Genomic DNA, 72,089 nt, shown 5'->3' with positions numbered 1-72,089 from the left:
ACAATGGGTCCACGTTGAGCTTGTGAACTATAAACTTGGGGTCTACCCCGAGCACTTCGTATGGGCTCCAAGTGAATACATCTATATTCTACACAAGAAACAAAAGCATCTCCGTCCTTACCTCGTCCTTCATACTTGATCCTACAAAAAACTCTTGTCTTCATCCGGTAGTATCTTCACTCTTACTAAATCCTCGGCGCCACTAGCCCCCACTTATGCTTGGGGTTCCTGTGATTGCTATAAGGAAGCCATTGATCATTTCTGCTTGATTTCCCGGTTAACTGCGGCTACCAAGCATTGCCTGGCCACGTGCTGATTACCCCGCACTATAGCGATACCTTGCTCGGTGCAAAATTTGACCTTCACATGCAAGGTGGACGGTACCACTCCCATTGTGTGAATCCATGGCTTGCCGAGGATCGCAATGTATGGAGAAAATGACGCGACCACTATAAAGGTTACCATCACTTCCTTACCTTTCATATTTATAGGAAGGGAAATTTGCCCTTCTACGATTACCATCTGGCCGTCAAACCCTACTAGGGGTGTATCATACTTGGAGAGATCTTCCTTCTTTAGTCCAAGCTCCCTGAATAGTTCGGGATACATCACGTCGGCATCATTCTCCTGATCTATCATCACTCTTTTTACTGTGAAACTATTTATCCGAGCCGTAACCACCAAAGCATCATCATGTGGTTGAATCATGCCCTCCAAATCATCATTGTCGAAGGCTATAGTCTCTTGAGTGTATCTCAACCTCTTTTCGGTGGGTCGCTCATCCGTGCAACTTCCCACGGGCGCCACTGCTAACACATTCCTTGTCCTGGGAGCCAACATGACCTTAGGGGCTGCTTGAATGACTTCTATCACTCCTAGCGAAGGTGAAAGAGGATTCCCTCGCAGCCGAGCATCTTGCTCGGTCTCCGATTCCTAGGGCCCACAAACTTTTTCAAATATCCCGCCTTGACCAACTGCCCCAAATGATCTTTTAACACTCTGAATTTCTCGGTGGTGTGCCCTTTATCCTTATGGTAAGTACAATATAGGTTCTGATTTCTTCTCAACAGGTCACCCCCCGTTTTGTTTGGCTATCTGAAGTACGACTCATTCTTGATTCGATCCACAATCCTGTGCATTAGCTCCTTGAACACCACATTCACTTCCCCTACCCAAGCCCTCTGCTCTTGAATCTTTAAATCCTTTCGAGGCCTGGGTTGAAAACCACCCTGCTGGGGATTGCTTACAATCAGGGCCTTACCTTTATTCTGAAGTCGGTAATCTTCTAACCACTTATATTCTTCGATACACCTCATTAGTTGCCTCATATCCTCTAGAAGCCTCCTTGTTAATGACTCTCGGAGCTCGGAATCCTTGAGCAATCCCAACCGGAAGGTGCTTGCCGTGATTTTCTAGTTGCCCCTACCGATTTCATTGTAAAGCTCTAAGTACTGGTTAATGTAGTTACGAAGGGTTTCTCTGGCCCCCATTTTCATTAATAGCAGTGCGTCTACTAGTTGTGGTACTCGATTGCAGGTCATGAACCGGACACCAAACTCCTGGATCAGCTTGGTGAAACTGTGAATCGAGCGCTTCCTTAATCCATTGAACCGCCTCAATGTAGTCGGCTCGAGACTCGAAGGAAACACCTTACACATCAACGCATCATTATGGGTGTGCAATGAAATCACTTGTATATAATGGCTTACGTGCTCTATTGGGTTTATCTTTCCATCGTAAAAGTTAAACGGTGGCCACGTAAATCTGTTTGGCATAGGGGCTTACTCAATGTCTCCTGAGAATGGTGATCGAGCAGCTTGGCATAAGGCTCGGCTCATGGTGTCCATGGCAACATTCCAGGGCCATCGCTCTTCAGGGGAAGTTGAACCCATATATGCATATTCCCATAACTGTGAGCAATCCTAGTAACAATGGGGACTGGACTAACGAGACCCGGTTCCGTATCGACCTCCCACATTGGCCGACCCTACCTCGCGATCCCCATGACCTCTCCTTTGATGCCTCATTCTCGCTTCCAACTCCAAATCTCTCACCAACCCTTGTAATCACTCAAGTTCCTCGCCTCTCTCATCGACACGCCGGCGCTCCGAAGCGCCCAACATTGTCCGGTGAGTCTGATACGACCTATCTCCAAGGCCGGACTGCTTTTCTTCCCGCTCATGCTCTCTATCTTCGCGTCTCTTTTACCTTCTTTCTCACTAGGTAGATCCCCGAGAAGACCTTTCAGAGCCACTTTCAGCGTAACTCTTGACTGACCTCCAGACATTTTCTCGTTCTAGTCTCAGTAGAACCACAGCTTTGTAAGAGATTTCCACAGACGGCGCCAATTGTACGGGCCAAAAAATCAGTTGATAATGGGCTCACAATCTATTTGTATTGTGGGTTCTTGGGTTTCCTACTATGGGTGGCCCTATGATTTGTAACCCAAATACTCTCTTTCTTTCTACAAAACCTTCCCTCCCGTTGTCACTCTCATCTCTTAATTTGGTTGTTTTTTAGTTCTCACTCTCTCTCTCTCTCTCTCTCTCTCTCTCTCTCTCTCTCTCTCTCTCTCTCTCTCTCTCTCTCTCTCCAAAATTGCCAACACTCGTTCCTCATTCTTTTCTCCTATTTATAGCCTGAGACAAGTGGAAATGTTATGATTATTCTTGACTATTAGTGGAGATAGGGGTCCAATTCCATCACTTCAAAGTGGTCTTAGTGGAGGTTCCGTTGGGGATTGTGGCAATGGCATTGGAACTGGTTCCTGCTTCCAAAAGGTTGTTCGGCGGTGATACTCCTCAAGGCAATATTGAACCGCTGGGGCCTTGTACCCTCAAGAAGTAGCATCCTCGGGAGGGGGAATTTGCCGGGCACCGAGGTATGTTCAGACCAAGGATGTCATGTGTTGTAATTCAAGATGACGGCCCATGGCCCAACGGGCCTGAGGCCCTGTCTTGTACGTTATCACGAGGCTGGGGTTTAAGGCCCAATGGGCCCATGGCCTCTCCTTGTACAGTTGGTATATATAGTAGATAGATATAATTACACTAATTAGGAACTGCTGGTATACTATAACTCATTCACAATGAAGATTGGCTGGATGATAGTTGGTAGATAAAAACAAATAAGTTGTTATTTTTATCTAAAAAAATGTTATTTTTATGAAGGGAAAAAAATAGTTTAATATGATAAAAAAAAAAAGGTTACATGTTGATTTTTATTTTATAATTAGTTACAACAATGGGAACGAAAGATTTGAATCCTAGATTTTGTTGGAATATCATAAGGTACTAGTTGAGCCCTAAATGTATCCATTGGCAAATTAGCCCATTTAAACCCATATGTCTCTATTGGAAATACAAGAAAGTGTCAGTTGCTACAAGACCTTTGACATACCAGCCTGAAGTTTTATCTCATTCTAGAGATCTATGAAGTATGAACTCTTCTTCCGATGATGGTGGAATAGTTGTGCACTGGACCAGTGGTGTTGATGCGTAGGCATAGATCCGTCTTCAGAGAAGTAACCCCTCATTGCTAAGCGCCTTCATCAACCACATTAACATTAGAGATGCCATGAAAGGCCTGTGCAATCTACATTATCTTGTGATGGTTAGGTATTGTAGAACTGCAACTTTGCTTCAATAAACAAAAACATAGAGAATGTTATACATTAAGTTGATTAAAATGAGATTAGACTACTGGTGGGCAATATTTGTGCACGGTGGAGGATGTCACAAGCATATTTGCCATGACTAAGATGTTTGCATTTGGAAGATTAACTTACTTCAATGCCAAGAAAAACACTCAGCTTAATTTTTGTCAATACAGGATACCAACATATGCATGCTCCTTCGGTCCAATACATGCAAAAATTTAAAACCATTCTTCGATGTGTTCAAGGCACTCAAGACTTCAAGCTTCATCTACTCGAAGATACTCATCTTGACCTCTGTGCTTTCTTTAGTGCTGATTGGGCTAGTTGCACATTCACTCATAGATCCATCACTACTTATGAAGCCTTCTTTGGCTCCAATTTGATTTCTTAGGTTGCCAAGAAACAAACCTCTGTTGCTCCATGTAGTGTCAAGGCTGAGTATTGAGCCATGGCCATCCACAGTCTACTAATCCCGTATTTCATGCTTAATGCAAAACATAACTTGATTACCATTTTGCCTGTGAAAAGGTATACTCAGGGATGGAACTAGGATTTGAAGTCGAGGAGGGCAAATATAATTTTCTTGAGGAAGGTAAATGTAATTTTTCTTAGGCTTATTTTCTAAAATCTTAAATATATACATACTATTTAATATTTAAAAAAAATTGGGGGGGGGGGGGGGGGACCACAGCCCCCCTCTGCCTTTATGTGGTTCCATCCCTGGGTATACTAAGTTCGTCTGCAACACTAAACTGGCAGATTTTTTTACAAAGCAATTTCTCTAAGACTCCTTTTTCATCCTTTTGACACAAGTTGGGAGTGATACCCTCCTCCCTTTGTCAATTTGAGGGGGGAGTTATAGCGCAAAGCAATCAATGCATCAGTCACGTATTCAACAACACCAATCCAGCACTTTGCAGCAGTTCTGCCGCAGCTCATGCAAAGCATTATTGCCAATATGCACTTCGAAAATCTGCCTCATTCTACCCAAATTCAATGCACATAAGATCGTTACATCAGCTAAAACAATGCTAGATTCAAGAACAGTATTGTCCATTGACCAACATGACAGATCATAGTTGACTTTGTATTACCTTTGTTTTCTGGTAAGAACCACCGAGTTTGCATCTCTAAACCATCTTTTATGGTCCTGCTTGTACAACTATAAATGAATATCAAATCCATCACTTCCAGTGTAGATCATTTATTCCAAAACCTTGCACTCTTATTTTCTATAGTAGTTTCTTTTTGACATGTTTGTTAGATCGGTAAGTCATTAATGTAAAAAGTAATCGAAATGTACTTACCTCCTTTTTTTGGATAGATATGTTTTGAAATAACTATAGTTTGCAAAACTTGTTAAAACTCAGTTTTTTTGTTGTTTAAGGGGTTGTGTACATATAAATAATTTGAGAAAATGTTATTGTTTGATTTATGAGATGAATTTGGGTATCCTTGAGTTAGAATTCTCATGTTAAATGTTCAAGTTTTGATGGAAAAAATTGTACATGATACATGTTAAATTCTCATTATGCACTAGATGCCTATGATAATGTGGTATTTGATGGTTTTCTATCCAATGGAAAAAGGTAAAATTATGAATGCTCTGTTTTACTAAAGAATTGTTGGATTATTTGCTTTCGGTTGTATTTTGGTTCGTTTTAGTATTAATTTGAACTTTGATAGTAACATACCAGCCATGATCACAAATCTGGGTTTAGTTCATTACACATATTAGGATTGTTTGGTGTACATTCTATCTCAAAGTAATTGCATGCATAGCACAGATTACCATCTAGTGTTATTTACATCCAGAGGAGATATAAAAAAGAAGTTAAAACATACTTGGCCGAGCATCATAGCTAAACCACTGCTGGTAGAAATCCTGATCTATTTGCTGCTGTGGGTAATCCTGATCCATATGGGGTGGAGTGCTCGGAGGTGTAGACATAGGAGGTGGAGTCATAGGAGATGTAGGGAATTCATTCGCACGAACTAAACTTGAGGTACCTTGACTTTGAGAATTAAACAACAGGCCAGGACAATGTGAAATATCTGAAGTGGTGTCTAAATGGTGGTATGAACCGTCACCCTCATGCCATGATCCTCGAGGATTGGAAACTCCCAACTGAGAAGAACTTGATAGTGCTGATGATGGCGCAGGATACCCATAATTAGGTGGAACAAGAACGTTCCTAAGTCTATCTCTGTTGGCCTCAAAAAGTAGCTTCTGCCACTCAACCTCCAAATGCTTGATTCGCTGCTCTAGCTCAAACTTCTCCTGAGCATATTGCTCCCTATTTTGACGATTTTGAGCCTCCTTTGCTGCCAACTGGGCCTCATACTCTGCCCTCTCCATTTCTCTGGCAACCTTATCATGGTACTGAAACTCCATTGTTCTAATACAGCTCTTCACCGCCTCAGCATCATTGCCACTAGAACCCTGACCAGATGACTTGACGATGACACCTACAATAGAAACACGGGAAATTATTTTGAAGATTAGTCTATTTGAAATTTCAATGCTTAAATCATGTTTTCAAAACACAATTTTCAAAAAGAGACTGATTGCCAAAATAATTTCCTTAAAATGCTATTTTTAATAATTAATTTATCTATATTTATACATTATTGTTTACCTCTAAAGTTTATCATTTTTATTTTTTTAAAAAATAAAAAAAAACATATTTATAAATTATAATAGATACAAATTATTAACTTTTACCTAAAAAAGTAGAAGAGCCCCTGAGCATGCGCTCTACATGCGTGCTCAGAGGCTAATATTAATTTTTTTTTTTTTTTTCAAAAACACCACATCTATAATCTGTTGATGTCCAATTTGATTGAAGACCACATGGTGCTTACAAATGGCAAGATGACCCCACTCACTAGAGGATACATAATAAATTAATAATGCTACTGAGTTACAAAACTCATGACAATTATTTGTAAAATTATAATATGCTTGCATTTTGATGTTTCTTAGCTCCCATAAAATTTAAAATTAAAAAAAAAAGACTTGTATGGGAACAAATACCTCAATATGACCACAAAAAAAAAAAAGAAGGGATATAATTACTTTTTAAACCTTAGAGTTTTGTGTATGTTTCATTTAAATTTTAAACTTTCAAAATGTTTCGTCTAAATCTTAGTTTTTAAAAATATTTCATTTAATCTTCTAGCACAGATTCTATCAACCCCTATTAAGAATCATGTGACTATCTAGTTCAAATGACATTTATTTAAATCTTTGAGGTTTAAATGAAACATTTTGAAAGTATAAGATTTAAATGAAATATACCCAACATATTAGTTACAAAATTGGCATAGCTTAAGCTACAACTTTACTCAATATTTTTTTATTGAAGGTAAATTTAATAAATCCACAATTGGAATACATTTTCTTATTATATCCTCTATACTTGCAAAATTTTTATAAAATTAAAGATCAATAGCTATATCATCAATAAATTACTTAAATTGCAATTTTTTGTAGTTTAAAATTACGCATGAAATATAAGCTTGTAAATCATATAGTAAATAATTTTCGATTAATATAAAATTTGACATATATATTAAGAGCGTAAAAAAAATACAATCCAATGACTAAATTTATAAAATATATATTAATGTTAATTTTTTTAAAAGAAGTTGTAGCCTTAGGTTACAACCAATTTTGTAACTATACTTTATTCATAAAACTATATAAAACTATGAGGAATAATAAAAACTATTTGAACTTATAAGATATAAATGAAACTATTTGGAATTATAAGGTTTATATGAAATTATTCAAAACTATGAGGTTTAACAATTTAAATGGAAATAACTTGAAATTTGTCTCTCTCTCTCTTCTTCTTCTTCTTTTTTTTTTTGTGTGGGGAGAAACAGACACGTGCACACACACGAGAGAAAGAGAGAGAGAGAAAATACCTTATACTTTTATATTATTTTCTTGTTTTTTTAATTAAGATAAATTAGATTTTCCTCTCTTCTTTCTTCCTAATTAATTTCATTTTATAATTAAAAAGAAAATTGTTGGTATTAAAGAAATTGAGAAAGAAGAAAAATTCTCATAAATGATATTAGGTTTTTATTTTTATTTTATATATATATATAAGACAAAAATTCTACTCTAGTCCAATCTAAATGTATATATATATATATGTATATATATATATATATATATATATATATATATATATATATATATATATATATATAAAGTTTCACTCCTGGAGACTTAAACCCTAACTCTTGCATTCCATACCCCACAAACACTTATACTTGTAGAGTGACCACCGCACTAAGGGTGCACGGTGGTGATACTAGGTTTTAATATCACAATCCAATTATTTTTTATTGGGCAAGTTTTAGGTAATACTAGTTTAAACATCATATATATATATATATATATATATATATATATATATATATATATATATATTATTTTAAACTTTATAAAATTCATTTTAAACTTATATAATTTCAAATATTTTGATTAAAATTCTTTTTTTTTTATACCAGATTTAAATTTTTAAACCTTATAGTTTTATTTAAACTTTAAGAATGGTACGCACCTGTTGGAAATGGCTGAGGGCTCCAAGTTGAACTAAGATTTGCAAGCATGAGTTTTGTATTGGTAGGAGAGGAAGCATGTTTCTGCAGGTGAAAGCATTGTCAACACAAACATCATTTCATAAAAGAAATCAAAATAGTAAAAAAAAAAAAAAAAAAAAAATTTGATAGACTGAGATTGTGCCTCTTGAGATTCCAAGGGCCATTCCAAGCTTAAAGAAGTCCCCGCCAAACCAAATGAAGTATGAGCGGGTTCAAAAGAGTAGTCATTGTCCTTGTTCGCTGTGCTGAGGTTAAATGGAATGAAAAGGGAGTGAAGGAATGCATAGAGAGCATATATATATATATATATATATATATATATAAGGATCTTAAATTCTTAATGAATGAAAATCGTACTTACATCCTTGCACGATTGTCCAACCAGTCCTCCCCACATACTAAGGCCTCTATGATGTCAGGATCCAAACCATTAAAGGTTGGATTGATTGTCATAGTTTCAATACTGAAAGCAGAATTTGATATAGAAGTTGACATTGGAATTGCCAAGATATCTCGAGCTATCCTCCAAAGAGTTGGAAATTTTGTACTATTTGTATGCCACCAACCCAATATGTCAAACTCTCCCTCAAAATCAGGTATAGGCTCTTCTAAATATCGATGGAGCTCGGCCCTTTGTGAATAAGCCTAATTCATATCTCTTTTAGACTTGTGCCACCTATCTAGTATATCAGAATAATTATCACCATATGAAGTAGATGCTTGACTGCTACGGCCTTTTGCATATTCATCAAAAATATGACCAAGAGCATCATCAATCAATAAGTATTTCTTAGTATGCCCACCATATAACTCTGTGAACGAGTAATGCACAAAGTACAATTTTGTCCGTGGGTCAAAAACTGCTGCAATCGCTGAAACAGAAGTACAATAGTCAAAGTACTTGTCAAATGTCTCACTCATTTTCTTTGCAACCGAGCGAATAAATGTATGTTCAATTTTTCGCCATTGAATTAAATTGTGATGAATATCACAAATCTTACGAAAACGCACATTTGTAGTAAGACATTTGCTTCCTAAAAAACTGCATATGCCATCATAGAAAACAATCAAACATTTGTGCATGACTTTTGCCTTATCCCATTCCTCCATACATAAATTTACAGGGGAGTCACAATCACTACTCTGTAGGTGAGAAAATGCTTCCCTAAACTCCAATGCACTCTCAAGCGTGAAAAAGGTGGAATCCCACCTTATAGGAACACCTTGAGAAGTAATGTCCTTGCTTTGTAAATTCGGTTTCTTTACAACCTCTTGAAACTTTTCTTTCCCAATTGTTGTTTCACTGATGTATTTGATAGCTTTCCTTATCTTATGAAGAATATCATCTATCTCATCCAATCCATCCTGAGCAAGGAGATTTTATAATATGTGTAATGCAACGGATGTGAAATAATTTCCCTCTGAAAGGATGGTAACCTTGATTACCAAGCCAACTTTCTAAGGTCTTAACCATTTGATCATTTGAGGAAGAACTTTCTACAGTTATAGAGCACAATTTCTTGTCAATGTTCCACTCCAGAAGGAGACTTTTTACCATCCCAAAAAGAGTTTCTCCTGTATAGTTGTATCCTACACTTTTTACAGCAAGAATCTTCTTCTTCAGTTTCAGACCATCTTCAATAAATTGCAAAGTAAAACAATACTTATTCTTTTTCCCATCACATGTCCAAAAATTAAGTATCAAACTGAAGCAACAAGAGGGCAAACCAAGGTGTTTGCACAGTTTCTCCTTTTCTTCTCTATAGACATGAAGAATGCTAGCCTTTAAAGTGTCTTGTGAATGAAGTTTGAACATTGGTTGCAAATTCTTTACAAAATCTTTGAAGCACTCATGCTCAACCATATTCAATGGATAGCCATGCTTGATAATCATTCTTACCACATCCAAGCTGCTCCTTTCTTCATCAAACACAGAATTCCCATCGATAACAGTTGGATTTTTAAAATCACCTGTTTTGCTAGGAGATATCATTTCTTTACATGATTCTCCACTTTTTATAGCCGAACATCTTAACAAGTGATTTTTCAAGTGTGTTGTCCCACTTTTGCTTGACCCTGAAAAATCCTTGCAACAATGTTTACATATGGCCCGGACCTTCCCACCAACCTCAACCTTATTGAAGTCGTTCCAAACCTCAGATACTAACCTTCTTCTTTTTGAAGAAGTCGGGAGTGCTGAAGTTACCTCATAATGGATCTTAGAAGGTGAAGGTGCTGAGATCTCTGAACATTGCATTATGTTTATTTCCTATCAACACAAACAAAAGTAATAGAAAAAAATGGTGAGACATTTAAACTAACTAGTTAAGGGCCTGCGCAATGTGCGGATAATGTTGTAAACTTCTATATGAGAAAGTTATCTAGAATGTTGAACATATGTAAAGTAATAACATGAAGTATCATTTTTTTATATATATTGAATCAATTACATGTTGCATCAATATATTTTTACATCAACATACCATTTATCCTTAGCTTCACAAATTGCAGATGACTTCAATATAACAAAAAGAAAGCACCAACTCACTTGAAGTTAAATAGGGGTAGCAGTAATTGTCATTGAGCAAGACAAATTGTAGTTACCTGCATGCTGCACCAAAACAAATTTTCATCAACATAGCATTTATCATCCACTCCAAAAATTACAAATGAATTCAATAAAAAAAAAATAAAAAAAATAAAAAAAAGAAGAAGAAGAAGAAGAAGAAGAAGAAGGAAGCAATAACTGATTCAAAGTTAAATAGGGGCAGCACTAAATGTCACTTAGCAAAATAGTAACTTCATATGTTACTTCCGATTTCAATATTTTAGAGCATTAAGCTCCACCACAAGAGATTTATCTATACAGACACAAAAGAAGACAGATCATATAAGAATAAAAAATAAAAGTACCATTGGAGGCCTTTTGTTGAAATCCAGCAGATATAGTCATTTGTTCTTACTAACATGATCCTTAAGGCAAAATAAACTATATTTTGCACAAAAATGATAAAAATAAATAAATAAACATAACATAGAAACATTGAAAAAAACTAAACCCAATATATTAGTACTTCTCTTTTGCTTCGTATTTTTCACAAACAAAATTAAGGCTGATTGTTCTCCACTACCCACCTCAAATTTGTGAGTGATTCTAAATTGCTTCAATTGGTAGCTAAGGGAAGTAGGGAAAGAAAAATGATGAATATGTTCCGAAATTTATTTTTATAATTTTAATTCCTTAGCTTTCTCATAAACCAAACAGAGAATCATTGTTTTTAAAGGACTTCACAATAGAAATAATGGAGTAATATTTGTTTGACACCGCTACCACCATCATCTGGGTATCAACACCTTCACTCATTTTAACCTCTTTAGGAGGCAAGCGAGAGGCTGAGTTTGACATGGAGCTGAGGAGAAAGAGGATTCTAGGCTTCTAGCCTTCAGAGTTTAGAGTTTATATACTATGTAGGTCCTAGTGAAGAATGCAAGAGACCATGAGAAAATGAGTGTCATGAGAGAAAGAATAGAAAAGAAGTATTCGTGTACATGAACTGAAAATAAAGGTTAAAAAATTAATTAAAAAATAAAATTTTTTGAGAGTCTTATGTGGAACAATGTAGAGAGAATATTTCAAGGAATGTGCCACTTGGCAAAATTTTAGACCATTTATGTACAACACATGTACGACAACCAACTGATCATCAAGTATGGTTACTAAACCAAATACTTAATTTTGAAAACAATTTAGAGGGATGGAAATGTATTGAGATAGGTTTAGATAGTTCTTTACTTAATTTTTGATTTATGATAAAAGAAGTGGCAAAGTGCATATAGAAGACCAAAAGAGTTTGTAATTAAAATAATTGGCTGATTTCACCACATAGGTTTTCATTCATGCTTACGAACACTCTTGAAAAAAAAAATCACATTAATATAAACAAATTAAAAAATATTGGAAAGAATTATAAAGCTTAAAAAAAAATTAAATGGTGAAACCTACATGGAGGTTACATAAGAATTGGTGCACAAAATCGGCTTCCTAATTGTCACCACAATCATCAACACCTAGTCCATTAGGCAATGAATTCTTCATTTTTTGCATTTTCCTACAAAAGTAAAAAAAAAAGAAAAAAGAAAAAAAAAAGAGAGGTTCTTTAATCAATTTTGTGTATAATAAAAATAATTAGACAAAAATGATGAGTGAAAGGTAAAAACTTATTTTAATGTAAGGCCAAGGGTTGAACATTCTTATCCCAATTTAGCAATTAACATCAGGAGAATGTATAGTATACTTAGAATGCACTGCCAAGGGTTGAGCATTCTTATCCCAATTTAGCAACTAACATCAGGAGAATGTATTGTATACTTAGAATGCACTAAACAAATGACTTCAATCTCTAAAGCATAAATTTTGTCAATGGATACCTTATTAGAATTAGTCTATGATGTTATTGAGCTAATTGAGAAGAAACATACCGCCTAATTTTTAAAAAATAAAAATAAAAAATAAAAAACTTTTTTGGCTATAACTTAAAAGTCTTTTGCCAATAAAAAATGGCAATAGCCTTGACCCTTAACTCCACTAAGTTACGATCACTTTCTGCTAATGTTTAGTCACACATAAGGCCTGAATAAAGAATTATATACATGATTTGTGTTAGGTTCTAAAAGTTTAGAATAATTGGCAAACCGTGAGTATTAACTTGTCTAGATATAGATTCTTAAGTTTATAGGTTTGATTAGACAATGTTCAAGTTGTTGCAAGTTAGAATACAAGAAAAAAGAAGTTGTAGGTTTAGGAATTCAAAACATGTCAGGTTCAACCAATCGAGAGAACAAGTTTGACCGATCAAAAGTCGAGTTCTGTAGAATTTAATTTCGGCCCAACTGCTCATTAAGCCCATTAAGTGATTAGGGTTTTAGATCTATTTCACATAGTATTTAAAGAAAACCCCAAGGCATTTTTTGTTATGACTTTGGAGGTGCTCTTATGAAATCTAAAAGGTACTATGCCTTCTCCTTTCAAAGACACTACCAGAAATTATTTTCATACCATTAGAACTAGTAGATTTGAAGTTGCTGTAACAAGATCATACATAGCTGATGATTTACACCTTCAATGGTGGTTTTAGAGTTACAAACTGGAGAGTTTGTGTTGCTAAACCTTTGAGTGAGATCTCAAAGTCACAACAAATGAGGAGTTTGTGTTCAGCAAATTCAAGATAGAAGAATCTGTGAAGTTGGAGCTACACGTGGTCCTGTTAGTGAGATCTACATGAGGTAGCTTTAGATTTAGGGTTTAAATATATTGTAATATTCTATTCTATCATAGTGGATTTGTTTACCTTGAGGATAGCTAAGTTAAATCATCCCTAGGTTTTTACTTTGAAATAATTAGTTTCATTGATTTTCCTAGATCATCATATTACTGTCTTTTTTACTTTTCCACACTAAGTAATATGATTGCATGAGTTTAATCTAGACCTGAATAATTAACCTAAGTAACTACTTGGCTAAGTTACTAGGTTAAACAAATCTAGTTTTAAGGGATCTAAACAAACAAACAATTTGTTTGTTGGAGCAATTCAGCAAATTACATGTCAAAATAACTATTTCAAAGGTATAAGATAATTAAACATAATAGTTTAAGATATAAGAAATAATAAATTGTTAAAATGGTATAAGAATCATAAGCATGTTAAGGATACATTTGTTTTGAGATTCCAAACGCATGTGATGAATATTATCGTTGCTTCACTGCACATTGGTAGCTCTCTGAAAGTAAGATTAATTTTTTAAAAAATCATGAAACTAAAAGATTAAAATAAATGCTAAAGAGTAACATGACTTTGAGAATCAACTTTTTTGTGTTGTGTTTAAAAATTGTATACCATGAAGTGAAAGGGGCCAGCATGACAATAGTGGTGGCTCCTCTCTCTCTCTCTCTCTCTCTTTCACAGATGTGTTGTCAATCTCATGTTTTTTTTTTTTAATATATGAATAGTAAATTACATTTAACCATCCACATACTTTTTCGGTTTCTCAAAAAAAAAAAAAAAAAATCTCATTAGTTATTAGTCCTTAATTTTTTTTGATTGTTAATGAGAGAGTTGGAAGATTGTTGAGAACCTTGGAGAGAAATCTTGTCCCTAAAGAACATAAGTAATTTTTTTTTTAGAAGGAAGAACATAAGCATATAACTCTAATATTTTTTTTATTTTTATTTTAAGCCTTATTTTAAGATAGAACATGCTCTATTATATTTATATAAATATAACCTCAAAGTCTCAACCTTAAACATATCTCACCTTTTAGTTCATGACTAGTTCTGTTGAATGAAAACAAAACTGAAAAAAAAAAAAAACAAAAAGTATTTTTAATTTATTTTGACTGAATTTTTTATTTGTTTAATTAATATGATGTGGCAATTCATGTGCCATCCTAGATGTCTTAAGAACAATTTTTATTTTCGCCATTATCTATGTCAACATTTTTCATCTATCATTTAATAGCAGAGATTATTTTGACTTAATACCATAAGCTTGGGGACTAAATTGACACAACTGAAACGTTGAAGACCAAACATTTATCGAGTCTATTATAACGTACCAAATATACCATTAGTGTTCTTTCAATGCACCCAATTCAATGAACTTAAAACACGTGTCGTAAATTCAAAATTCTAAAGTTCCATCCATTACATTATCAATCTCATAAGGAGTGCCGCGGGGGGGGGGGGGGGGGAATAAAATTATTAGTTTAAATCATATTTCTTTCTTATCCATCATACATGTTTACAAAAAAACTTATTCTAATATTGAGTTGCCTAATTAGGTAACACTTATCAAAAAGGAGAAAAGTTTAGCTCTAAAGTTTGACCTATCTCCCTCTAACTCACTATGTAATAGTTGAATAAACCATCTATGTATAACTTTAGTTTTTGACTTTTTTAATGAATTATGTGATTTATTTAAATTATTCAGATAAATAATCTTATAAATCATTATGTAATAAATTGGAGAAGACCCTATCCAAAAAAAAGAGTTACTTAATTTCATATCTATATATATATATATATATATATATATATATATATATATATATATATATAGATAGATAGATAGATAGATAGATAGATATATATATATATATATATATATATATAATTTTTACACCCTTACAACTAAGTTTTAAACTCAAACTCCACCTTATACATTCCAAAATTAAAAAAATAATAAAAAATCTTGACATTTTTTAAAAAGAATTTATTTAATAAGTTTATGCTCTAAATCATTTGGCCCTCACGAACCAAGAAGTTAGTACTCAGTAGTGCGCAGTTTTAACATATTTTTAACTTCTTAAAAAAAAAAAACTCAACAACAACAATTGAAAAAAACTTATATTTTGAGAAACTATTTTCTATTGTTTTTTGAGAAAAATGTGTATAAAGACGCAACTAGGGGTGTTCGTGGTATGGTTTGGTGTGGTTTTGGGCCATGTTAAGCACCACATTCTATGGTGTGGTTTGGCCAAATCCATAACCACACCGCACCTCAATTTTGCAGACACATGCGGTGCAATTTGGTCGGTTTTGGGATAATATATTTTTCAAGATATCATGGCCAATTTCTAATTTGCTATTAATCATGAAAATAGTAAATTTTTGTTTCTCAAAATAATCATGATAATATGATAGTAAGTTTTTTTTTTTTTTTTTAAATATAACCTGTGTGACCAAAAAAGTAACACAAATATATACAAGACAAAAAAATAATCCGTGACAGATTGGCAGTAAACTTAAAGTACCACAATTATATAGTGTATACAAAACAAAAAACAAAAAATAATAATATTAAACTTTTGAACTTTTGAGTTTGTGAGAGTGAGAGTGTGAGGGGGAGAAGTAAATGATGTTTTGAACTTTTGATTTCGTATCTAACTAAAGCGAAATCATTTTAACATGAAATTGAAATGCACTAACACTAGGCTGATCACTTATTTTATATTTTTAAATTATTAATATATATTTCATACAAAATAAATAAATATATGTGTATGGTGTGGGGCAGTGCGATTTTGTGCGATCTTCTTATCATAAAACTACACTCCGCATCGCATAATGTAGTGTGTTTTATTACCAATTGTGGTGCAGTGCAGTGCATTTATTTCATTTTACAGATGGTTATGATCGGTTTAGGAGCGGTCGTGTGATTTGAACGGTTTGGTGAACACCCCTAGACACAATTGATACAAAGATTCAAATTTAAAAATTCTATAAACTAGCCGTTAACCTGTGTGATGCACTAGAAAACTATTAACAATGATATATATATATATATATATATATATATATATATATATACATATATATAGACACACACACACACACATACATACATACATATATATCATGAACATCATATAAGTAGGAAAACTTGGTATAAATGCATTATATGCTTAGAAATAAAAGGTGACCTTAGTAATTAAATAGCTATAATAAACGAAAACATAAATTTGAATACTATTTGGCAAATATTAGAATGGGTATAGATTTTTATTTTTATTTTTTTTTGAGAAACAAACACACACAAGCAAGATAGAGGATATAGTTCTTTAGATGTAATGCATTAGATTTTCCAATCGAATTTAATAATGATTTCAAACATATATATATATTATTGTATTGATTTTTTTTTTCTGGAGAATAAGTTGTATTAAATTTAATCCTCAAAAAATATAACATTGTTTATGTTTATTGGTTAATGAAACCATTTGTTTGAATTTAATTGAATAATCTAATATACAATACTTAAGTAATTATACCTAAGTTTTGTCCTATTATAATGATGCTGGAAAAGATTTCTTGTTATGATGATGATGATGCAAGAAAATAACCTTAAAACAACATAATATTTAGCTTCTTTTTTCTTCTTTTTTTCTCTCTCTAAAACATACGCGAATATTTGGAAAATTGCAAGTATAATTTTGCAATCATTTGTTTGTATTTAATTAAAAAATCTAATATACAATACCTAAGTAATTATACCTTATAATGATGCTAGAAGACTAAGGAGTTGCTTTGGAGGGCCGAGGAGGAGGCGGTCAAATCAGGGAGTGTTGATGAGGTGAAGAGGCTGAAAAAAGAGCTGACCGAATTGTATGCAAAAGAAGAGCAAATGTTGCATCAAAGGGCTTGGCTTAAGTGGTTGCAATGTGGAGATCAAAATACAAAATTTTTTCATGGTTCGGCAACTCAAAGAAAGCGAAGGAACTTTGTAAAGGGATTGAGGGATGCAGGGGGTACTTGGCATGAAGATGAGGACCAGATTTTGGGTATGCTTACTGCCTACTTTGCTGAATTGTTTACTTCCTTTAACCCCCATGATTTAGATCATGTGTTGGATGGAGTCCAAAGTGTGGTGACGGAAGACATGAGGGCTGATTTGGCTAAACCATATACAGTGGAAGAAGTTGAGTTTGCAATTAAAGAAATGGCTACTTTGAAAGCTCCAAGTCTAGATGGAATGCCCCCGTTGTTCTATCAAACATATTGGACTGAGATGGGTATGGATATTTCTCAGGCAATATTGTCTAGTTTAAATTCTAGTTCATTGTTGAAATCCATTAACCATACTTTTATCACTCTAATTCCTAAAGTTCAAAACCCTGAGCAAGTGATTGATTTCAGACCTATAAGTTTGTGTAATGTGATTTATAAAATTGTTAGTAAGGTTCTTGCTAATCGTCTGAAACCTTTTTTGAATTCTATTGTTTCGGAAACTTAAAGTGTTTTTGCTGTTGACAGACTGATTACTAATAATATTCCTATCGCCTTTGAGTCCCTCCATCATATGAAAAATACTTGTATGAGGAAAACAGGTTTCATGGCTCTTAAATTGGATACGAGTAAAGCCTATGACAGGGTGGAATGGATGTTTCTTGAAAAAATTCTCTTACGGATGGGTTTCCAAGAGTCTTGGGTGGCTTTGATCATGGAGTGTATCATAACTGTGTCTTATTCCCTTTTGAAGAATGGTGAGCCTAAAGGTTTTTTTAAGCCTTCAAGAGGTTTGAGACAAGGAGATCCCCTCTCACCCTATCTATTTCTCTTTTGTGCTGAGGGGTTGAATGCCATCATTAGGGGAGCGGCTTTGAAGGGGGAAATTCAAGGTTTTACCTTGTGCAAAAAGGGGCCTAAGATTACTCACCATTTTTTCGCAGACGATTGCTTGTTGTTTTGCAAGTCTACTTTGGCGGAATGTGAGAAGATACAAGAACTTCTATTCTATTATGAAGCAGCTTCGGGGCAAATGATCAATAAAAATAAGACTACCTTATTTTTTAGTAGAAATACTAATGTGCAGATGCAGGAGGCAATTAAATTGTCTCTAACTATGAGAAGTATTTGGGGCTCCCCTCTTTGGTTGGGCGAGGAAAGAAAGCATATTTTACTCAACTTAAGGAAAGAATTTGGGCCAAAATGCAAGGGTGGAAGGAAAAGCTTCTGTCTTAAGCTGGGAAGGAGGTGATGATCAAGGTGGTGGTTCAAGCTATTCCCACGTACTCTATGAGTGTAGTCAAGTTACCGGTGGGTCTATGCAAAGATATTGAAGCCATGATTCGAAAGTTCTAGTAGGGTCAAGGAGATGCTAAGAAAATCCACTGGGTTAAATGGAGTACGCTATGTTCTTCAAAATCAGTGGGCGGTATGGGTTTTAGAGATATTTAGAAATTTAATAATGCATTGCTTGCTAACAGGTATGAAGGTTGCTACATCAAAGGGATACGCTAGTGTTCAAGGTATTTAGTGCAAAGTATTTTCCTACTGGGAATATACTTGATGCTAATGTTCATCCTCAGTGCTCATAAGCATGGAGGAGCATTCTATAGGCGCGAGACGTAATTAACAAAGGGGCTGTATGGAGAGTTGGTGATGGGAGTAAAATTGATGTTTGGGGTCATAGATGGTTACCTGCTCAGGATCACAGTAAGATTATTTCTCCTAGACTTAATTTAGAGGTAACTCATGTCAAGGATTTGTTTTATCCAGGCATGAGAATATGGATTCGGGGCTATTGGAGAGGACCTTCTTGCTGTGGGAAGTGGAGCTGATAAAGTTCAATCCTGTCAATGAAGGGCGGGTTGAAGACCTATTGATCTGGCCTTTAACTTCGGATGGAAATTACAGTGTCAAGAGTGCTTATCATATGTTGATTGACGAAGCAAGCTGCCAAGAACCAGGTACATCCTCTCCAGAGGGATTCTAGCAGGTTTGGAAGGACATTTGGAAGATCAGGACACCCAATAAGGTTTGCCATTTTATATGGCGTGCTGTAAGAGATTCATTGCCTAAAAAATTGAACTTGAAAGCTTGGCACTAGCCTATTGAGGATACTTGTGAGTTGTGTGGGGATTTTCAAGAGATGACATTGCATAGTCTGTGGTTGTGTGAGCATGCTCAAGTGGTGTGGAAGTCAGAAATCTATTTTGCCCCTATACTACAGAAAAGGTTTTAGGAGCTTCTTTGATCTTTTGGAGGAAGTGCTACGCAAAGGGTCTACGTATAATGTGGCCTCATATTCTACAATTGTGTGGTGCGTATGGCAGAGATGGAATCGTCTGCGTGAGTCACTCAGTGTGGCCTCTACATGAAATCGATGAAAGAGCCAAGGCTTTGGTAGTCGAATTTTTGGATGCTAATAAACAAAAGGCTAGGCCGAGAAATAGAAGTCTTCTAGCTCGCTAGGTTCGGCCTGAGGTTGATTTTAATAAAGTAAATTATGATGTAGCAACTTTTTGATTCAATGGGTTATGCAGGTCTGGGGGTGGTGATAAGGGACTGTACTAGTAATGTCATCGCTGCCTTAAGTCAAAAAATTGGGCCACCTCATTCCATTGAAACAATTGAAGCTTTGGCTGCACTTAGAGCTGTCGTGTTTGCTAAAGAATTAAGCATCTTCAAGGTGGTAGTGGAGGGTGACTGTTTGAAGGTGGTTCAGGCTTTGAAAGCAACGGAGCGTTGCAATACTTTGTACGGGTCTGTAATTGAGGATGCGCGCAATCAAGGGGTTTCTTTGTAGGCTTGTCAATTTCAGCATGTTAGAAGAGAGGGTAATAAGTTGGCTCACGCCTTAGCTAGGAGAGTGGTTTCATCTGCAGATTTTGATGTATGGGTAGAAGAACTACCTAGTGATTTGGAGGATGTATTCTTTTTTGATTTTTTTGTTTTATCTTAATAATATGAACTTACAGGTTTCTCCACAAAAAAAAAAAAAAGAACCTTAAAAGATTTCGTATTTTGCAAGTGTAATTTTAAGAGATTTTTGTCAAAAAATTGAAAGATTTCTTTTGTTCATTCTTCTTCTTTTGCTAATCCTAGTCGCATAAAGAAACTCTAGATAGCCTTTATTGTTTCTATATGCCTTTTCCTTTTTGCCAATTAAATCATTAGAATAATTTATATTACCTACTGACATTAGAAGTACAAAAGTCATGTACCCAAAAGACCCTTGAGGAATCATATTTCTAGTGTGACTGCTTTTAAGTTTCAAGGCGGATAAAGAAAATCCTCTACAATAACATTATAGCGGTTTTAATTCAAACTCTTGAGCAGCCAAACAAATCCTTCAAGTGGGATCCTGGTGCCTTGGCTAAATCTAACTCTACTTCTGCTTCTACGTTCTACCATACAATCTTCCCTTCGGATCTTGAGAGAGAGAGAGAGAGGCGGCTAGTGCATACCAGTTCAAACACAGTGATTTTTTTGGTTTGCAAGATGGAGAAAGAGATTTATCGGGGGATTTAAGGCAGAAAGTCAAAAGTTAAACTACAAATTTAATTAATTAAAAAGATAATGGTGATATGGAAAATTGTAAGACTTCCAAAGCGTAGTTGGCAAGTCAACAAAAAATTAAAAGCTTTGGTTTTAGATAGTATATATAGATTATTTTTTTAAAATAAATCTGCATTAGTGCTTGTAAAACTTTGCATGCAAAATTGCTATAGTAACCATGCATATTTGGAGCTGTATAGGATTTTTTTTTTCTCTCTCCTTTCCCTTGCCTCGTCAGACTCTCTCTCACCGTCTCTTCAATATCAAGAAGAAGACAACCACAATCAACCCAAAATTAGACACCCCTAATTTAAACACCACCTGGCCACCAAAGCCAACCCATTATAACATCAATTTAATCCAAACACAATCAATCCAAAATCAATGAAAAATATCACAAACCCAACTTAAAATCAACTCAAAATAAAACACCAAAAAACCTATTTGGCAAAATACAAATCAACCCAAAACCCAAGCCACTGCTACCATGGAATGCTTGCCGCAGCCATGAGAGAGAAAGTGTGAGAGAGAAATTTTTTTTTTTTCCAGGTTTGAAGAGAGCACCGGTTTGATAGAGAGAGATGGGGGGGGGGGGAGAGAAATAAATATTTTTTTTTTAGAAATGAAAAAGAATAAGAAGAAAGAAAGAATAGCAAAAGAAGAAGAAAGGAAGAAGAAGATGCAGAAGAAGAAAAAACGCAGAAGAAGAAAGAAGAAAGAAGGAAGAAGAAGGAGAAAAAGAAAAGGAAAAAGAAAGAGAGTATTTAGGCGGAGTGTGGGGGTATTTAATAAACCTTTTTGTTATTTAAACAACATGATACATATTTTTACTACATTTTTTCTTCTACGTATATTTCTAAAAAATTTAAACCATATTACTACAATAACATTACCAAACAAACTAAAAAAAGTAGGTTTATATGGTAAAATAGAAGGAAAGTTTTGCACCTACAAGTGCGGATGCTCAAGCATTTGTTTGGTTACGCAAGAACTTGTTTGAATCTTCAACCACCACTCTCCACCTTGTTTCCGCCGCTAGTCACTGGCCGACCTTGTTAGAAAGATAAGAGAAAAAATAAAATATAAAATTAAGTCAAGGAGACCAAGAGCAAATTTCTTTTTCTTTTTTTGAGAACGATCAAGAGCTTTTTTTTTTTTCTTTTTTTTTGAGCAAAATTGAGAGAGGCGTGAAACTTAATCCACTGTCCTAATTACATAAACACATATTTTTGGTCTTTGAACGGTAATTTTTGAGTTACTGAAAACAATAACATCCCGCGATTCTCGTATTTTCTATTTCTTTTTTAACAAAAAAAAATACTGGTTCACAACATTATTTTGAAAATAACAGAGAAAGAGCCTACCTCGCGTTTGAGTTTTTGCTCAGCTACTGTGTTCATCATCTGTGTTTACTTTGCAGAAATAAGACAAGTACTAGAAGAAACGATCTGTGTTTTCTTCAGTTCAGATCGTGGTAGATCTGAATGATCTTTACCGTCCAATATGAAATAGAGCCGATTCATTCAATAGTCAGTACGGTTTCATTTCTTTTAATAGTGGGACCAATAGGTTATAGGTGTACGCGGTTTTTTTTTTTTTTTTTTTTTTCATTGAGATTTATATGGGCAAAATGGCATAACACTGCTTATTTTTTAAATTGAATTCTATTTATTTTTGAAATTTTTAGCAAAATAGTATTGTTTTGAAACTATTTGGCAAAAGATCATTTTTTTGGAACTCAATATTATGAAAATTGAATTTTGTGTAGAACTTGATATTACCAATATCAAATTCTATGCATGTTTTTTTAAATAAAAAATATCACATGAAACTTGATATTAAAAAAATCAAGTTTTATACAATTATTTAAAGTGAAAGTCACTATTACTAATATTGATTTCTTTGTAAATCAAATAAGATATTGAGTTCCATGTAAACAAAACCAAAACTAACATTCCAGTTAGTTTTGTTTTACCTGAAAGAGTTGTGTGAAAACAGCTTGACATTAGAGAATTTTTTAGATAAGTTTTGTTTGACCAGAAGATTCATAGTTTGATTTCTATTATCTCCACCGTATTTATGTGATATGCCAGAAGATGACTTGACTTTTTCTCAAGCCTTAATTACATACAATTTGAACACAAGCTGATTCTTGTAACATGCCTACATAGAATAGGTGGCTTGAAATATCAAACCTATGGACTTTCTTGTAAGAACAAGCTTGCCAACATTGACCTTCCTGCATGCACAATACTGCTTTCTTACACATGCTTGGGAAATTAATTGTTGAAGTTTGTGAACCTTTGCTCTCTCTCTCTCTCTCTCTCTCTCTCTCTCTCTCTCTATATATATATATATATATATATATATACACACACACACACACGCCTTTGTGTGGCAGATTGTATAAGAAAGAGAGCAAAAGAAAAACATTAGTCTCTTTTGTTGTTAATGTCTTGTGCAAGCTGTCCTTAATTTCCACAATAAATTAGTTTCAATTTTCTTGGCCCTACTTTTGTTGTATCATTTTTTTCCTGCTTTCTGAATGGTAATCTTGTCTCACAGGAGCAGCTAATGCAAGTTCTGTTCTCTCACGGAGTCTTTTGCTTCTGGGTTTAGTTCCACTTTAATTTGTAAAGAACTTGATACTAGTATTATTGAGTTCCACTTTAAAAAAAATAAAATAAAATAAACGCCACATCAGCGCTTGCCACCATGGCAAAACACACATGGAACTCGATATTGGTAATATCGAGTTCTACACAGAATTCAATTTTCACAAAATCGAGTTCCAAAAGAGTAGTATTTTGCCAAATAATTTGAAAACAATGCCATTTTGCTAAATATTTTGAAAATAAGTGGTATTTTGCCATTTTACCCAGATTATTTTGTCTCCTTTTGTATGAAAATCAGAGTCCAAATATCTCATTCTTCACGTTTGATAATTAAATTATCAACAAAACAAAATCTGTCCCACAACAAACATAATAACTAATAAGATACCTATCCATGTAAAATTGAGTCTCTCTAATGAGATAACTATTCATGTGTGGGTCTTATATGTTGTTGTGAAAATGTGCTTATTTTATAGGCGGAAATGCATTCTTCGTCCCTACATTTTTACATAATTCCCATTTTGGTCCTTACTTTTTATTTTTACCACATTTAGTCCCTATTTTGAAGAACGCCATCCATTTCAATCCCTACCGTCAATTACCTAATGGAAATATCTTATGTGGCAAATGGCAGAATAAAATATTAATTTCTGAATCCTACATGTCACTATTCTTCTTACCAGGCCAGCTTACCACCACAATTAGCTACACGTGAGTTCACTAATCATTAATGTGCATGTACAGTCATCGGCCCATCGTTAGATGGTCCATGGGCTGTAGGTCGTATAAAGGTCATTCATTGGGCTCAATCCATACTACTCAGCCAAAGTAATCGAGGACTATCTCAATCTCAGGGTCTAATGTTGCTCGGAGCCCACTCCAAGGTGTCTCGGTAATGCCTTGGGGGAGGTCGCCGCAGAACAACATCCAGCGTCTGTTGCAAGTCCCAAAATTAACATACCTATTATAAACACCGCATTTTGTACTCCTTACGACTCGGGTCCTCGTTCCTCAATGATGCTCAAACTCTAAGGTCCAAGGCTAGTTTAGAGCTCAATTAGATATTAAATTGACTTGAAAAGTGTTAAAATGACCTTTAAAATGAGCAAAAATCTATTTTTGGAAATTAAATGACCAAAGTGGGCCTTGGCCCGCGTACGTGGGCCAAAACATGCGTACACAGGCACATTCTTGCATACATAGCTAGGGTTTCAAAAGCATGAAAAAAACAAGTTTTCTACAATAATAGCTGAGATTTAAAATAAATCCCACATCGTGTGAGAGCCGTTCCAAACCCCATTTCTTCCACAATAAAAAACCTTACATGGTACATTTTTAGACACAAAGAAATCCCACTAGAAAAACCTAAGATTCACTAGAAGATAGCAAATCAAAAGAGAGTTTTTCACTAAACACCCTTAAGTCAATTTTATTTGATTGAGACCTTTTCTAGCCCCAATCATTTGAGTTTAAGTTTACTAATCACAGAATTATTGACTGTGATAGATTTGACTGAGGAGAACGGTCAAAATCAAAGCTTGAGAACTCCTTTTTGAGGTATCAAGCTTCAACCTTTTCTTTTTATTTTCTGTTTTTCCTTTTATGTTTTAATCTTGTTTTTTTGGATTGGTTTATGTTTATGCATATTTGCCTAGGTTAGTATATAGTTTTGTTTATGTTGTGAGCATGTTAGGTTGTTAAAATTAGGGTTTTTGTGTCTAAGCTCTATTTTCTGTTTCGGTTTTTGGGTTAGGTTTGTTGAACAAGTCCTATGCACAAATGTCATGAGCATGCGTACGCAGGCCTCTGGCAGAGTAGGTAGGTGCTTGCCCAAGAACCTTAATCCACCTTGTAGCACTATTTATTTCAACCGCATGCTCCCATCCTGGGTTTGACCTATTTCTAGTTGCATTTTTTAACTTAAATCTTCTTTCAAGTAGAAGAAGACATTGCAGATTTGTACTGGACAATAGGGGGGTCTCTTAACAACATTTACTAAATTACTTTATGAAAAAAAAAGTTTAGATTATAGCTCAGTCTTTAGAGTGAGCTAAGTAGCTGACAACAACAGCTACACATAATTAAAAGATGTAGCAGTACAGTGTTTCTCTCTCAAAACAAGACAACCAGAAACCTTAATCTGAAACAATAATTTTAAATCCCGCACATCGGATTCACAATGGGATAAAAACGATAGCACTTTTATATCGGGTTGAGTTATAATCCAAATCAAACACAAATTGGGCTTCACATAGCCCAACAAAATAAATCCCCACTTTCTCATAAATCAATATTACTTTTAAGCATGAAAAGAAGAAAGAGTTAAGGTGCTTTCAAGGAGTAAGTTCCCAAAAAATGAGAAATAACCATGCAGAAATCCCATTCTTATAGCATCTACATTAGTACATGCAAATTGTTTTCCATTTTGCACATCTAAAACCTACTTTTTCTATTTTACACACCTACTTTTACAAAACACCCATATTAATTTGTCTATTATACACATTTATTCAAATAAAATATTCATTTCTTTAACACTGTGAACAGTAACCGTGAGAGTGAGGTGAGAAAGGAAATAAGAAAAAGAGAGTGAGGAGAGAGAAAAAAGAATAAAAAAATTATTTACACGTTGAACAGTAACCATGTATATATGCACGGTTACTGTTCATTTACACCATTGTGTATATTTAGACATTTTTACAAAGACTGATGTGGGGGGTTTTTGGGTTAAAATGTGCAAAATTGAGCACTTTTTGTATTTGAGAAGACTATCCAAGAGCTGGTGTGATTGCTCTAAGGGTTAATGACAGAACCGAGAAAAAGGGAGAAAATGGTAATTGTAGGCCTTTCGAGTTTCAACACCAATATAAAAAGAGAGTTAACCATGCCAAGAAAGGACAAGCAATCAGAAGGAAAAAACACTTTCGCTCAAAGAGAAATAGAAAGTTAAGCCTAAGATCCTTCGAGAGAAGCACTGTAGAAATAGAAAATTCATTTTTGTAGTACAAACACTTGGGAGCTCCACATTGATCTAAAATCCTAGATTTCACAAGTCTTGTAGTGTCCTAAGACCTACTTAATTCTATAAAGTTTGGGGTTCAAGAGCTTTGTGGCTCTCTACATGGGAACGTGTATCTGGATTCTAAGGCTAAATATATAACGCTCATTGAAGTGTTTATTCTCTCTATTCGTACTCTTAGTCCCTCCACACACACACACACACACACACACACACACACACACACACGCAAACATTATTGTGTCTTGAGTTTGATTTAGACAGATGGTCTAGTAGAATGATTTTATTTGGTCGCGGTGAAACCAAGCCTATTCTCCTTTACTCAATATCTCTTCTTCAGCTCCCATCAGACTCATTGCTCTATATTGGACTTGGGCCTAAGGAACTATAAAAAGGGGCCCACAGTTTCCATTAATGAAGTTTGCAGGCCAAATCAGCCCAATACCACCTTTTTACAAAATTTTTAAGCAAAAAACATTGTTTCGGAAATAATTGGGGATATATCACTTTTTCCAGTACTCGAGCTCACGAAACTCGAGTACTAGATTTTATAGTTCCGTCGTGGCATGCCAGCATGGAATTTTGGATTTAAAAAATGCCACTTAGTACTCGAGTTTCGTGGACTCGAGTACTGTATACTATGGTACCCGAGTCCACTAAACTTGGGTACCAATCTGTGTATTTAAAAATTCCCCTTGGTACTCGAGTTTCTTGGACTCGAGTACCATGTCCATCGTACCCTCTTGCCCACACTTAAAATCTCTGAACACCCACCCACACCACCCACACTTAGCTTACTCCCTTTCTCAGTCTCCCTCTCACTCTAACTCTCCCACACGCTCTCAATCTTCCTCTCAGTCTCGCTCTCAGTCTCGCTCTCATTCTCAGTCTCGCTCTCATTCTCATTTTCAGTCTCCCTCTTGCTCTCATTCTTAGTCTCCCTCTCGCTCTCGGTCTCCCTCTCAGTCTCGATCTTGCTCTATAGTCTTCCTCTTGCTCACGGTCTCTACTCTCACTCTCGGTCTGCATCTTCACAAGGTATGTCTCCTTATCTCAATATTTGTTTGAGCATTGGGTATTTATGGGTATATGTGGGTATTCGTGGTGTAATTTTTGAATGTTTTTTTGTTGTTGTCGTTTTTAATGAACAAATCCATGTGTTATTAGAGCAATTAGTCATTGTAGGACACAGACACAGCTACCAAACGGAAACAATTTATAAAAGAGTGTTTGGATTATAAGGAAATTTCTAGTACCACTACATTTTATTTTGTTTTTCTCTCATATCATTTGGGTTTGCACTAACCACTTAGTGAAAGTTGTTTTAGTTGATAGCTTGATGAAACTTCCTTATATTACCATTTGACTTCTTAATTTCACAATGCAAAAAAAGGGCATATACCACATATTTTCATTCTCATACCCAACAACATGTTGAATTTAGATTTAAATTCAAACTATGCCCACCAAGAATGCAATTATTTTGACAAGGGTTGACAGAAATTTTCAATTTTAAGAATAAATTATGACCTTTTTTTTTGGAAACAAATCATTATTTGAGTCCCCTAGCCAATGCAATTTGGTTATACCAATTATGTACAAAAATTCCTGACAATGTAAATTCTCATAAAATCTTGCTTCATACTCATAATTTCCCAAAATTTTGGACAATCTGATCTAGTCCTCCATATTGTTTCTAAAAAAAAAAGATCTAGTCCTCCATACTGATTTCATTGCAATTAACTACACCAAAAATTAACTATGTACATTGACACTGAATTAATAAGTTTATCAACCAATTCTACCACTACTTAATTGGTTTGGTGAGTAAGTAATGCAGCAATGGACATGCTGGATTCATGATAATCCATATGTTCCAGCAATAGAAAGGTGGAAAAATATTCACGTAATATATTAAGTTTAGTTTACTTACGATTTAGAGATAAGTCAGGATAAGTGACAAGAGTTGGCTTGTCCTGATCCCCAAACACAGCAACAGACATAGAACCGTGCAAGTTTTTACAAGATGCTCCTGTAAGACATTTTTCAAAGTGAAAATACAAATTTTAGTCATATTTTGAAAAAGGTTTTACCAAATCTGAAAGGGCTATTTCCAATGTAGAATATGCTTTAGATCTAGGATGACCTTAATGTAATAATATATGCTTAGAATATATAGAGGATCCATAGCTGAGCCTAAATTTTTTTGGGGCTTGATGTTGTTGAATAATGAGTAGGATTATTGGACTACTTAACATTCTAAAGTTTAATTCAACACCAGAAGAGGGATTCAACAAAAATCTGATGCCAAAAGGTGTATTTGGTTGGAAGACATGGACCAGTCCAAGCAGCTTGTACTGCTAAAGAGCTACCCGAAGTTCTTGGTAATTCTTGAATTTACTTGTTTTGGCACAATGTTAACCTATATTCATTTCCCTTTTCTATATTACATTGCATTTATTTTTTTGGTGTAATACTAAGATAAATTATCTCATGGAGAGTTTTCTATACTACTAGTTTTTTTATCATTCATGGATAGTAACCTGATCAGTTTAAATCAAGTTCCACTGTTCGGTTTTTATCCACTTTTTTTTTTATCATTGTCCTCTAAGTAAGGACTAGAGTTCCAACGGATTGATTTAAATCTATCTTTTCCTCTCTCTCTCTCTCTCTCTCTTAACCTTACCATCCTCATAATCATCTACAAATCATGTACTGTAAGTATTTGCATTGGAAGAGAAAATTTGAGATAATTTTTAAAAATCAAATTTTAAAAGAAAACAAAAGGGTCTTCTCTTTTCTTTTTTTTTCTTTTTTTTTTCTTTTTTTTTTTAATTTGATTGTTAAGTTACACTAGATAATGGGTTTTGAACCTAAGAACAAGGGAAGTTCCATTTGAGCCAGAGTTTTTTTTTTTTTAATGAATTTGTGGTTTTTGTGAAGCTATCAAATGGTGGGACTGTTAATTTGTTGAGTAGATCATATGGAGTGTACAATATTAATGAGCTTGGGTTGCAAAAGTACACGTCTTCGCCGGTGGATGAGATGGATGGTAGTGAAAAGACATACCAATGTGCTTCACATGAGATGAGGATATTTGGTGCAATCGGTAGTGGAGCATGCAGTGTAGTTCAGAGAGCTATACATATTCCTAATCATAGAATTTTGGCCTTGAAGAAGATCAATATCTTTGAGAAGGTTTTTTTTTTCTTTTCTTTTGGGAATGAATTAAGAAAGTATTGCTTGCTAACTATGTCTTGTTGCTTTGTACTGATACAATGATGTGAGAGTTTGTTTGTCATGAATTAAGATAAAGAAATTGGACAGTTGATTTACCTATTGAATCACAATCAAGGGCAGTCTAGAGGTGTGTTTGTTAAACAATTTTGCCGTTTGATGTGATGGTTTCTTCATTGGAAAAGGAAATTAAAGTGAATTGTGGGCTAAAATTGATCATATTTTGCTCATTAGTCAGTTATTTGAATATTTCCATGAAGAAAGAGCATATTTTTCTTCTTCTTTTTTTTTTTTTTTTGGAACTATAAGGGATATTCTTAATTTGGTCTACTCTCTTCTGAAGTATCTAAAGTTGCTTTGCACTAGTCGCATTTTTGAGTTCTCATAATCTACATGTCCTGTCTTGCACAAGAAGGCACACCAACTTTAGGTTGATTATCATTAAACTTGTCTACTTGCCTCTACTTTAGTGTATAGATATTATTCCTCTTCTAATGATCTTAAATTGAGATAATCTGTTCTAAAATAACAAACTTCCAAAATCTTGATCCAGAAAAGTTCATCTTAAAAAAGCAGCATTGGGTAAATTGTACTATTCTCTTACCACATGGTCTTATATAAGTACTCCCTCGTGCTTACTAGGAGAAAAGGCAACAGCTTCTTACAGAGATACAGACATTATGTGAAGCACCTTGTTATCAAGGTCTCATAGAATTCTAGGGGGCATTTTATGTTCCCGATTCTGGGCAAATAAGCATAGCTTTAGAGTACATGGATGGAGGGTCATTGGCAGATATCTTAAGATTGCAGAAAAGAATACCTAAACCTGTCCTCTCATCTATGTTTCAAAAGCTCCATCATGTAAGAATATCTTTAATTCCAGCTAGATTTTTCTCATTATAAGCTTCCCGTCTAATCAGAACATAAGCATTCTTGTTATTAATATTTTCTTTTTCATCCTAGAAGGGGTTAAGCTACTTGCATGGAGTTAGACATTTAGTATGCAGAGACATAAAGCCAGCAAATTTGCTTGTGAATCTAAAGGGGGAGCCAAAAATAACAGATTTTGGTATAAGTGCTGGCTTAGAGAATTCAATGGCTATGGTTAGTGATACTTTCTACATCAATTATATAAGTGCTGGTTTTATTGTTCTATGCTTCTTGCTTGTTAATACATGTCAATTTGATACGTGTTATCTACTTGCTAGTTACTTTTTTTTTCATGATTTTCAAATTGTAGATTTGTTACTTATCTCTCAATGTAATATGTCAGTGTGCTACTTTTGTTGGAACTGTTACGTACATGTCACCTGAGAGAATTCGAAATGAGAGCTATTATTATCTGGCTGATATTTGGAGCCTTGGTCTTGCTCTCGTTGAATGTGGTACAAGAGAATTCCCATATTTACCTAATGAATGACCTGTAAAAGGGGAGCACAATGTCTTCATTTTTTTTTTAATAGTGAAGACATTGTGCTTCCATCTATATTACAGGCACATTTTGCATTCTTATGCATTTTATTGCCGATGTGTCGTTTCTTTGTTCAGCAACTGAAATTTCTTGGTTTGGCAGATCTTGGATGACCCATCGCCATCATCATCAAAACAATATTTTTCAACAGAGTTCTGCTCATTTATCGATGCTTGCTTGCAGAAGGATGGCAGAAATTTGTGACATGGTACATGCCAATGCTAGTGAATCATAAATCGGTGGTTTTAATTGTTACTATTTTGTAATTTCAAAAGAAAGAAAAAACTAAGTTTTGGTAAATTTTAGTTTAATTATTAACTTTATAAAAAAAAAAAATTAACCTTTGTTGATTATTATCAAGAGATGGTTTTGATTCTCCTTTCACTTAGAACATGTATCTGCCATTGTAGATATAAAGTTCTTAGTTCTTTTTATTGACTTGGACTTCTCCTTGTTCAATTACAATGCCACATCTTATCCTTGCCTAATGTTTTTGCAAACATGATTTTGAAAATCATTGTGCCACTTTTCATTCTTTTTTAATGTTTTTTTTTAACATCTTAAGGTACTTGTTAAGTAAAGACATGCTTAATTCAACATTGATTTGAGTCTTACTTTTTCAGGAGACGGTCGGGGAACGGTTGTGATTAGTAGTCGGAACATAAACGGAAGTGATCATTTGTGTCGTGTATTGCCATTAAGCTTGAAAGGGGAAAATAGTTGGGATGCTGAGAATTAGAGTTTAATGGTTAAAGTAGAGCTTTGCATTTTGAGTGTTGTGTAATTATGTTATTATATCGATAAAGCCATACGAAATACAAAATTCCCATTTTTCAATTTAAGAAGCTTGTTTAAAGTTTATTTATTTACTTTTATGAGGATGCTGAGATGTCAGATGCTAAGGAACAAAGCCATACTTATATCACATTTTGTGGCTTTATGTGGGTAATTTGGCAGGAATATTACATATCTTTTGCTAGTTTGTTATGTTGATTGGCAACAATGAATGGATGAATGGGCTCATTCCTTTTGTAATGTAATTGCCGTGAAATTTCTCTCTTCTGTTTGGACATGGCATTCAAATGCTTGCACTTATTGAGAATTTTAAAATCTAGTTTTTTCATTTGTGATAGATATAAAATCAGTTGTTCATAGTTGCATTCCTCACCGATGCAGAAAGCAAAAAATGTCAGGTGCAAATAATGAGGATATAAAGGAGCAGGAGCTTACTGATAATACTGTAAATAATTAAGTTGATGGTGACAGTTCTGTGAAACTCGATTATTTATCGGCATGATGACTCAACAAATTCAGGGCAACACAGATTCATACTCGAGTTTCAAGAACTCAGGTATTGTTAACACAGTACCCGAGTTCATGAAACTCGAGTATCAAATGGCATTATGCCCTCAATAGATGGCGGCCAACCCAGATTGGTACCCGAGTTTAGTGGACTCAGGTACCACAGTATATAGTACTCGAGTCCACGAAGCTCGAGTACTAAGTGGTGTTTTTTAAATCCGAAATGCCATGCTGGCATGCCACGGTGGAACTATAAAATCTAGTACTCAAGTTTCGTGAGCTCGAGTACTGGAAAAAGTGGTATATCCCCAATTATTTCTGAAACAGTGTTTTTTGCCTAAAAATTTTGTAAAAAGGTGGTATTGGGCCGATTTGGTCAAGTTTGCACCATCAATCTTGTTGTCGATGGAACATTTACTAGACGAAATATGAAGTGTTTTTGGATTTGAGTGGCTATGGTTTTCACTTATTTTTGAATTCGAGTAGCATTACAACCATCAGACTAAGACACCAATCAGTTTTTAGTAACCATTAGAGATTTTACCAATTGAGCTAATTGAAACCCACCATTACCTGTTATTCTTTAAGAATGAATGAATGAATGAATGAATAAATAAATAAAGAGGATAAAATATTAGCAGACTATATGTAATTAGAATGAAAATCGGTCAATTTTTTTGGGGTGTCTATAATTCTAAATCGACTTATATATTTGAAAGAAAAAAAAAATTCTAATTCAACAAATTTAACACAAACATACATGCCAATGGATTCAATAATTTACCATTTTATTTTTATGAAATTATGGGTCGAATAATTCACATCATGCTAGTTTAAAATTCAATCCTACGGCCTTGTCCCACCTGACCTGGTCTGGAAAATAATACCGTACTATTTCTTTCATGCGTATTAGCCTCCCCTGCTAAAACAATCAAGTATAAAACTTATGGGGTGAATATTCACATCTTACATTGTAATACCCAAAAAAAAAAAAAAAGAAGAAGAAGAAGAAGATTAAAAGGAAGGGTATTTAAGTAAATTTTTGTGGGGTCAATTTGATAATTTATAATTATAAGGGAGTTTTTAGAAAATAAGGTTGAAACCATAACTATATAAAAGCTTATTATGTCAACTTATATAGAGAGATGTTTTGAGAGAGGAGACTACCCAAAATACTCAAGTAGAGAAGGTTTGACTACACAATTGAAGTAAGAGCCTAAAAATCTCTTTCTTATCAAATCTAAGCTTTATTTGGAATTAGAGTACTTTTTATGTGGGCATTTTGGCCAATAGTGAAACTATTTCATCATTCAAGAGTTTTAATGATACAAACGAAGAAAAGTTTGGATTTATTTTCGGTAAACTAAACACTGTTACTGCATTTTTTTTTTTTTTTTTATGTTCAGTAACTTAATCTTATCTATGCCTTTTGTTGCGTTGAGCAGAGATAGAATTTTCTTAGGCTTCATGGGTCAGGTTTCTGCACAGGCCTTTATACCGAAGTGATGGAGTTAGGGAGTATGAGAAATCAAAAAGAATAGTAACTAGTCTAGGCTTTAAGGCGTAACAATTTATCAGTTATCGCATGTAAAATAATAATAATAATAATAATAATAATAATAATAATAATAATAATAAATAGAAAGGTGTTAACGTAATTGTGTTCAGGTGGTGTTTTTTATAAATTGACTTTTGACCCTATAGGTATTCTATAGTCTATATCCCTTATAGGTATTCTATAGTCTATATCCCTAGGAAACTATTTGTAGCAAAAAGTAAAGAAAATATATGATATGAATAGGTGGATTTTTTGGTGTGAGATTACAGTGGATAGTTATGAGATATTTTTAGTAGTCTCTCTATTTGGCTAGATACCATTATAAGTTCTTCTTAAATTATTTGATTATTGAGTAAAAATATTTGAAAATTGTTTTAGGTGATATCTAAGGATTTTAGAGGATTTGTTAAGGAAAAGTTTCTTTTGGAATAGCTTTTAGAGGTAAGTAACCTTATCCTAATTGGTTTTATTTTACGTATTTTAACTACTGAAAATTGTATATAGTTGTTACAATTTTATTTCTATTTTATTACTAATTTCAAGTAAATAATTACCACAAATATATCTTATTACTGAATATATGATGTATTCTATTTAGTTGTTTTTAGCAATACTGATTCAAAGTAAAGAATAAGGAATTTTCACAAAATATATATGAGCATTGAATATAAATTTTATTTTATTTAATTGTTTTTTTAGCTATATTGATTTAAAGTAAAGAATATAGAAATATCACAAATATATTTGAATAATAAATATATGATTATGTATATGTATTTGAATAAGATATATTTTTGTTAGAAACTATGATTTCATATATATGATTATGGACAATCTGACAATGAATTAATTTTGATACCCAAATCAATGGGAGTTATTTATTGGTACTCTGATACCCAGTCAATGGGGGTTATTCATTGGTACTCTGATACCTAGTCACGGAGATATAGCGTGACCATAGTCATAAAATTGTTAACAATATGAATTACGTTTGAATAATTGAACAATTTGAGTCCTTAAAGCTACATATGTGAATTTGAAAATGTTTGAGTATTTGAACTATTTTGAGTCATTAAAATTATTTATGTATTTTTGGAACCTATTGTAAGTTGTAGTTTTTGATATATGGAAAACTGACTACTTTCTAAGCCATCTATGATATATTTGTAAGATTAAAGTATGTGATCTATTTGTAACTTATTATTTTAAGACTATGAAACTTCTTAGCTATTTTTGAAAAACCCCATAGTATATTATAACTGTTGAAAACTCATATTACATCTTATTATTTTATAGATCTATTGCTTGATAGAACTTATTAGGACATTGGTTACTTATTAAGTTGTTAGCTCACCCATTTTTCCCCTCCAGTTTCAAATTGTGAAGAATAGCAAGTTTTGGGAGTTTTGATGTTGTGTTGTGAGCAGGAAAAGAAGCTTAGTGATTTTGGGATTGGATGGTCTTCTAATAGTTTTATATTTATTAGTCAATTGGCATTATGTACATGAGATCTATGCATAAAAAAATTGCTGGGTATTTTGAATTTATTTGAATTAATTTTTGAGGATAAATTTTAGTTGCTAAGAAGGCCTCGCACACTTATAGGGTGCTTACTTTATAAGCGTGCGGCAATTGTCACGTGTCTATCTGTATAGTTGAGTTCGGGGTGTGACATACATATTTTTAGCCTTTTTAGGACAAATGAATCGTGAAGTACGTATGATGCTCTTGTTATACTTCAGTTCCAAGTGATCAGATCACTTCATAAAACACTGCCTAATAACCACTTTGAATACTTTCTACTTTCTTGCACTATAAAGCACCTTCTACAGTTTGCATCCAAATGAACTGTTATCATTAAATGCTACTCCACATCCAGTGAATGGATTAAACAAAAGAGATGCAGAGAGGGAGAGGAGGAGAAGGATATATATCTTGCATAACTCGATGTATCCTACAAATTTATTTTCCAATTCTTATCACAAATCTAATTTTCAACAATGCAACTTTAAAAAGAATGAGTGCCTGAACACTGAAGCAGAATACATGCGCAAAACACATACATTTGTGATCATAAAAAATAAAATTTCAGTCTCCCATTCATTCTTTTATACAAATCACGGTCATTTGAGTGACAGAAAGTAATCCTTTAGTGGAATTTTTTTAGCCCTTTCAATAATATTGGAACGTTGTTCATTATCTTTTGAAAGCACTAGATTTGCTGCCAACTTATATCGAAAACGTTCCGACTCGCCCTCCTACAAATAATTAGACATGTAATTAAGAAGTTTAAACAAATTATGTGAAAACTTGTAATTACTTCTAAGAAATATATTGCCTGAAAGGGCAAATGGAAGTTGAAAATATTTGTACATATGTGTTTAATAACATACATGCCACAGTCATACCTGAAATATGAAAAATGTTAAAATTGTAAAATTTGAAACATGCCCACAACACTTATCCATATGTACTAGTTTAACTAACACTTACCCATTATTTTGTCTAGGATTTGAGGGGGGTGATTTCAATGCAAATTTGGTTATACTATCATTATAGTTGTCTTTCTCCAAATAACTCAATAACTTATCAAGGCCTGTTACCTATTGCAAAGTTGAAATTCAACGCAAATCTTTAGTACAAAACTTAACAAAATCAAATAACAAAATTATTATTGAGTTGAAAGATAAAGAAACAATACCACAGTTTTCACATCTTTTTTTCGAATGTCTTGCTTAGTTGTGCTTGGCAAAGAGTCCAGTATATATATACATTTGTTTGGTATTAATTCAACAACACATAAGTACCAGTGTCTATCATTGTCATTCATAGGGATAAAAATCTACAAGTACAAATGAACAATGTATTAGCATGTATTAGTGTAATATACATATGTGTGTTAAGTAAAATTACCTGATTACATTTCACCAATTTTGACATATACTTGTCATTGTCCCTAAATGACTTTTTAAACCATGAAAGTGTGGGATTGCCATCTTCATACATCATTCTTTGCTACAAACATATATAAAAAGAAAAAAAATTAAGGTATTAATTAAACACTATAAGAACAACCCAAAACATATATAAAAGAAAAAAAAAATGATGTAATAAATAAACAATATAAGCACAACCTAAAATATAACGCAACTTACGGAAAAACGCGTTGGCAAATACCATGCATGTATTTTTGAAAACCTTTTCTCTTTCGTCATCTTGCAAATGACCAAGTTAATAATCTAAAATACAACATAATTGTAATAATTAGTGTATAATTAAAAAACACAAATATATAAAAATGTATTTAAATTTCATACACTAACGGACAAACCTCATCAGTTATCCATTGGTTAGGGAGCAAGGCCTTGAAAGCCGCACGTTCACCAAACTCATATTTCATGTCAACGAGAACTTCACTAAACATTATTCATTGACATTGACATTATTAAGTTAGATCTTATTCAATAAATTCATTAATATTAACTTCTATAAAAATAAAAATAAAAATAAAAAAGACAAAAAAAGAGACAAACCTCCCATCTAAATCCTCATTGAAAATGTAATTACATATGATCTTCTCAATTTCAGTATATGGTTTGAACACATTCATAATCTCCTCATCAACCAATCCAAATTCCTAAAAAAATATAGTATATAAAAATTAACATATATAAATATGTTGTATTTGCATGCTTATATATTAATGTACACATCAATGGCCTCATCTACAACGTATTTTTTATTTTTATTTTTTCCACTTTTACAAATTTGAAACTACAACTTGTAATGTGACAATTGGGTTACGTTTTAGCAATCTAGTAACTTTAGGCTTGCCAGAAGGTGTAACACATGATGAACTAATTTGATTGTTATAAGGGAAAGTTAATTATAGCAAATCTATATCCTATGCAATAAATAACCAAAAAAAAAAATTCGTGTAGCTAAAAACATTCTAAACACAAAAATAAATAAATAACAAATACTATATATCACTTACCATCAAGGTTGTCAAAATCGGGATTCTACGTAGTTAGGATCGTGGGAGGTAAGTAGGATCGAAGATCGTAGGATCGGATCGTGGATCGTAAGATCCTACTTATTTTCAGATTTTAAACAAAAAACCTATTGATAGTGACTTTGTATGTTATATAATCACTTAAAATATGAATCCTTCCATTTAAAAAAAATTGCATCATAAAATGTAATTTGCACGCACCACATCGTTCTTATGTCATTCTAACGAAGCAAAATATATTTAACTATTGACATAATGTATCTAAAAAGCTCAGTACATGTTTAATTAGCAACTAAGTACCAAAATATAATCTACACATATGGAAAATGTTTTCCAAATTCTAAGTTCCAAATCCAAAATAAGTTAGGCTAGTTAGCATATAAAAACTAGCTAACTACAATTTTACAATATGTAATCCAAAAGAGAATTTTTAATCTAAGGTAAACTAGCTAATTAAATAATGAAGATCCTATTTCATAATTTTTCAAATTTTACTTAATTTAGTTAACAAAATAGAAAAACAAAAACCTTAAAAGCTTTGTCAAAATCATATACACAACACAACAATATGGAATCAAGCTATCAAAGTACAAATAAATGATAAACTACTAAGTACTAACTACCAAAGCAAATTACCAAAAAGCTTAAAGGCAGCGATGGCTCATGGCAACATCATTGAGAGGGTTGAGAGGTGCTGGGTTTTTGACAGAGGAGTGAGGAGGAGTAGGATTGAGGTGCTGGGTTTTTTACTGGGTTTTTTTCTTCTTTTAAACGTTTAAGTTAAGTTAAGAAAGCTTAAAGGCAGTGATGGCTCACCATTAACAGGGCTGAGAGGTGCTGGGTTTTTGACAGAGGGCTGAGGAGGCGCGGGACAGAGGTGCATGCTGGAGCTTTGTGTTTCTAAATAGTTTAGGTTTTGTTTTTGAAAACGTTAAACTTATACCATAGGTTTTTTTTTAGATTTTATGTTGACATAAGGGTAAATTTGGGACTTCAATTCATTATTGGGCTTCTAAAACCCGTTAGGCTTGTGGATTTAGGTTTACCCAAATAAATCCCACTTAAAAAAAAAAAAAAATTTCAAGCCAAATGGTAGGATCGGTAGGATCCCATATGATCTTACGATCTTATACGATCCTACATGATCCTAACATTTTTGTGATCTTACTACGATTTTAAACTTTTTGGTGAAGTGAGATCGTAAAATCGTGCAATTTTACGATCCGGATCACGATTTTGACAACCATGCTTACCATGTTGTGAGATAGGAGTGTTTTGTTGCCAGGTATTTGTTTGGATTGGGTTAGCCCAACAATGTAAACATTGTGGTCTCTCTCCAATGTGTCTTGGATTGGAGATGGTGACACTGTCTTGGATTCCTTTTTAATGTGTACTATATCATTTTAGTTCATTTTGTCTTGTACTACAGATGTAGACTTTATCTTAGATTCTTTTTTAGTAAGTATTGTATTATCTTGATCCATTGTGACTTGGATTATAGATTGAGATATTATCTTCATTTCTTTTTTAACATCTACAACATCATTTTGGTCTAGGTAATTGGTGTGTAAAGTACGTTCCCTTGCTACATTCCTAAACTTGAAAACAATATCATTCTCAAAGATTGCAATGTCTTTAATGGCTTAATGCAAGATTAGCTAAAAAGATTGCTGCTACTCAACTATAAGGGGATCCAAATCTCAGTTCTCCTTATAAATGATAGTAGGTAATTCTGGTCAACTATGAGGCTCGTGACAGTTATTTGTACAATTCTAATATGCTTGCATTCAAATAGTTAATAGCAAAAAAAAATTCTGCTATGGGACTAAATACCTCAATATAAAAAAAATAATAATAAAAATAAAAAAAAGAGTAAAACTTATAAAACTTGGACTATTTAATATGTTTAATCTAAACCTTAAACTTTCGAAATGTTTCATTTAAACATCAATTTTTTTTTAAAGGTTTTATTTAAAAAATCTATCACAAATTATGTTAACCCATCGTTAAGAATTATGTGACCATCTGCTTTAACTGAAATTTATTTCAAATTTGGAGGTTTAAAGGAAATATTTTGAAAGTATTACATTTAAATGACACACGTCCAAAACTTTATTAAGGTATAAATAAAACCATATGAAAGATGAAGCTATTAGGTGTAATAAAAACTATTTGAAACTATATGGTTTAAATGAAAGTATTTGATGTTTAATTCTTTAATAAAATTTCACTTACTTTTTTCTCAAAAAAAAAAAATTATTTGAAATCATTAGGTTTGAATGAAAATTACCTGAAGCTTGACTAATAATATATATATATATATATATATATATATATATATATATATATATATATATATTTTTTTTTTTTTTTTTTTTTTGAGAATCAGCTTGTCTAATAAATGAGTGTTCCGAAAACTATATAAGGAGTGTGTCCAATATATTAGAGAGAATATATTAGAGAGATCTTTTTTATGAATTAATTACAATAGGGACAATACCTTTTTCTTTTCATTTTTCTTTCCTAATACATACAATAGGAATTTTCTTTTTATTTTTCTTTCCTAATAATATATATATATATATATATATATATATATATATATATATATATATATATATTTAGCCAAAGGCTTTATAGCTAATTGGTACCTCCCTATGTACAAAGTGTTTGGGGGTTTAAGGAGAAAAATGTTCGAGCTATAAGATTAGTAGCATGTTGTAATTATTTCTATAAAAAAAATATTTCTTTTAGTTTTCATAATAAATTAAAAGGAAAATTGTTGACGTGAAAAGTATTAAGGAGAAAAAATGCTCATAAATGATATAAGGTTTTAATTAATATCACAATCCTATCATTTTTTTTATTAGGAAAGTTTAACGTAATTTTCATTTAGTTTAAAGTTTATGCCTTACAATTTTGCATATTTGATTTGTACCTTAAATGGGGTAAATTTCATTGAATAATAGTAAAGATATAAACTAGTTTATAGAAAATTTTTTAAACTGCTGATATAGTGAGTAAATATTAGTAAATAAAAAAGTGATATTAATAATGAGCTTAAATGAAAACCAACAAGAGGTTGGTCGCATCAACATTTTGTAAAAATGTTGTAAAATAGTTTGTGCATGTAACATTACTCTATTTCATTATACATTAATTGGAAGTAGATTTTGCTCAGGACACGAAGTTGCACTACAATTTGCGGGCATGAGTTCCGTGTCAGCATTAGAGAGATCGTGTTTCTGCAAGTGGAAGCAGTGCCAACACAAACATCATTTCTTAAATGAAATATAGATAGCAAAACAAATGATAGATTGAGATTGTGCCTCTTGAGGTTCCAAAGTCCCCAACCAAACATGTAAAGTATCACCAGTTTGAACTGGCTCAGGACCCGAAGTTGAACCAGGATTTTCAAGCATGGGTTCTGGGTTGGCAATAGAGTGGTCATTGTCCTTGTTAGATGTGCTGAAGTTATATAGAATGAAATGGGATAAGGATTAAGGAATGCATAGAAGGCATACATAAAAGGAATTTAAATTCTTAATGAATGAAAATCGTACTTACATCTTTACAGGATTGTCCAACCAGTCCTTCCCACAAAACAATGCCTCTATAACGTCAGGATCCAAATCATTGAAAATTGGATCGAGTGTCATTGTTTCAATACAGAAAGCAGAATTTGATGTAGAGGTTGACATTGGAATTGCCAAGCTATCACGAGCCATCGTCCAAAGAGTTGGAGAATCTTGACTCTTGGTATGCCACCAATCCAATATGTCAAATTCTTCATCAGGTTCAAGAGGCTCTTTTAAATATTTTTCAAGTTCTGTACTTTGTCTATTTCTTTTTTTCCAATCATCTAGTATATTACAAGGATGATCACCATCTGAGGAATAGCTATTATCACCATTATCACCATCTGAGGAATAGCTGTTATCATTATTAATGGAGGAAGAAGATGACCTCTGACTCGTAAGGTATTTGGCATATAAATTAAACATATCGCCAAGATCTTCCTCATTCAAACGCTTGTAACTGTGATCAAAATATTCTTTGAATGGGTACTTCACAAAGTCAAATTTTGTTCGTGGGTCAAAAACTGCTACAATTCCGTAAACATATTCTACACGAACAAAGAAGCCAACAAAATGATCTGCCATCTTATTTGCAAAGTCAATTTTTGGCCATTGACCCAAACTAAAATAAATATAAAAAATCTTACGAAAATACACATTTGTACTAAGACATTTGCTTCCAAAAAAACTGCATATGGCATCATAGAAAAAAGTCAAACATTTGTGCACGACTTTTGCCTTATCCCATTCCTCCACAGATAAATTCATAGGGAAGACACAATTACTACTCTGTAGGTCAACAAATGCTTCCCCCTGCCTCCTTAACTCCAATGCAATTCGAAGCATGAAAAAGGTGGAATCCCACCTTAAAGAAACACCTTCAGAAGTAATGTCCTTGCCTTCTAAATGTAATTTCTTTACAACCTCTTCAAACTTTTGTTTTCCTTTTGTTGTTTCACTCATGTATTTGATAGCCTTCCTTATATTATGAAGAAAATAATCTATCTCATCCAATCCATCCTTAACAAGGAGATTTATTACATGTGTAATGCAACGGATGTGAAATATTTTCTCTCTGAAAGGATGGCAATTACCTTGATCACCAAGACATCTGATGGTACTGACGAATACGTAACTGACGAGTATAATTATAGACGAAGTTGCCTTCACGGACGAACATGACCAATATCTGCGTCATCAAAAAGAATTAATGTCATTCAATGCTGCCAATAAAGCTCCAACCGTTATAGGACCAGCTGGACTAACCGACGGGAACACATTAAAGTCCATAACTCCACCAGAGACGTTATCAGGAGTCATTAACACTCCAACGACTACAATCCCCAAGGGTATATAAAACCCTCACAACACCAATACAAGGTACATAAAAAAACAACATCACCACCTGAATCATTTTTTCTGGTATTTCAATCATTATCTTCTTCAATACTGACTTTATCATCGGAGGCGTTGGCGGTGCACCACACCGGTGACCACTTGAGTAAATTCCCTGCCTCCACAGTTCGTCGTAGTACTTACAGAGCCGTCCGGACGAATCCAAGCAAATCAACGAGATACCGTTTACATCAGCTTGGCGCCGCCTCGTGGGAACGACTTTGTCATACAACGAGAACGCAGCTCCCACCAAATTTCCAGTATGGAATCCAACCCGGACTCGCCGGCCTTGGCACAAGAAGTCCGACCCGCAGCCACCGTCGAAGAACTTACAAGACAGACCGGAGATGAGACAGAGGTTATAGCAAGAAGAGAACCGGTCAAGAGCCGTTCAAGAAGACGAAGGGGATAGTCGCGGAGGAGTGACCGACGGAGAACGGTAACCCCGGTAAGAGCAAGATTCCGACATCCTCCAAGAGATGAGGAAGGAGATGGATGAATTAAGAAACGCCATCAAAGAGAAGACCGATCGAAGCCTCGGATAAAATGGTCGAGCGACGGACTCTCCTTTTACCATGGCAGCCCTAGAAAGACCGGTACCGGCAAAATTTCGCTACCCCCGCCCGAGCCTGACGGGCTCAAGGACCCCCAAGATCACCTTAACACCTTTAAGACGACCTTAGGCCTTCAAATCCCCGACGAGATCATGTGTCGTTCATTCCCAACTACGCCGAGGGAGCCGGACGAGAGTGGTTCACAAGATTGCCCACTTCGTCCATCGATAACTTCGAGCGCTTAAGTGCTTTCCGCGCCATTTCGTCGGGGGCAACGACCCAAAAGACCGCCGGATCACCTACTCACTATTAAGCAAGGAGAGAGGGAGACCTTGCGATCGTATGTGAAACGCTTCACTCGAGACCCTAGAGGTGGACGATGCGTACGATAAGGTCCAACCGACGACATTTAAGGCAGTGGCTTAAGTCCAGAGAATTCGTCGTCTCGTTAGCAAAGAATCCGCCCCGACGATGGCGTAAATGTTACCGAAAGCTCAAAAGTACATGAACGCCGAGGACGCACTCGCGCCCATCGTAGACGAGGGAAGCTAAAGACGGAAGGAAGGAAGGAAGACGAACGCAGGGGACAAAAGAGGAGGAGCGTCCGAGCCGTCATGGAGAGGTGACACCGACAAGACGGAAAGACGAGAAAGCTCCACGACCGGTAAAATTCACACCCCTAATTATGCCCGTTGACAAAATTTTGACAATGCATCCAGGATCAACACCACCTAAAGTGGCCAAAGCCCCCGCACTCGTCACCAAGTGTACGGACAAGAGCAAGTACCGCCGATTCCACAAGGACCACGGCCATTACACGAAGATTGCCGAGATCCGAGGGGACCGTATAGAAGAACCGGACATAGCGTAAAGGAAAACTTCGAAGTTTGTCAAGAAGCGGGTGGAATCCAAGAAATTCGCAGAGGGCGACACGAGCCAACGAGAGCCCTCGTCCAAAAACGAGAGTCGCCGATCTCAACCACAAGAAGTGATCGGGGAGATAAGCACGATAGCAAGTGAGGACCTTTCATGCGGGGGGATCGTATAGGTCCCTCAAGAAAACGTACTGTAGACAAGTAAAATGCGCGTCCACATGGAACCCCCATTGAAACACAGACGGACGAACCAAGATATATTCTTCTCAAATAAGAGGACGCGAGGGGAGTCGGCAGCCCCATAACGATCCGCCGGTGATAGCACTCACAATTGAAGGGTTCAATACTAAAAGGATCCTCATCGACAACGGTAGCTCGCGTACATTATGTACCTATCGGCCTTCCAACAATTGAAACTAGGCCCCGGTAAATTGCGTCCGTTTCGAGTCCCCCCTCGTCCGCCTTTAGCGGCGACCGGCATACCCCAAGGGCATTGTGACACTAAAAGTCACGATAGGCGCATACCCGAAGCGCAGACTCGTCATTCGGACCCCCGGTTGCCAGATCGCCCCTCTTCGTACAATGTGATCATTGGAAGGCCCACGCTCAACCAATGGGAGGCGCAACGTCCACCTACCGCCTAAAGATAAAATTCCCGACCGAAGAAGCGGGTCGCGAGGTAAAAGGAGATCAAGTCTTAGCCGCAGAGTGCTACCAAGCCGTGTTGGCTGCAGGAGAAAACCACACATGGACGATTGAAAGAGAAAAAGAAGACAACATGGAAGCCCTAGAAACGGTAGAACTCGCTTCGAGGGGGAAAGCTCGAAGGTGACGAGAATAGGTACAACTATAGGCCCCGAGATGAGGAATGAGCTCGTCCGTTTACTTAAAGGAAATTTGGACGTATTTACATGGAGTCACGAAGATATGCCGGCATACCATGCTGTGTAATCCAACACGAGTTGAAGACAGATCCCGAGAAGAAACCCGTCCAAGCGAGAACGACGGTCTTTGCCCCCGAACGAAACCAAGCAATCATGGAAGAAGTTACCGTATTATTACAAAGTGTGCTTCATCCGAGAAGTTTATTATCCCGAATGGCCGGGCCAACGTCGTGTTAGTGAAGAAAGCAAATGGAAAATGGAGAATGTGTGTAGACTTCACGGACCTAAACAAAGCCTCGCCCGAAAGATAGTTTTCCCCCGCCGAGGATAGACGCTGGTAGACTCTACGGCCGGACATAAATTACTAACATTCATGGACGCATTTTCGTGTTACAACCAGATAAAGATGGCCGAGGAAAATCGTGAAAAACCGCCTTCATCACAAGCCAAGGACTCTACCGCTATAAGGTAAATGCCCTTCTGACCGAAGAACGCAGTGGGCAACGTACCAAAGATTGGTGAACAAGATGTTCGCAAGCAAATTGGGAGAAATATGGAAGTACATGTGGACGATATGCTCGTCAAGAGCAAAGAAGAGTTAACTCACCTGACGACCCGGGGAGAGACATTTAATACCCTCCGAAGATACCGTATGAAGCTCAACCCTAGTAAGTGTGTTTTTGGGGTAGCTTCGGGAAAGTTCTTAGGGTTCATGGTATCCCAAAGGGGAATAGAAGCAAATCCGGAGAAGGTGCAAGCGATACTCGACATGGCATCCCCCAAAACCATCAAAGATGTCCAAAAGCTCACAGGAAGAATAGCTGCACTGAATAGGTTCGTCTCTAAAGCGACCTGACAAATGCCTCCCATTTTTCAAAACGTTGAAGCAAGCGTTCGCCCGGATCGACGATTGTGAGGCAGCCTTTCAAGAACTCAAGCGCTACTTGAGCAGCCCGCCCGTCTTGAGTCCCTCAAAAGCAGGAGAGAACCTTTATTTATACCTGGCAGCCTCGTCCACAGCTGTCAGCGCTGCCTTAATCCGAGAAGAAGACAAGAAGCAGCTCCCGCTTATTATTATGTCCCAAGCCTTCCAAGGAGCAGAGACTAAATACCCCAGATTGAGAAGATTGTCTTCGCCCCTAATAAGGGCTTCGCGAAAGCTACGACCATACTTCGAAGCACACCCTATCCTTGTAATGACGGATCAACCCATCGAGAAATCCATGAGCAAGCCCGAAGCAAATGGGAGAATGGTCCAAAGGCAATCGAACTCAGCCAGTTCGACATCGAATACCATCCCAGAACGGCCATCAAGGCGCAAGCTCTAGCGGACTTCATAGCAGAATTCACCTTCCCAAACGAGGGTGATGTCATGGACGAGGCGGAACAGTGGACGATTCAGACTGACGGATCGTCAGCCCGAAAGAGGGAGGAGTAGGGATCATTATAAACACCCCCACTGGAGAAAAACTCCAATATGGAGTCCAATTAAAATTCCCGGCGACCAACAACGAGGCTGAATACGAAGGCATACTGACGGGACTAAGACTTGGCAATGCCCTCGGGATTAAGAACTTGCTCATTCAGAGTGACTCGAAACTAGCGATAGGGCGATCGTGAAGAGTATGAGGCGAAGGAAGAAAGGATGCAGAAGTACCTCAAGTTGATCGCAGCATCTAGCTCGTGGGTTCGACAAGTTGAATTTCGTCAGATCCCGAGAAGCCAAAATGCAGGCGTACGAGGTCGCCAAAATGGCCTCGTCTATAGAAGAACCAATGAACAAGGAGATTCTCATGGAGATTCAGAAATACCCTAGCATCGAGGAAGTCCCGTATTCCCCATCCGAACACGGTGGTTGGATGGAACCGATCGTCTCATATCTTCAAGACCCGACATCTTCCTCATGACTTAATGGAGGCCAGAAGATTAAAGCAAGTGGCAGCGATTCACAATTTTGAATGATACCTTATACAAAAGAGGATTCTCCTTGCCTTATTTGAAGTGTCTCGACGAGGAAGAAGCTGGCACGTCCTCCACGAAATCCACGAAGGGATATGCGGGGACCACGCCGGCCCAGATCTTTGCAAGTAAGGTTATTGGGGAAAGGTATTTCTCGGCCAACTATGCAGAAGACGCTATGGAGCTCGTCAAGAGGTGCGATAAGTGCCGCAGGTTCGGGAACGTCCCGCAGGCTGCCACAGAGAAGATGACAACGATTACCTCCCCCCGGCCATTTGCACAACGGGGGATCGACATCGTCGGTCCGTTACCGTCGGGAAAAGGACAAGTACGATTCTTGCTCGTCGCTATCGACTACTTCACTAAATGGGTTGAAGCAGAAGCAATAGCAACGATCACAGAGGCAAGAATCCGCGGGCCGTGTGGAGAAACATAATTTGCAGTTCGGGATCCCACAAACGATCATTTTCGTACAATGGCCGTACTTCGACAGGGATTTAGAGACTTTTGCTCGGATCGGGTATCAAGAATAAGTTCTCGTCACCTCGGGCACCCAGCCCAACGGACGTACGGAGGTAACTAATCGAACACTCGCTCAAGATCATAAAAGCACGACTAGACGAAGCCAAGGGCGCGTGGCCGAAGAATTGCCCAATGTCTCGCGGGCCTACAGACCAAAGAAGAACCCCACGGAGAGACGCCCTTCAGCTCACTTATGGCACCGGGGCAAAGAATCCCGCCGAGGTGGGTATGACCAGCACTCGGCGAGAAGTCTTCCGCGAGGAGAATAACGATGACCCGCCTTCGAATCAATCCGGATTGCTTAGACGAGGTAAGGGACAAGGCATCGAACATGACGTTGAAGTACCAGCCGTAAGATGACCGAATACTACAACAAAAGGGTCGTGCTCGAAGACTAGAAATTGGCGATCTCGTCTTACGTAAGGTGACGACTGCAACTAGAGACCCCGCCCACGGGAAACTTGGCCCAACATGGGAAGGACCTTACAAGGTCGTGCACTACTCACGACAAGGCAGCTATCACTTGGAGACCCTGGACGGACAAAAACTCCCGCGACCTTGGAACATAGAAAACTTGAAGAAGTACCACCAACAGACATAGATCAAGAATGTACTAATTACTGAAAATTAATGAAATGATTTTTCAAATGATGTGCTCATACAGGTACCAAGTCTCGGAGAGTCAAAAAAAAAAAATGTCTAAGTAATAAGATTCCGCCTAGACGGATGTACATTACTGACGAAGACAAAGGCAAAGAACTTTTGTCCAAGTAATAAGATTCCGCATAGACGGATGTACATTACTGACGAACACAAAAGCAAAGAACTTTTGTCCAAGTAATAAGATTCCGCCTAGACGGATGTACATTACTGACGAACGCAAAAGCAAAGAACTCTTGTCCAAGTAATAAGATTCCGCCTAGACGGATGTACATTACTGACGAACACAAAAGCAAAGAACTCTTGTCCAAGTAATAAGATTCCGCCTAGACGGATGTACATTACTGACGAACGCAAAAGCAAAGAACTTTTGTCCAAGTAATAAGATTCCGCCTAGACGGATGTACATTACTGACGAACACAAAAGCAAAGAACTTTTGTCTAAGTAATGAGGTCCCGCATAGACGGAGGCACATCATTGACGAAGCAAAAAAAAAGAGAAGAAGAAAAACGCCTAAGTACAGGAGAAGGCTTAAGTGATCACGTTCCCATCCAGTGGGCGAACATTACTGACGGACACAAAAAAATATATTTTTATAACAGAATATATCCAAGTAGATGTAATATTATAAAAGCCTAAAACCTGAGGCCATTGTTCCAAAAAAAAAAAAAAAAAAAACCCATAAACACTGGGATAAAGATACACATGAAAATTTCTAATTGTCCAGGAAATTGAGCCTGAAAAACATGTCAGGCACCTCAAAAAAAAAATAATAAAAAAATACATGTGATAAAAACTTTTTGATTACAGGTTCAAACTACCGGGTCGGCATCGTCTCCACCAAGGGGCGTGTGGGCGTCGATGACGGGAGCATCAGAACGTCCTCGGGGCTCTGGCCGGCGGCGGCTAAGGCGCCCGTCGAGAGATCTCCTTGTCGACCTCCTCCATATCCGCCGCCCGTATCCACCCCGAAGGATGCTTGATGCAATACCTCCTCAAGAGCTCAAACCCCTTAGCACTAACCGAAGAGCACAGTTGTACTCTTCGTCCGCCGGAAGCCCTCGATGGCCCTAGAGGCGACGACCTTGATTTTTCCTTCGCGGGCCGCGAGCCGCTCGTCCTTCCGTAATCCGCCTGTTCAACCTTAAGATCGTCGCCTGCCTTTTGACCTTGTCCTTGTATTGGTGAACATCCTCCATCGCGGTTATCAGCCCTCTTCGCCTCGAGTTCTCCATCTCCCGTGACTTTGATCCGAGAAAGCGAAGACTCGACCTTGGCCTCCTGAGCTTGATACTCCGCTGAAAAATGGACGGCTTCCCCCAACACCTAGAAAAAAAAGGGGCATGCAAAAGAATAAATAAGAAAGAGAGAGGCTTATGTGTAAAGGCGTCACGAGAAACAAACGATTTACCTGTACGAGTTTATGGATATGACGACCCATCAACTCAAACTCGGAGTCGAACCCGAAAGCACCTTCAGTCTTCGCATTCACTACCCCACGAGCCCGATCCGTCGCCAACTTCTCGTCATCCCAAATCGAGGACGATCCGCCGCATCCTTTTCTTTGTCCGATGTGCGAGGCCTCTGGAAGCGGGAGTCGGAATTTCTTCACCGAAGTGGCCGGAGAAGCCGTCCTCGTCGTCCCAAGACCCGAAACCACGGGTGTGGTCGAGACCGTCGAGTAACGGAAGTAACCTTGCCCTTCACTCGAACCACCTTCTTCCCGAGGCTCGACAAGGGTTCGTCTTTCGGACCTCATTTTTTCATACATGCCCTTGTTGAATTTCGTCGTCATCTCCGCAAAAGGGAAAAATTTGTAAGAGAAAGAGTAAATTGAACAAGTACAGCCTCGGGGTCAAGACCGACGAACTTAGAAGCTTACTCTTCTTTCCTCGATATCAAGGCTTCGTAAGACGTAGGAAGACGGATCGGGGCCGAGGTTGTAGAAAGCGAGTGTCCTCGGGTCTACCAAGTCGTCCCAATTGTCAATGGATCGGGAATAAGTGATGGCCGCCTCAACGCGCTCCCTTGTACTCGCTTTTCAACTTCGGCTTCGTTTAGCCGCACGAGGACGAAGGAAATTAGCAAAGAATCACTCCAAAAATATATATAAAAAAAGTGGCGAGAAAGAAGATCGACGCACCTAAGGCCTGGGGTTCCCCACCGACGAAGCAACCCGGGGATCTCACCCGCCCCGTCGGAGGGAGTCTCAAAATTGTCCCCGCACACAAACACAACTGACTTCCGCATCCGAAGGACGAAGGCAAGCCCTTGACGATCCCGGTTCTTCTCTCCCAAGGTACTAGCTCGTAATACCCGTACTCTTTGGACTCTTTTTAGACGGTATAAATATACGAGCTCGTTTACCTTAATCATGTCCCCGTTAGCGTCAACCATATTTCCATACAAGACCACTATTCTCCACGAATCCGGGCATAAGTTGCCCGGGCAATCCCCGTATATGCGTGAGCTCCATGACAAACGGGTGGACGGGAAGCCTAAGTCCACAAGTGAAAGCGGCCTCATAGAAGCACAATTCACCGGGGAAAACGAGCAAGCCCCCGTCATCGTCGGGGCGACGAACACGACCCGCTTCCGGAAATTGAAATCTATCCCTAAACCGATTGACGGCGTCGAATCCCAATCCGCACGGCTCCACAAGGGCATGGAAAGCCCTAACCTCTCTAAAAGTCGAGACGGCCGTATCTCCCTCCATAGGACCGTCGCTAGACGACAACCCGCATCGAGGTCACTAGACCTAACCTCTCGACATCAACCTAAGCTTCTTCACCAAATCTTCAAACCAATCGACGGATTCCCTGAGCAATGGGTATAAATCACCCAAAACAACACCTAAACCGGCTACCCTCCGAAACAAAGCCCCTCAAATTGGGGAAAACACCTAATGACCCCCTAAGCGAGCAAAAAGAAAAGAAATTGAAGGACAGCTTTCCCTAACCTCTAAATTACTAACCATGAACTTCCAAATACAAAGAAGAATACTAAGATTCCCACGTAAAGAAGAGAGAAACAAACAGGGAGAACCACAAAGGAAAAACAAAAAATCGATACTTGCAGAGAAAAAGAAAGAAAAAAGAGAGAGAATGAAGAAGCTTACCTCGAGACAAGAAAGAAGAGCCCAACCTAAGAACCAAAAAGGAGCAAAGAAACGTGCGAGGAGGATGCTTAGAGGAGAAAACCGGAGTTTGGAAGGAAATGAAAAGTAAAGTGCAGAGAAATGAGTTTAAAAGCCAAAATGTAGGTGAAAAACCGAAAATCGGCGGAAAACCCAAGGGTCACTCCTTTCCAACCCCATCACGCCACGTGGCCACGACCCACGCAACGCCGCCATAACGCATTCAATGCGGCACGAAATCCTAAAGGACAAAAAAAAAAAAAAAAAACTGTTCAAGCCCACGATCGTCACCGACGATCGTAAAGCCCGGGGGCATCTCGATGGTACCGACGAATACGTAACCGACGAGTATAATTATAGACGAAGTTGCCTTCACTCGACGAACATGACCAATATCTCGCGTCATCAAAAAGAATTAATGCCATTCAATGCCGCCAATAAAGCTCCAACCGTTATAGGACCAACTCGGACTAACCGACGGAACACATTAAAGTCCATAACTCCACCGTAGACGTTATCGTGAGTCATTAACACTCCAACGGCTACAATCCCTGGCAAGGTATATAAAACCCTCACAACACCAATACAAGGTACATAAAAAAACAACATCACCACCTGAATCATTTTGTCTCGAATATCCATCATTATCTTCTTCAATACTGACTTTATCATCGGAGGCGTTGTGGCAGGCACCACACCGGTGACCACTTGAGTAAATTCCTGCCTCCACAGGTTCGTCAGAGTACTTACAGGAGCCGTCTGGACGAATCCAAGCAAATCAACGAGATACTGCTTCATCAACATCTATCTAAGATTTTTACCATTTGATTATTTGCAGAAGAACTTTCAACGGTTATAGTAGCCAATTTCTTGTCAATGTTCCACTCCAGAAGCACACCTTTTACTATCTCAAAAAGAGTTTCTCCTGTATAATTGTACTCCACATTTTTTATGGCAATATTCTTCTTCAGTTTTGGACCATCTTCAATAAATTGCATAGTAAAAGAACAATACTTGCTCTGTTTTCCACAATCTGTCCAAAAATTAAGTATTAAACTGAAGCTCAAGACCTTATCAAACTGTTCGCAGAGTTTTTCCTTTTCTTCTCTGTAGAAACAAAGAATCTTATCAATTAAAGTGTCTTGTGAAGGAAGTTTGAACATTGGTTGCAAATTGTTCATAAAAATTTTGAAGTCCTCATGATCAACCATATTCAATGGATACCCATTCTTAATAATCATTCTTACCAAATCCAAGCCACTCCTTTCTTCATCAAACACAAAATTCCCATTGGTGACAGTTGGATTTTCTAAACCACCAGTTTCTTTTTGTGATCCTTTACATTTTAAGGAATTCAAGTGATTTTTCAAGTGTGTGGTCCCGTCTTTGCTTAACCCTGAAAAGGGTTTCCCACAATGTTTACATTTGGCCCAGACCATCCCATTTTGATCTGTTTCCTTTATGAAGTGGTTCCAAACTTCCGACGTTGACTTTCTCTTTTTAGAAGAATTCGGCGGTGCTGAAGTTACCTTATATGATGCTGAGATCTCTGGACGTTTCATTTTGTTTACTTCCTAATTAAGACATACAAAAATAATAGAACAAATGGTCAAGCATATTTAAACTAATTTAAACTTAGAAGATGGACAATTAAAATGTCCAAAATGTACTAATAAAGATTTGCATGGCACAACAATGAAGGGCAAGCTAAAGAGCTAGAGGCAGATGGGTAAATAAAGCATAGTGAAATTTTCATAATTGTAAAAAATAAAAATAATTTAAGTAATAATATTTTTGGAATTAATTTGGGCTATGTTTTAGCAATCTAGTAACTTTAGGCTTGCCAGAAGGTGTAACACGTAATGCACTAATTCGATCATTCTGAGGGAATGTTAATTATAGCAAATCCTTATCCTATGCAATAAATAACCAAACTAAAAGTGTAGCTAAAAACATTCTAAACACATTTAATATAAATAAATAACGAATATTGTATCACTTACCAATTTGTGAGATGGGAGTGTTTTGCTGCTAGGTATACACTACAACAAAATGTATTTTTAATGATGAAAATTAGTGAGGAAATATTTTTCGTCACTAAAAATAGAGCTTTAGCGACGAAATATGAATTTCATCACTAATAATAAAAAAATTATAACATTTAGCGATGAAAATTATTTTTCATCGCTATTGTGATCTGAAAAATTGGCGCTAGCAGAGAGAAACTTTGCCGCGAGCTTAATTAATCTCAAATTTAATAAACTTCAAGTTTTCATTCTCTCTGAAATTTAATAAACCTCAAAATTTCGCTATTAATCTCAAACTTTGCCGCGAGCTTAATTAATCTCAAATCAGATTCAAAACTTACACATCACATTCAAAAAATTTTTTTTAATCATTGACATACACTCTAAAAAATTGTGCTATTTGCACTCCAAGAGGCAGTACAATTTAGAAACACTTATTCAAAAAAATTAAAAATTGTTACACACTTAGACCTAAGTTCTCTACAAAAAAATAATAAGAAGAAGAAGAAGAAGAGATCTGAGTTCTGAGATTCAAACTCAAAAAAAAAAAAAAAAAAAAAACCTACTAGATCACATTCAAAAAGAAAAATTATGATTATAAGTTTATGCTCTATAAAAATTGGGCTCTTTGTGCTTCAAGAGGCAGTGCAATTTTGATATTTTAGAAACGGATGGGAACAGTATTTCTAAATTGTTTTTAAAAAAAATGAGAAAACTTTCAACCCAAAAAAAAAAAAAAAAAAACTTACATTTGTTTGGTTACAAAACACAAGAACTTGTTTGAGCTCCCTTGACGCACACCCACTCCACCGCTATTCGAAAAAGAAAAAAAAAACATAAAATTAAAATTGTAACACTTTTACACCTCAAATCTGCAATTAAAAGTCGAAACTTACCATAAGAAACAAATTTTCAGAAACTGGTTTCTATAGTGTTCTGCATTCTTATGAGTATAGACTATAGAGGGTAGAGAGCAACACCACGGCTTTCAGTAGACAGGCAATATGGGGCTCCCACCTTGTCTCCACCACCAGTCACTGCTCAATCTACCACCAACACCATGCTAGCTATTTAGAAGACAGGTCTTGTGTTTTTGCTTTGATTCTATCTTCTCCAACTCCTACAATATTTGAGGGCTGTGAGGGTGAGAGGTTAGGTTTCAACCCAACCGGCCAATAGCTGATTGAACCATACTGGTTTCTAGTTTTTTACGATTGAACTAATCGGTTCCTGGTTATTCTAGATTTTTGGATGATTTTCAGTTTTTAGTCATAACTGGGCCGGATTAGTAACCGATTCCCGGTTAAATCAGTTGGATTGGTCGATTCGGTCCAATTTTTAAAACCATGTTCAAGACAGGGAAGGGATCCTTCTGGCATGCTCAGTTCAATTCGATAAAATATACCCAAACTCTCCGCTTCCCATTCTTCCTTTTTACTACCACTGTATTCAACAATTATTCAAGTAATAACACCTTTTTAATAGCGTCAACCTGTTTCAACTTTTCTACTTCTTCCTTCACGGCTTCCACATGCTATTTAACAGATCTCCTTAGCTTCTTCTTTCTAGGGGGGACCAGGGGATCAACATTCAACTTATAGGCAATGAAGGTTAGATCCACTCTAGGCATCTCATATGGATTCCATGCAAAAACATCCAAATTCTGTACCAAAGATAGCAGCACTGCAACACGGTCAATATCTATCTTTCAATGGGAGGATTCTAATCTGGACCAACGCTTCCGCACTGTTAGCCTTGGTGCACTTCTCAAGTTTCTATGATTGTTATAATGATTCTAGTTCCACTTGCTCCTTCTGTTTGATCTTATGATTGATCGCGGCCACCAAGCACTGTCGCGGCACACGCTAATCTCCCTTGACCACGACAATTCCATCTTCGGTGGGGAATTTAACATTCACATGCAATGTGGACAGTACCGGTCTTATGGCATGAATCCAAGGTTGACCAAGAATTGTTGTGTACGAAGAAAAGGCATTAACTACGATGAAGTTCATCATTACTTCCTTCCCTTTGGTCATAATAGGGAGCAAAATCCGCCCCTCGGGTACCACCACCTTCCCATCAAACCCCACTAGAGGCGTGTCATACTTCTTCAAATCTTCCGGCTTCAAACCCTGGCCTTTATAAAGGTCGAAGTACATTATCTCAACGATCAGCTCTCTAGTCGGCCTCAGCCTTTTCTCTGGCCGATTTGTAGCTTCGGGGCCTTGTTGGGAGGTGATACTCCGAACCCCCTTTCGGCGACTTGCACTTACACCAATAGAGGGTGCATGGATAACTTCAATAATTTCTAAGGGGAGAGGAAGTGCATTTCCTCAGTTCCCCAACGATTGCCTTGCCGTGCTATCTCCTTGCCCAACCATGAACTCCTTCAAATGCCCGGTCTTTACGACTTGCTCCAAATTATCCTTGAACAATCTACATTGTTTAGTGGTATGACCCTTCTCTCAGTGATATATGCAATACAAGCTTTGATTCCTCCTAGATGGGTCCTTTCCTATCTTACCAAGCCACTGAAAGTAAGGTTCAATCTTTATCCGCTCTAAAATCTTGTGAACTAGCTCCTTGAATGCTACATTAATACCTCATATACGAACCTTGGGCTCCAATGCCCTAACTTCCCTTCTAGGCCTTTACTAAAAGCCCATGGACCACGGATCCCTATTATATTGGGAGGTAGCCAGCACTCTTCCATTACTCTGCTATCGGTCGTCTTCCAACCTTTTATGTTCTTCAATCCTCCTCATGAGCTAGTGCATGGTCTTGGAGGTCGCATAGTCAGCGAACTTCTCAATTTGAACTACTAATGGAGCACCAGCCTAAACGTACTTGCTGCCACTTGCTCATTTCCCCCACCTATCTCATTGTATAGCTCTTAGTACCTGTTGACATACGACCAGAGGCTCTCCCCGCTTCTCATCTTCATAAACAGCAACGCGTCAATGGGCAGGGGACCCGACTACTGGTGATAATATGGGCCCCAAATGCCTGAATTAACTCTCTAAAGTTATGTATAAACCCCTTTCTTAGACCGTTAAACCATCTCATACAAGGACATCAGCTGAACACATCAGCTCGTCATTCTGAGAGTACAAGGACATCAGCTGAATGTAATGACTGACGTGCTCCATTAGGTCAGTTTTGTCATCATAGCAAATAAACGGGGGACGATTAAGATGCCTAGACATCTCAGTACATTCTATCTCATCATTAAATAATGACTGGGCGGCTCTCTGAAGTGCCCGACTCATGGCATCCAAAGTAGTGTTAAGGTGCCCATGATCTCTTCTCGATGTTTGAGAGCAACACCCTATAATCTCATTAGATCTTTCTCTTGATTGCTGTGAATGACTTCGATATGACGACTTTCCCGTATTGCCCCCAGTAAAGTCATGATCACATAACGACTCCTCTCGATCCATTCTTCGACTTCCGCCCCTTATTTCCAACTCCAACTCCTTAACTTACTTTCGTAAGTTTTCTATCTTCTGGTCCTAATCACTACGATACGAATGTTCGGGAACAAAGGAAACCAATCTTTCTCCTTGCGAAGAAGCCTCATCTGAATCCAACCTTGTCTCGTGCCTATCTTGCGTGTGATCTTGCTCCCTTTTTCGCTTCCTTTCCAACCTTCTTTGGCCCAAGGATGAAACCCTCGAATGATTACCTTTAGAGCCCACTGACCCCTCACCTGTATGTGGCCCCTCTATTTTGGGCAACAACAAACTAGCCTTAGGTCTTCAGTTGAGTAAGAGATTCTCACAGATGGCGCCAATTGTGGTGCCTGGCCCAAGGTACATGATGAATTTTTGAGTCAGGCTCCCAATTTACTTGTGTTTGATGGATATAGAATTTCCTACAATGGGAAAACCTCTTAAAGCCAACCCTACAACCCAACAGAAGGTACTTTAGGCCCAATCTGTATTTTGTTACCCTCTGTGTATATTTCCTGAGAATGCTCAAACTTAGTAGTGCTGAACTTATCCTTTTTGGTCGTTTCTCTATCTCTTTTCTCGTGTATCTTTCCCCCAAAAAATTGCCAACCCCCTCACTTTAATTATCGGCCTCTATTTATAGACTTCTCTTAGTGAGGTTGTCATGATGAAATGATAGTTTTCCATGTTGGTGGGTCGCTCTAGGACATATTCCTGACCAGATGGGACTCACTTCTCATAATTAACGCGACCCTCTTGAAACTTGCACCTATTGCCAAATTGAACTCGACAGAAGATTTCCCTCAAGGCATTGTCGTTCTCCTCTGTTAGGGGCCTAGCCTGGTATTGAGCCCCCAACCTTGTAACCTTGTGAAGGTTGATGGGTTGGGCCCCGACTTTATAACTTTAGAGTGGCTTAAGGACTGAGCCCCTGACCTGATGCTCATATAGTTAAAATATGGGAGGAAGATTCAAACTTTGGATATCATAGACACACCTGGAAATGCCAATGAGTTGAGGTACAAGGTTCTAGATAGTTGGCACCAATCACATGTACTTAAAAACACTCCTTCAACTAATAGTAGAATTCGGGCAAATAAATAAATTTATAAATTATTTGAACTAGAGACTAGAGTATTTAGCTCCAATTCTTTAATAACATATTTATTTTTTATCGACACGTTTCATACAAGTTTATTTTTTTTTTTTTTTTTTTTTTTTTTTGAGAAACAAACAAACACACACACACACACAAGGGTGAGGAAAAAAGGGTTTTAACACAAAAGCATATCACAAACTCTACTCAAAAGTTATGGTAGCTTTTAAAGGAGGGTGGGGTAAATTATATTATACACAACACACTCTTTTAAGTAATGTGGGACAATTACCAATTATTTTTTTGGGAAACAAACACACACATATTTGCTAACCTAATTCAAAAAATTAAAATTTTTACACACTTTGGACCTACTTCCAACTCCAAAACCTACCCATCACATTCAAATTTTATTTTATTTTATTTATTTTTGACTTATGCTTTAGAAAATTGGGCTATTTGGGTTCCAAGAGGCATTACAACTTAGAAACACTAATTCAAAAAAATTAAATTAAATTAAAATTGTTACACACTTGGACCTAAGTTCTCAACAAAAAGAAAAAAAAAAGAAATGAGTTCTAAGATTTAAATTCCAAAACTTACTCATCACATTAAAAATAATTATAATTATAAGTTTATGGTCTTAAGAAATTGGAAAAAAATTATATTTCACCTCTCTAAATTATACTTCCTGTTATACTTACTCCCCTAAGTGAAGTGAATACACACTTAACTCCCTTGATCTATATCCTCTGCAGACTTTGCAATCCACCGATTAGTTAGCTCATGTGCAAGTCACATGACAATTACAAGACCAAATTGCCCCGTATTCACTATCTCATAAACTGATCTGGTTCTCACTGTTGTACATCTTTCCCGTGAACTTCTCATCAACCAAAAAAAAAAAGGTAAGAATATTTACAACTGAAAAAATGAATGAACACCACAAGAGTAAAGTCCTTTTTAATTTTATACTACTTTCTTCACTGTACAATAACCATGGCTCCTTCCAAGTTCCAACAACTTCTAATGCAAAGATCAATAACAAACAAAAAGCCTAACTCCCATTTAATTTGTTACGGACAGCCACTTTCTCTAAATTTTAGCTCTCCTTTTAGAATTTTTTGTCTTGTGTGTCCCAAAATAATGATAAAAACTTGATCAATTTTCCAAAGAACGAGGAAAATACCAAAGAATTCAAGACTAGGTTTTCTTGAGCATATTTTAAAAGGACTTTCGTTTCCTTTCTCTCTTAATTCTTACAAATACAAATGCCTCTCCACACCATAAATTAGAATTTTCTTCCTTGAACAGTCTGTTAAAACCCGTTTTTCATTGAAAACTTTTCTGGGTATTTTGCCATAAAGGCAAACAGAGCTTTAACAGGCACTTACACAGCACCCAAGCCCACAAATTAATTAAAACTCATACCAAATATCAATTTTAAATTTAAAAATCTAAGCCAATTCATGGTAAAAATTCAAGCTTTGAAATTCGATCAGTAATGATAAAAGCAAACACAAAAATAAAACCTAGAAGACATACATGAGAAGAAGAGGACAAAAGAAGAAAGGCATAAGTACAGACTACAGAGTAATTCACATTTATTGACCTGAAATATAATAAAATTAAACAAATATATCGTATATTTGGCCAGACAATGATGGTAAAGTGGGAAAGTTTCGTTCACAACAGCCACGGAATGGTCGTACTTTGATTTGAATTGGGAAGACAGAAACCTTTGTAGTTGATGAAAGCGAGAGACAGTAGGAGGAAGAAGACGCTAGACACTGAGAGGAAAGTGAGAGACTGAGACTGAGAGGAACTGAATATCGCGCGAGGGAGTTGTGAGAAACTGTTTTCTATATTTTTTTTATGCGTTAAAATGTGTATGAAGATACAGATAAAAAAGTAAACTTTTGATGAAAAAAAAAAAAGCAAAGAAACTTACGTTTGTTTGGTTACGCAACACATGAACTTGTTTGAGCTCCCTTGACGCACACCCACTCTACCACCAGCACCACCGCTCTTCAAAGAGAAAACATAAAATTAAAATTGTAAAACTTTTACGCCTAAGATCTGAAATTAAAAGTCGAAAACTTACCATAAGAAACAATATTTCGAGAAACTGTTTTCTATTGTGTTCTGCAGAGAGTAGAGAGCAACACCAAGGCCTTCAGTAGACAGGCGATATGGGGCTCCCACCTTGTCTCCACCACTCAATCTGCCACGAACACCACCGCTCTTCAGAAGACAGGACTTGTGTTATTGCTCTGCTTCTGTCTTCGCAAAGATATATCTATTTTGCAGACATTAACAACTACTATAATATTTATTATTTATTCCTTGTTTTATTTGGATTAGTTTTTCCACATCATAAACTCTTAAACAATCTTGACCGTCGATAAAACAATCTTGTTCGTTTTCAAAAAAACAAAAAGATCTTGACCGTCGTTAAAATAAATAAATAAAAGAATAATGAAAAGGAAAAGGAAAAGGAAAGTGAATCCGGCTCAATGGTCAATATTCCGGCTCAATAGTCAACATATCCGACTCACTCCGATTAATCAAAATAACTCTTTTAAAAATAAATCCAACTCAATTCGATTTAAAAAATATAGATGGAATAGGGCTCATCAATACAAATTTGCAGCGTCCCTAGTGGCCTTGTCATCTTCCACTCCTTGTCAAAAAGAAAGAGTGGTGGGTCGCCAGAGACTCGTGTCATTTTCTGTGTCCCCCTAAACGCACGTTTGTTCAAAAAATAATCACTTTTGTGGCCACTTGCATTTCGGAGCGGATTATATCCGAAAACCCATGTGACCACTTTTGTGTACTGTGTTAAATTAATTGGTTCATTCTCATTCATCCAAAACATAATAATAATAATAATAAGATTTTATTAACGTGTGCCCTAAAGACATACAATAGTATACTATTTTTTTAAAAAAAATTATGAAAAATTAAAAAAAATTTGACAACTTTTTAATTCTCAATAAAAATTTTCCAAAAATGAATTTGTTAATGTATGCTCTAAAAGGTTAAGGCCTACTCTAAGATTCCAAAGCTCTGCATCAACATTAGTAGCCACACTTATTGATCAAGTTTAATCATTTAATTTAATATTTTTCCTTCATGTGTGAGCCTAAACTACCCTTATTAAGTGATCATTTTTTCAAATAGGAGGTAAGATGAGGACAAGGATTGAATCCATAATTTTATGCTTTGATATCATGATAAATTATCAAATCTCCAAAAAGATTAAATTGTTAGAAAATGATGAATTTAAACATTTAATCTAACGACCCACAATCCAAAGGCATATTGTGGTCCCTGATAACACCTCCACCACAAGCTAGGCCAAGGTCACCTATAAAGAGATATCAATGTTTAATTTGTACCAACCTTCATCTATTTTGGTCTATTTCACTCTCACTACTTGTTTATTCTTTCTCACACGAGACTGAGTAGTGTAAAAAAATATTAGGCAAAAATACCATTTTGGTAGTAGTTGATTTGTGTTTACTAGAGTTAAAGACTGGTAAATTTGATTTGTGTGTGTGTGTGTGTGTTTTTTTTTTTTTTTTTTTTTTTGGAGAAAGTGGCTAAAAAAAGGTTATAATTTGATGATATGGACCAAATTGACTGTAAATTGATTTTAATAAGGATCAAATTGACTACTACTAAAATGTATGAATCAAATTAAAAAATAACTCCAAAACATAAAAACCAAAATGATAATTTTGTAAAAATATTATGAAGCGAGATGCTTTACTTCTTTAACAAGCTCAAGGTCCACAAGTGAATTTAAAAACCACCTTGTTTCTTTGGAGTCAAATTCTCCAAATATGAAATTATTTGTAACTTCAATCCCACAAATTAATGTGGCTGAGATAAGCTCAATAATCTTTTTTTTTTTTTTAGAAGCTCAATAATCTAGAAGAATATTACCTTCAGTCTTTAACGCACCAAGGAAGAAATTAATTAAAAAGGTGCTGAGCAATTAGGTCCGACGCGGATGTAATTAAATACGATTACTTAGGAAATAGGGTCAAATCGGATGTAATGAGATCCGCTTTAGTTATTTTCTCCGAGTTCATACTTGAACCGATAAGCGGATAGGGTCAAATCGGATGTAATGAGATCCGATAAGTGGTGTGCTCATTTGTTTAACTAAGTATTTGGGAAACTCTTTTTAAGATTTTCAATTCAAGTCGCCATCTACAAAGGTTAGGTTCTAAAACCCATCAACTATATTAGTCAAATTTGGGAAACTTCTTACCGATATATTTGTTAAAAATTCAAAGCATGCATACTCTATAATATGCCTTATTTTTGGGGTCATCTGCATTTCGGAGCGGATTAAATCCGATAAAACCAATCTCAAGACTTTTTGTGTACTGCGTGAAAAATTAACCGGACTCATCTGCCCTCTATGCATGCGAGCAAAAAACTGAAACAACACATGCGTCACGGCTCACTCTTGTGAATTTGCAAAGCAAGTTTTGGGTGGCTTTAACGTTGAAACTGGACCTTTTCTGGCTCTTTTAGTAGCAGGTGGGCCACAACTCACTCTGTGGTGGGGGACCCAGGTACTAACCCCAAAGGGTTGTTCTTCTTTTCTTTTTTTTTTCAATTTTTTTTATTAATATTTCAACTCAAAATTTGTTTATTGATAATAACTTTTAACATCAAAACAACCAAAAAAAAAAACTTAAGATGTTATATTATTTAAAGCCTTAGAGCATCCACAACAGTGGAGCTAAAAATTTAGCAATTTATCTCCACTAAAAGTTATTTTATCTATTTTACCTACACATATGCTGCAGCAGTGGATCTATTTTAGCTTTCAACACAATAAAATAATATAAACATCACAATAAAATAATATATCTACCACAATAAAATAATACATCTCACTACAATAAAAACACCACAAACCGATCCACCACCATGGCAACAACCGCTCACAACCACCCATCAACAACTAGCAAGCCAAGAAATCCAGCCACAGCCACAGCCACGAAATCCAACCCAGAGAAACCCACAAGAAACCCAATGAAACCCAGAGAAACCCACGAAGGCAGAGCCGGTGGAGCTTGGATCGAAGATGAAGCTTTGGTCGGCAATGGAGCTTAGATCGCCCGATTTCGCCCCCAACGGCGTGGCTTGGTCCAAGGCGTGACTGAGAGGGCTGGATTGCCCGATTTCGCCGCCAACGGAATGCTCCGATTTGAGGCGAGTTGAGAAGTGAGAGAGGAAAAGTGGGGAGAGAGGGGTTTGTGGCAGCTAGGTAGATCGGCGACGGGTCTGTGGAGAAAGAAAGAAGGGAGCTTGGATTGCCCGATTTCGCCGCCAATGGCGTGGCTTGGTCCAAGGCGTGACTAAGAGGGCTAGATCGCCCGATTTCGCCGCCAACGGAATGCTCCGATTTGAGGCGGGTTGAGAAGTGAGAGAGGAAAAGTGGGGAGAGAGGGGTTTGTGGCGGCTGGGTAGATCGGCGACGGGTCTGTGGAGGAAGAAAGAAGAGATGGAGAGGCAGTAAGGAGAGAGAGACGGGAGAGTGAAATGCAGAAAGATAAAAATAATAAAAAATAAAAATAAAAAAGGTAATGTGAACGCAAATTAAAAAATTTTTTTTTTTTTAGCTCTCATGAACAGTGCTGCATGCTGCACTGCTGCATGCTTCTTTTTGGTGTTTTGGTGGAGCTAAAATAGCTATATAGCTATTTAGCTCCATTGCTGCAAGTGCTCTTATAACTTAATTAGTTGACACATTTTAATGTAATGTATTCATGCATCAAAGATTTAAACTCTTCACCAAGTTGTAATTATTGAATCATCACAATAACAAACAATCTCCTAATAAATGTACTTACTGGCATATATATTAAAATCTTTTACAACGTTATTTAATTTTTAGGATCATTTACAAGAAACTCTTTTCTTTTTTCCTTTTAAATTGGAAATGAGTCTAAGATGGTCAAAATCAAACATTGATACTTTAAAATTAATTCAAACTGAAAAATTCATAAATATCTTTTAAAAAAATCAAGACATACACAAAATATTTGTAGTTTTCAAGTACATGATAATATTGTTAATATTTCTAAGTAAATTTTTTTTTTCATTTTACTTTTAAGTATTCAAATGACTATTTATTGATTAATTTTTTTGATATATATATATATATATATATATATATATATATATATATATATATATATACACACACATATATGTTTATTTATTTAACAATTTATAACAAACTTATTCTATGAAGTAGATTAAGCAATGCGATGATTATACTAACTCTAATACAAGGCTCGAAAAAAATGGAAGCTAAGCAAAAAAAAGAACAAATTATAAAATATATTTATATTATATTTTCTATGTTAATCAAATAATTTTTATAAAAGAAGTAAACTTTTTATATTAATAATCATTATTGAGTTAATTTTTTTTTTCAAAATTTTAGCTTGATTTTCCCTCTTTAAACCAAAATCTTTATACAAAAAAAAAAAAAAAATCCTAGCTCCACCACTAATAAAGTGACTTTTGGTTCTTTAGTCATCACCAAATATATAGATACTTTTTACTATAGCATGGCATATATGCAAGGACGGAATTAGAACTTCGAGTAAAGGGGGAGGGGGGCTTTAGTGCTGGCTATGTACAGCGGTTCCAGCCTTCGGCTCTACTACCGCTTAATTGCTTGAAGGGTTTTTTTTTGGTCTTTGATGTGTGCATTTGCTATTGGGGAATGAAAAAATTATTTTATTTAAATTTTTTTAAAAGACTGGGTTGTTTGTTTTGGTAGAATTGGTTGATTGGACTTAGTTTTGTTTATCTTTAATACTGGTAATTTTGTTGTTTGGCTAATTTTTTTGGGTTTGTATTTTGTTTTAGATTTTAGATTTATTGATTTTTTTTTTTGGTATAGTCTTTAAAAGGAGGAAAATGAGTTAAATTTTTTTATAATTTGGTAAAGTGATGAGTGGTTATTGATAAGTAAAAAAGTGGTGTAAGTAATAAGCCAAATGCGAACTAATAAGAATTTACTATCTCAATAGTTTGTAAAAATGTTGTAAAAATGTTTGAGACTATAACATCACTCTTAAAAGAATCAATGATAATATTAGAGGGGGTAAAGTGTAATTTTATAGAATAAAATGCTGATAATAGGTAGTGGGTTTTTTTTTTTTTTAAAAATAAAAGGTAAGAGTTTTTTTAAAGTTATTTTAACGATTGATGTGCTAAAATAAGAGATGTGATGTAAGGTGTATTGTAAATGTTATAGTAAAATAAATAAAATAATTTTTGATGTGTTGAAATAAAATTTGTTTTTAGAACAACTAATACTAATGCTCTTGCAAAGTTCTTTTGTATGGAAGTAAAGACTTCGATTTTTAGTTTTAGTTTAAATGAGTTGAATAAAGTGTTCAGTGTAAAGAATTTTTTTATTGATAAAATTCATAAATAGAGTTATCAATAGAAAGATTTAAATCCAATAAAAAAAATAGAAAGATTTAAATGATTAAAAGGAAGAATATTAAATTCATAACATAAATGTTTATAGTCCTTAACAATCAAATCAACCATACCTTGTTTTTTTAAGTTTATAATAAACAAATTATAAAAATAATATTGATCTTGAAATTTGTTAATTTAAAATTCTCGGATCTAAATACAATCTTATAGATTAAGAAGATCCGACTTTATATAAAAATAAAACTATCCGAATTTTCATCTCCAAAAAAAAAAAAATCCGACTTTCAACCCGATGGCCTTTTAGACCTATGCATTTCTAAAAAGTCAATGAGCATTTCTCTTTCTTCGATCGACGCTCTATAAATAAAGCAGGTTATTATAAATCTACATGCATATCTATCACAACACGAACATTGTCCATAGTTTCAAAGAATTCCTTCTATCTATCTATCTTAAACACCTATGTCCCAACTCGTACCTAAATCATCACCACAAACACAGCTGCCACACAACCTTCACAAACCACAGATCTGGAATCACCACCAGTAACTCCAGTTCCAGTTGTTGCTAGGCAAAACATGGAACAGCGAAACCTACAATGGCAAGACTTAATATTCGGGTTTTGCTTCACAGCAGCCCTTGGAATTGCACTCCAGTCGACACAAGCTCCGTCCCAACTTCCTTTATCTTTCCATTTGCTTTCTCTCACTGTTATACTCGCCTTCTCTACTCTCTTTGTCGCCAAACTTATCAGCTCCAAGTTTCCGGTCCAGGCTCAAGTGGTAGAGAAAGTTGCGGTCTTCTTTCTGATCACTGCATTCTTCCTTGCAATTTCGATATCCATGCCGCTGAGCCTCAAGTTTTTCACTTGGGCTATTTATGGTGTCTTATTGCTCACCGTTTTCGTATTCCGCTTCTTTTAGTCAGGTCTGATACAGTTATGTTGTTGGGACATTGCATGCTTTTGGGTACTTATAGTAATATTTTTATTAGTATGGAGAAATCTACTCCAATCCATTACATAAACATTTTCCTATCTCATAAAATGCTTGTGTGTTTGTGTTTGACATCAAGTTGTTTATTTCCTATATATTTTTATGGATTTATTGAGATTATATTGTCTCCATTAATAAAATGCTTGAGTATTTGTGCATGCCAGGAAGTCGTTTATTTCACATATATTTTGTATGGTTTCGTTGAGATTGTACTTTCTTCTTCTTTTTTAATAATAATTAGAGTCCAAGTATCTCATTCTTCACTTGTTTTAATAATTAAATTATTTTAAAAATTCTATGTTCCAAAATATAATGAGATACCTATCCATGTTAATTCAGGGCTCTTTCACAAGATAACAATCTATGTTTTGCCTCATCTAATTAATTAATTATTTTAAAATTTTATGAGCCACATAAGTGTACTAGATCTGCAAATCATCAATCATGTAAGCAGTTTCTATCATTGAGATAATGGTACAGATCAAAATGAAAATTTGTTAAAAAACTCATGAACCAAGTTAAAAGTCTTCCAAACATAAAAACCAAAATGAAAATACCACAAAATATTAGGGCCAAAAAGATGATTTTGTCTAATTTATACAATATTATTTAATTAACCTGTACATGATACATGTAATTTTGTATTATAATTTAGTATCTTTCAACTCTTATTTTCCAAGTTATAAGGATTAAGGTTTAGTCGGTAATAAATTTGTAGAAATAAATATCATTTAAAGGGTAACTAATAAAAAAAATCATTTGAAACGTTTGTCCATTCTAGACAGAATTTATTGCGTAAATGACAGGAGAGACAAAGAGCGAACGCACCAACAGACTTCGTGAGCTATTCAGCTAAGAAAAGAAAGAGACTAGATTTTTGCATTTCGGAGCGGATTAAATCCGAGAACCAACTCAAGACTTTTGCGCACTGCCTAAAATTAACATTAGCGGGTCCTAGATTTTGTCTTGTAATTAAGTTGTAACCTATTAGGGGATTTCAATTCCTACTAGGTCCTATGGTAGTTCACTAAAGAAAGAAACTTCATCAAAAAAAGTTCACTAAAGAAATAATTTTTTTCTAAGAGGATATTTTATTAAATTATTTTGTGGCTTCAACCACAAAATGAGGCATTTGGTATTTTGGTCCCACGAGAATGTACGTAAAATAAGATCGACTTCAATTACTTTTCAGGAGTTCATACTTGAGCCAATAGGAGTTCAAAGCGGATGTAATGAAAATCCGATAACAAGTCTACATTTCAAATTTTTACTTGGTAAACTCTTTCTAATAATTGCAATTCTTTTTTCTTTTTCTTTTTTGAGAAACAAATAATTGCAATTCAATTCAACATTTCTTAACCAAAGCACGCGCTAAAGCATTCGCTTAGCATTTTACATGTGAAAACTTTATACTACCTAAACCAACTGCCAACAACCTTGGCTTTGGAGATAATGTGACCTTACATTGATAAAATAGGGGCGTAGTTTGAGGGATCCTTCACAACCAGTTTAGAGTTATGGGGTATGTGGAGCTTGGTTTTATGTTTAATTTTGTTTGAACCCGCCGATCTGACTTAAAAGTATTACTATTTTATATGAGGTTTTTTTGTGAGGCTAGTTTAATTGGTAGCGAATTAGTAATATATTTTATTTTTCCAATCAAACCGAAATTATGTCTAGTATAGTATTGACTCTCTTAATATTTTTGCGGAACATTTTTCCTTGACTAAGGTAGTTCTCACATGTGTTTTGATGAGATAAGGAGTAACTCCTATAAAGGCTTGGCATTTTCTGGATGGCATAGGGCATCCCCGCCCATGCCCCCCAACAAAAAATAAAGAGAAGGGTTTCTTTCAAAATCTAAAAAGGATCAACACAAACTAAGAACTAATTAAAAGTTCGATCTTTGTCAAATTCAGCAACTTGCCTTTTCCCCTCTCTCTCTCTCTGATCTCTCTCACAGAATTACGACTGCTTATATGTAATTTCAAAAAGAAAATAAAATGTTTTATTCTACCTAAACATAGATTTAATTACATGAATGGCTCACAAAATATAGACATAGAACTTGACAAAATTTGAAATATAACAATTTGTCCTTTTTGCCTGTATGTGCTTCTTTGGACATTGCCTTTCAGAATCTTAATTGATAATTTGTTAAACCCATGAAAAATATAGTTTATTTACAAATATTTAAAAAAATTTGCAATTCAAATTAATGAAATATTGTATGCCTAATATTTTCTTTGGATCTATTGATTTGAGTATGGAGATCGGCTTCAATTATTTTCCACAAGTTCATACTTGAACCTATAAAATCAAAGCGACCGTAATGTTAAGTTTATGTTTTTACTTTTTATGGGCTTAATTATGTGTCACATTTATTTGTATTTATGCTTTCATTTATATATATATTTTTATAATCAAAATTATATATATGTACTATCTATAGCAAGATTATTCTCTTTGGACTAGGTTATTATTTGGTTCAGAAATACCCCTAGACTCTAAGTTTAATAAGGACAAAATTTAAGAACAACCTAGTAAAAGTATACGCTAAAATGCAAAACTGACCTTCTAACTTTCTTCAGATTTGATTTCAGTCTTCTAACTTTACTTTCGTTCATTTCAATTCTCTAAGTTTCAGATTTATTCTATTAAGGCATTTCCGTTAACTTTTGTTAGAATTTTTTGATAAAAAAAAAATTGGAAAATATTTTTTAATCATTAATTGAATTTTTTTAATTTAAAAAATTTGAAGAAAAATTTATAAAATTGAAAAATTAATCACAACATATAACAAAAGTTGATAGAAAAGTCTTAATTGAATAAACTTGAAAGGTGGAGGACTGAAATGAACAAAAGCAAAGTTATGATTGAAATGAAATCTGAAGAAATTTAGAAGATTAATTTTGCATTTTATCCAAAAATATATCTACAACTCTACGTAAAATGCCAATAAAAAAAGGCATTCTCCTACTAATCCATGCCTTTAGAACAAACTTATCCACAAATTAAAATTTTTTAAAAAAAAATAAAATTCTCAGCCCACTTTGATATTTCCCACAAGACCATGTTCCAACCTTTTTTTTTTTTTAACTCTCTCAAGACTAGTAGTTTCTTTTATTGAATTTCCGATTTTCTTAATTCCTAATTTCATATATACTAGAAAAAAAAAATTAAAAAAAAGCCTCATTGCACACGTAGCAATGCTCATCCATCAATGTTAGTTTGAAGTAGATGTACATGAGCTGGTCGAAGTGATTGTATTTAGATATCACTTATTTTACTGAAAATTAAAAATTAAAAATACTGTATCAAAATAATTTTTAAATGTGCGAATAGTACCATAAAACTTATTTTTAATAAAAGTTTTGTTAAAAAAAGAAATTTATGAAAAAGTCATCACAGCCCCAAAATGCTAAAAAAATAAAAAATAAATAAAAGAAGAAAGGAAACGCTAACGCAGACGCATGAGCAAGCGCGTCCCATTTCATCAGTACCCAAACCGGTACTTAAAGTCGCGTTCTACACTTCTACTTCTATCCAGCCTAGACAAAAGGCAGATAAGAAGGAATCTTACAAGAACCGAGCCTCAATCTGTCCCTCCGAATTATTTTAAGAAGTTTCACCAAAGGAAGTGATATGATGTTTCTTTTTTTTCTATTTTTGAATTATTTGTGGCTTCAATCACTTCCATACACATTTGATTAAAAAAATAAGGTGTTGAGCTATTTGGTGCACGGCAATCGGATTCGGATGTAATGAGATCCGATTACTTGGGGAATAGGGTCACAAAGCGGATGTAATTAGATCCGCTTCAATCATTTTCCACCGCTTCATACTTCATTTTCCACCACTTCAAATAGAGTCAAAGATGTTATGAGACCCGATAACAAAGTGTACCTTTCAAATGTTACATCATTATTACTTTAGGACTCAATGGTGCTGCTGCGTCTCTTTTTCCACATGAAAGACCATACATGTCAAGATGTGGGGCTCTTTTCTTTTCTTTTTGTTTTTTTTTTGTTTTTTTTGTTTTTATAAATTGAAAATTACTACGGGCTGGGTGGATTTAATCATGAAAATTCTAAAAATTACTCTTGATTTTTGGGTGGCTATTTTGTTTGTGTTGCCAACTTGCCCTGGGTAGGATTGATCATCAATGAGCTCCATATTTGAGTTGTTCTAATAATGTGAATGTTGGATTATTTGAGATCCCTTATAAATAAGTTCTAATATTATGAAAATAGTATATAAAATCAGCAAAAAATCAGTTTATAATCTAATGTCAAATGCACAAATAATAAGACAGTTTTTTTTTTTGAGAAATAATAAGCCCTCTTGAACATAAAAGAAATCGAATGTACTTCAATAGGTTGGACAGTTGAGGATCTCTAGATTCTCTCCAATTTACCTTGGGAAGGGTTATTGGTAAGGTAGTATAATAAAGAAAGAAACTATTGGCTTAAAAGTAAAGTAAATTACTAATTTTAAAATCACATAAAAAGTTACAACTTCTGACATAACTATTTTAGATGGCATACTATGACGATTACTTATTACTTTCACATGAACTCACCATTTTTTTTTTCATCACTTAACCTGCCACGTAGATAATTGTAACAAAAATTTTGGGTTTTTGTAGTCTCAGATTTTTTTTTTTATTTTTTTTAGTATTGTGTTAGAGGGGAGAATTTTTAGGGAAAACATTTTTTTTAAAACATTTTATAGAATTTATTTTTCTCCTTCTAGGTCTCTCAATTTTTCGTAGATCTTCTTTTCAAAATGTTGAAGAAATGATATCCTCAAGATTTACTCTTTGAAAATTGAAGAAGCCATTTAAAATAGAGGAAATGCATAACATTTTTCCTTGATTGAAGGAGGTTTCTCAATTTTTTTTGATAAGATAAGGGGTATCTCTCAATTCTTAGTCTACAACTGACCTCAAAGTGAATGTTATTATAATGTCTTTTTTTTAGAATCATATTATTATAATATCTGAGATGGAACCCAATAATCTTTTATTATTATTGTACTGCAACATAAAATAGTGTAGCTAAAATGATACCCAATAACATGAGTTTTTTATTTTTATGGGACCCAATAACATGAGTTGTTTTGTGGTCAC

The 72,089-nt window shown here is 35.5% G+C and overlaps 1 protein-coding gene, 1 long non-coding RNA gene and 2 pseudogenes across 4 annotated transcripts; 1 reads left to right on the top strand and 3 right to left on the bottom strand.

The window, feature by feature from the left end:
• Positions 1 to 5,492: 5,492 nt before the first annotated feature.
• On the bottom strand, positions 5,493 to 10,535 carry LOC142632386 (zinc finger BED domain-containing protein RICESLEEPER 2-like; annotated as a pseudogene).
• Positions 10,536 to 29,684: 19,149 nt separating this feature from the next.
• Positions 29,685 to 31,659, top strand: LOC142632385 (mitogen-activated protein kinase kinase 3-like; annotated as a pseudogene).
• Positions 31,660 to 36,527: 4,868 nt separating this feature from the next.
• LOC142632384 (zinc finger BED domain-containing protein RICESLEEPER 1-like) lies at positions 36,528 to 53,464 on the bottom strand. Its single transcript, XM_075806806.1, has 12 exons — positions 52,697 to 53,464; positions 47,684 to 47,695; positions 41,898 to 43,002; positions 41,690 to 41,798; positions 41,486 to 41,575; positions 37,849 to 37,952; positions 37,647 to 37,731; positions 37,471 to 37,554; positions 37,229 to 37,330; positions 36,809 to 36,918; positions 36,709 to 36,723; positions 36,528 to 36,573 (listed from the first exon to the last, which is right to left on the bottom strand). Exons 1-12 carry the CDS (start codon positions 53,454 to 53,456, stop codon positions 36,528 to 36,530), a joined length of 2,622 nt encoding a protein of 873 aa, XP_075662921.1. The 5' UTR covers positions 53,457 to 53,464.
• Positions 53,465 to 54,691: 1,227 nt separating this feature from the next.
• LOC142630354 (uncharacterized) lies at positions 54,692 to 60,764 on the bottom strand. Of its 3 annotated transcripts, none has more exons than XR_012843289.1 (3): positions 60,577 to 60,764; positions 60,424 to 60,500; positions 54,692 to 54,733 (listed from the first exon to the last, which is right to left on the bottom strand). It is a non-coding gene; the product is annotated as an uncharacterized LOC142630354 (long non-coding RNA). The 3 variants fall into 3 exon arrangements; XR_012843287.1 differs by lacking the exon at positions 54,692 to 54,733 and adding an exon at positions 60,023 to 60,334; XR_012843288.1 differs by lacking the exon at positions 54,692 to 54,733 and adding an exon at positions 60,023 to 60,297.
• Between the last annotated feature and the right edge of the window lie 11,325 nt (positions 60,765 to 72,089).

Source organism: Castanea sativa, chromosome 4, assembly GCF_040712315.1.
Source record: "Castanea sativa cultivar Marrone di Chiusa Pesio chromosome 4, ASM4071231v1".
Lineage (NCBI taxonomy): Eukaryota > Viridiplantae > Streptophyta > Magnoliopsida > Fagales > Fagaceae > Castanea > Castanea sativa.
The sequence above is the reverse complement of the archived record's forward strand: the minus strand, read 5'-3'. Positions and strand labels throughout refer to the sequence as shown.

Excerpts from the sequence above, each read along its gene's own strand:
- LOC142632384 (XM_075806806.1), bottom strand. The coding sequence starts at position 53,456 with ATGAAACGTCCAGAGATCTCAGCATCATATAAGGTAACTTCAGCACCG. Across the intron at positions 37,953-41,485 it reads AAAATCTACTTCCAATTAAT|GAATTTGGATTGGTTGATGA; the intron begins GTATAATGAAAT and ends ATATTTTTTTAG. Across the intron at positions 36,919-37,228 it reads AATTGGTGAAATGTAATCAG|GTAACAGGCCTTGATAAGTT; the intron begins GTAATTTTACTT and ends ACTTTGCAATAG.